Here is a 72,089-nt window from a genome sequence, read left to right as displayed (position 1 = left end):
TGTAAAAAAATTTTTTACGGGCATCATAAACACCCTTGAAAACGTGGCTATTGCATCACAGAACACGTTCACCCTGGTGATCTAGTGGTGGTGGATGATGAGGTTGAGGAGAAGAGGAGGATAACAGCAAATAGCCAAAATCAGGAAGCGTATACCCATGTGTGGATGTGAAGAGGTGCATGGGAATATACCTCCCAAAAAAGGACACTGGATTTGAGGTTATGTTTTGCTGTTATCATTTGGTGGTGTTGAGGAGTCTGACCCAATCCAGCCCTTGCTCATTTTTATAAGAGTCAGCCTGTCAGCATTTTCAGTTGACAGGCGGATACACTTATCAGCTATAATGCCACCAGTGGCACTAAAAACCTGCTCTGACAAAATGCTAGTGGCAGGACAGGCCAGAACCTCCAAGGCATAGAGAGCCAGTTCATGCCACATGTCCAGCTTGGATACCCAATAATTATAAGGCACAGAGGAATCACGGAGGACATTGGTATGGTCAGCAAGGTACTCCCTCAGCATCTTCCGAAACTTTGCACTCCTTTTGACAGTACCCCACGCCTCACCGCCACTGCAATGGGAGGGTCAGAAAAAACTCTCAGAACTTTGCCAGTGTTCCCCTGCCTCTTCTGGATTGGAGTTGTATCTCTCTCGCCTGTACTCCTTGGTTGTCCAACGAACTGTGACCTCTGCCACCAGCGTTTTCAGATGGGAATTTTCTAAATAATTCCACAAAGAGGACATACTGGTATTGCACTATTTTAGTACACCTGTCTGCCTCTGGAAGAAGAGATTGAAAGTTCTCCTTGTAGCGTGGGTCTAGAAGTGTCACCAACCAGTAATGACTGTCACCCAAAATGTGAGTGTATGAGAATCACCGGGAAGCAGAGAATGACTGACCATGCTCTTCTTCTCCTCCTCCCTTTCCTCAGGCCATCCACGCTGAACAGACGGTATGACAGTTTTGCTTGTAGTACCATCTATTGTGCATGAAAGAAGCTCCTGTTCTTCCTCCTCCTCTTCCTCATTGTCAACCAGTCCATGTTGAGATAACATGAGGCTGGGCTGTGTGTAGTCACCCTGTATATCACCCTTATCCCATAGTGGGTACTGACCAATTTGTATGTTGCACCTGGTGACTGAACCCTCGTCAAGGAGATGTAATGTCCAGGTATACCCATGGAAACAGCAAAATTACTATCGATGCTGAAATGTGACTGTAAACAGTTAAAATTAATTCAACCTGGCAAGGTTTCTGTTAAAAAAGTTCAAAAGTTATTTTGTTTAAAAAAGACACTGAGGACATGGACAGTGAATTGTCCACAAACTGTCATGTAAATAGTTAGCACTTCTTAAGGTGCTTTCTACTGGTTGTAGATATGACCAAAGAAGATACCGTTCATTTTGCACTAAAGCATATTTGTCTTAAAGTGACCTGAAGAGAAACTATTTGGCGTGGCCGAAGACAAGGTCTGGATGTTATGCCCGCTCAATCCTACGTTGGGGGTTTATGATGGTTCCCTCGCTCACTGTCATTAGTGAGAAAGATCTCACCATTTGCTGAATGAAACTGTTACAATGTTAGTGATACTTGAATGCTTCCACCTTTAAATGCACTACCTCAGGGCAGAAAAATGTTGACTTTATTGCACTGTATTAAAGTGATAGTGTTAAATATTTGCTAGAGATATTCACCTGTCAAGTGGATTGAATAGTAGTTTAAATGTCAGGTAGTTAAAATATGCATAGTTAAAGTTGAGTATTACGGAGAGAGTTTTATATTTGTGATAAAGCTACTGTTTTTGCACTGTATCAGAAGAAGTGATAGTAAAGATAGTACACCCATAAAGGGTGATCACCATTTCACATTTAATATTTAATATTTAGACTCATAGAAAGTTTTATTTTGAAAGAGTTATTTTCTACCTTGTAATAAAGTTTTGCAATGTTAAAACATAATTAACTCCCATAAAGGGAAGCAAAAGTTTTATACCTGTTTAACCTGTTTTAAGCACTTCAAAAATGTTTTTGCATACATCTTTAACCTGTATTGTTGTTTTTGTTTTCCCAGCCCGGGAGTACTGGATTTAACGGGGGGTTGGAGTGTAACACCCCAGGTAACCGGTTGTTACAGTGGCATTGCTTTCCTTACATCCTTACAGGGAGAGTGATGTCATGCTTGGAAGCGAGGAAGGATCCCTTTATCAAGTATTCAGCACATACAATACCAACCTGGGGGACAGAGAGAACGTGAGGACCTTGTGTGAGGCCTAAGGCAGCAAGGGACTTCAGTGCAGTGCTAGAAGGAAGGCTTCCAACCGCACCTGGTTATGGGATTCCAGATTCGCTTCCAAGCTGGCCGTACCATACCAGTACCTGTGATCCGGTACCCTGGACTGTGGTTGCCTGAATTCAACAGTAAAGAGGTAAAGAGACTACAATCTACTTCTTTCTACACTACCTACCATCTTTATCTACTACACCAGGAGCCCTGGGAACCCAGCTTCACCTATGGGAAGCCATACCATCCCTGCTGCCATAACATCATTCCAGTGGACCTCTTTAAGCAGCGTTGGTCATCCCTGACCGAATACCACAGGTGGCGTCATGAACTTTCATTGTTTCACAAACCCCTTTAAAGACTGTCCCTTTAACATGGGTGCCCAGGGCCATGGTCAGGGTCACTGCCGCTGTGACACATCCCTTTAAGTACCGGACCCAGTACCGAGTACCCCATGGCCCTGGTGGGCATTCCAGTGTGTTAGATAGTCATAATCTCTGTCTAAACTGGATCGCCCCCACGTTAGGGCAATGGGGTACTCGGAACCGGGTCCTCTGGTTCGGGGGGATGTCACGGTGGCTCACCCGGTCCGTGGCCCTCAGGGGTGTCCAGTAGAAGAGTTTATATATGGGCAAGGTGCAGTAAAGAATGAGGAGATGGGTTTGCAGTCTTTTACCTTGTTTACTGAAGACTTCAGATGGCTTCCTCAGCCCTGGAGCGCCAGACAACAGGACAAGCAGAGTCTGGTCGGTCTGAAGGCAATTCCAGAGTCCTCTTATCCAGGTGGAAATCAGTAGACTTCCTCTAGCACCTGTGTGTTGTAGTACCTCCCTGCTGAGCTTCTCGGTGAGGTCCTCACAACTGTTGTAGATGTTCTATGTGTTATGTCTTCCTCTCTGTCCCCCAGATGGTATGGATAGGACAAACCCATATGACTGATGGCCTGAGGCTTTTTACAGGGACCTTAGAGACGCCCCAGCCCCCACAGTTGCCACCATGCCTCCTGGGTATATGGTCGGGCAGCCAACGTGGAATTAACTGTCCTGCCAGTCTCTGAGGCAAGGCTTGGAGACGATTGCTTCCTCGGTATCCTGGCTACCGGCTCCTGCGCCTCAGAAAGGAGCTGCTTGTCCATGGCTGATCTCCCTCTGATATTCCTCTCCTGTGCTCTGCTTTCCTGCACACTCTCTGCAATAGGCTCACTTTTTAGTGTCTTTTCCCAGGAGTTGCAGCACTTCATGACAGCAGAGCTCCTCTCCCTCTCTCTTCCTGACAGGAACTGAACTCTCAACCCCTTTTCCCTCCAGATCAGGATGTTAAATAGGGGAGTTCACCCTAAATAGGCATAGAGCTCCCCCTTCTGGTCTGTAGTGTGAACATGTTGCATGTGTGTAATACCTGAATGTGGTTGTCTTTCATTGCCTTCAGACATGACATCACTTCTCCCCTGAAAGGATAATGACATCACTGCGATGACCAGGACACTGGGGCGCCGCAAAACCTACTCCATTACATTGCAGCTTTCTCTCTCTGCAATGTGCAGGCAGAAAGCTATCAGTCAATGGTGCAGGAGGGGTTTTTCTTTCTTTCCTTATAATAAACAGGCATGTTTGGCTTGGTCGGTCGAATGTTTCTGTGTTCTCTATTATTTGAAGGGAAAGAGGGAGACACAAAGCGCATGTAAAGATTTCAGCTGCCGTAGATCCACAAGCCGGTCATCGACCATATGAAGCAGTATACCATAGGAAATGTGGATTAAATCCGCGCTGCCGTAATAATAATGAGGTTTCAGTTGATGGTAGACTTAAAACAGTGGTTTATTCAACACGTTTCAGGGCTCTTGTGGTCCCTTCTTCAGGAATTACCACATACAACATACCTGAAGAAGGGGCCATAAGAGCCCTGAAACGCGTTGAATAAACCACTGTTTTAAGTCTACTATCAACTGAAGCCTCATCATTATTACGGCAGCGCGGATTTAATCCACACTTCCTATAGTATACTGTGTTCTCTATGAGAGAGCAATGGGCACATTCCTCTGTCAGTAGCTTATCTCTGAGGCAAACAAAATTCAACAGGTCAGATCCATCTTTCACCCAATATCATTTGTGATTAGAGAGTCAGGAGGCCCCCATATAGTACACAATCAATGGTCAGACTAATCCGCTGAAATCAGTGGGATCAACTGACTTTTATTGCAAGTTTATGGGGGATCATTAAGTGATACACCTCGGAAACTAGTGACTGTGTCCCATGTTGAGCAGCTTAAATAAATGTTCTCTGTGCCAGTCACTGAACTCAGAATACAAATAATCAGAGTAAATGGTGACAAAAGATAGTTTTTTTATATCGTTCAAAAATCTTCTCTGGAATTCTCATAACAAAGAATTGTTGTAAAATAAACACAGTGTATTGATATTGGAATTAATAGTACATCCTGATAAACTAGACCACCTAATTGCTCGTAGATAATGGCCTTGTGCCAAGAGTTGAAGCCAAGTCACAGGTAATTGAGTAAACTTCCTCTATTTATTGTGCAGCCTCTCTTTTCACAGCAGATAAACTAAAATGCAGTATTCTACCCAATTCTAAGCCTGAGATATAAATATTATTATTTTTTATTATTATTTATTATTATTATAGCGCCATTTATTCCTTGACACTTTACACGTGATAAGAGGTATACATAATAAAAACGAGTACACTAATCCTAAACAGTAGATGTGATGACTGTTACAGGAGGAGAGAGGACCATGCCTGCGAGGGCTCCCAATCTACAAGGGATACGTGAAAATATAGTAGGTGAGGGTAAAGCTGGTCATGCAGCGGTCTGGTGGAACAAGGGTTACTGCAGGTTGTAGGCTTTTCGGAAGAGGGAGGACTTCATGCTCCTTTTCAAGGTTTCCATGGTAGGCGAGAGTCTGATATGTTGTGGTAGAGAGTTCCAGAGTAGGGGGGATGCACGGGAAAAATCTTTTATGCGATTGTGGGAAGATAAAAGGGAAGTACAAAAGGAGATCTTGTGAGGGTTGGAGGTTGCCTGCAGGTAAATACCGGGAGACTAGGTCACAGATGTATGGAGGAGACAGGTTGTGGATGACTTTGTATGCCATTGGTAGAGTTTTAACTGGAGTCTATGGGTAATGGGGAGCCAGTGAAAAGATTGACAGAGGGGAAAGGTTGGGGAATAGCAAGGGGGACAGGTGGATTAGTCGGACAGCAGAGTTTAGGATAGATTGGAGGGGTGCAAGAGTGTTAGAAGGGTGGCCACAAAACAGGAGTTTGCAGTAGTTGAGCCGGTAGATGATGAGTGCATGGACTAGGGTTTTTGCAGATTCTTGATTAAGAGATGTATGGATCCAGGAAATATTTTTGAGTTATAGTCGGCAGGAAGTTATAAAGGCTTTGATATGTGGTTTGAAGGTGAGATCAGTGTCAAGGGTGATCCCAAGGCAGCGAGCTTGTGGGACTGGGAAGAGTGAGCAGCCATTTACTTTAATGGATAGGTCCATTGGGGGGGGGGGGGTTGAGTGACATGGGGGAAAGATAATGAATTCTGTTTTGTCCAGATTAAGTTTTAGAAATCTAGCAGAGAAGAAGAACGAAATAGCGGACAGACATTATGGGATTCAGGCTAGTAGGGAAGTGATATTGAGTCCAAAGAGGTAGATCTGTGTGTCATCAGCATAGAGGTGATACTGAAAGCCGTGAGATTCTATGAGCTGTCCCAGGTCAAAGATATAAATGGAAAAGAGCAGGGGCTCTAGGACTGAACCTTAAGTGACACCAACAGATAGGTGGCTAGGTGAGGAGGTGGTGTGTGAGTATGAGGTGCTGAATCTCCAGTCTGTTAGGTATGAATATGTCTTCAGAATATTGTTAGCCAAACTCGTGGTAGTAGTAGTAGTAGGTATGGAAAGGAGGGCACAGATCCCTGGAGAGGTGCAGGAGTCCCGTTAGGGGCTATTACTTGGCAGCTTCTGGTGTCTGCGGTGGTGCACCACCACCGCAGACACCAGAAGCTGCCAAGTAATAGCCCCTAACGGGACTCCTGCACCTCTCCAGGGATCTGTGCCCTCCTTTCCGTACCTACTACTATAAGTAAGGTTTGAGAAAGACCCCAAGGGTCGAAACATTACCTACCTTGCAAATCTTGCAACACTGCGGTGATACCTTTATTTTTGGTGTTTTTTCAAAATAATAAAAAACCACGAGTTTGGCTAACAATATTCTGAAGACATATTTCTTGAGTGCGACTGTTGATGTTTATGACTACATTCTGGAGAATCCCTCCATGTTCAGTCTGCACCAGTACTAGCGAGAGTGCACGTCTTGTTTTTCACTGTTAGGTATGAATGACAAAAAATCAAGATAGGGTCAAGTCTGTGATGCCAAGAGATGAGAGGGTCTGTAGTAATTGGAAATGGTCCACAGTGTGAAAAGCAGAGGACAGGTCCAGTAGGAGAAGGACAGAGTAGTGTTGCTTAGCTTTGACGGTTAGTAGGTCATTGGTGACTTTAGTCATGGCAGTTTCAGTTAAATGATGCAGTCAGAAGCCAGATTGTAAGCGCTCAAAGTGGGAGGAGAGGTGGGAGGACAGTTCAAGATGGACATGTTGTTGCAGTAGTTTTGAGGTATGGGGGAGAACTGATATGGGGCGATAGCTAGACACAGAGGATGGGTCAATGGATGGCTTTTTGAGGATGGGTGTTATTGTGGCATGTTTGAAGAATTAGGAGAAAACACCAGTTGTTAGTGATGGGATGAAGAGATGGAATAAGGTTGGAATAAACATTGTGGTGAGGTTTGGGATGAGGTGGGACGGGATCGGGTCGAGTACACAGATGGTGAGATGTGATCTTGAGAGTAGAGCGGAAAGTTGATCTTCTGTAATGGTGGAGAAGTTGGTTTTGGAGGAAGAGGGCTGAGTAGTTAAGAGGAAAGGCAATAGGGGTTTTAGGCCAAAGCTTTCTCTGATGTTATCAGTCTTCTGCTTGAAGAATATGGTAAAGTCTTCAGCTGAGATGAGTGGAGAAAGAGGAGGTGCTGGGGGACGGAGGAGAGAATTGAAAGTGTTGACTATCTGTTTAGGGTTGTGAGACAGGGAGGATACGAGAGATGAGTTGGTTGTTTTGCTGTAGTGAGAGTGGCCTTGAAAGTAGCAAGGGATTGTTTGAATGTGATGAAGTGCTCATTGGAGTGGAATGTTCTCTATCTCCGCTCAGTAAGCCTGGAAGCCCGGCTCAGTTCTTAGGTCAGGATGATGTACCAGGGTTGAATATTGATTTTGAGAGCTTTGGTATGTGTGAGAGGGGCAACCGATTCGAGAGCTGTAGCTATTATAGTGTTATAAAAAGTGGCAGCAGCATCCACATTGTATAAGGAATGTATGTCTGTAAGAGGGAGAAGGGAATCAGGAAGTATGTGTGGATTGAGGTGTTTAAGATTTCTGTGAGGGTGTGCAAGTTTGTGGAGTGGAGATGGAAAGGACACCTGGAGAGGAAAGGGAAGAGAATGTACTGTATGTAGGTTGTGGTCAGAAAGAGGGAGAGGTGAGTTATAGAGGCTAGATAGGGAGCAGAGGTGGGTGAAGATGAGGTCCAGTGTGTGGCCATCTTTGTTATTCACTGCAGAAGACCATTGAGCGAGACTGAAGGAGGAAGTAAGAGATAGAAGTTTAGTGACACCTGAGAGGGACATGTCAATGGAAATGATGAAGTCACCCATGATGATAGTAGGGATGTCAGCGGAAAGGAAATTAAGTAGCCAGGTGGTGAAGTGGTCGAAGAAGGTGGTGGCTGGCCCTGGGGGGCGGAAAATGACAGAGAGTTGGAGGGAAAGTAGATGCACACAGAAAGCACCACAAAAGAGGAGAGGGTAACAGAGGGTGGCAGTGGAATTGGGGTAAAGGAGCAGTTGTCTGACAGGAGAAAACCAACTCCTCCACCATGCTTCCTGCTGGGGTGTGGAGGGTGTGAGAAAGATGGAATCCACTGTAAGAAAGTGCAGCTGGAGAGGCTGTGTCAGAGGGGGTTAGCCATTTTTTGGTTATGCCGAGGAAGGTAAGTTTGGCAGTATTGAAAAGATCATGGATGTAGAAAAGTTTGTTGCTGAAAGAGCGAGCATACCATAGAGCTCCTGTTACTGGGACTAGGGAAGTGGGGGCTGGGTGATTGGGTATAAGGTTAGAAGGGTTACGGAAAGTTGTGAGAGATGTTGGATGAGAGGTTGAAGTGACTGTGGAGATGTGGTGAGGAGGACCAGCTTTTGAAGAGATATTGCCTTCAGTGAGGAGGATCACAGAAAGTGTTATCAGGTGGGAGCAGGATTGGGCATGAGATGGCTGTCTTTGTTTGGATTATAGGAGTAAGAGTAAAAACAAACAGAAACATTGTATAGAAAGACTATGTATCCGGTTACCTTCTGTTCCTTTCTGGTTAAATTCTGGTATAATTCATAGCTGCACACTTCTATGTTGCACTTGTATGGTGCACTGTGCAGATTGATTTCTTGCAGATGTATTCAAGAAGGAGGTCATAAATAACATTGGGCGTATAGCATTGGTTAGTTGAAAAACACAGCTAGTGATCACAAGGAGCAGAGGTATAGAAAATCAGGATGCAAAGTTGAATGACAAACCAAGTGATTGCAAGGAGCAGAGGTCGGGAAAGTCAGGATGGAAAGCTGAAAAACGTACGAAGTGATTGCAAGGAGCAGAGATAGGGAAAATCAGGATGGAAAGCTGAATGACGTACCAAGGGATTACAAGGAGCAGAGGTAGGGAAATCAAGATAGAAAGCTGAATGATGTACCAAGTGATTGCAAAAAGAAGAGGTAGGGAAAATCAGTGTGGAAAGCTGGATGACGTACCTGTAGAGACGAGCTGATTAGAGTGCGATGGTGGCAGATGGCAAGGTGCAGTCTGTATACATCAAATTAAATTCTGGTATAATTCATAGCTGCACACTTCTATGTTGCACTTCTATGGTGCACTGTGCAGACTGATGTCTTGCAGATGTATTGTTTGCAATATATTTGCTAGAAATAAATATACACATTAATACCATTTTACTAACTACATATTGCATAGAAATCATCTACATCAAAAATATTGTCCGATAAATAATTTCACCTAATTGCTTTTAACGGAGAGTTTTGTTTCTCACTGTCACAGTGGTGACTCGCAGGCCTTCTCAGCGCCACTCTACTCACCATGCGGTTTTTCCTCATGTCTGTCTGTCCCGCTGAGGCTGCTTCAGGCAACACTGCTGCACCTGCAGGTGGATTTCATTTGGCCTTAGGGGTGTGTGGCCCATCTCTGCAGGACAAAATTGTTGCCACCTTTCTAAAATTGTGGGTAAACAGCTTTGTTTCAAGCATGCTCATTCAAATTCATGATGTTCATTCAAACTAACCTGTGGCAAATAACAGGTGTGGGCAATATGAACTCACACCTTAAAATCAGATAAAAGGGGAGAAATTGACTCATCCTGTCTATTTGTGCCACCATAAGCACACTAAGCATGGAGAGCAGAAAGAGTAATAGAGAACTGTTTGAGGGCTTGAGAATCAAAATAGTTGAAAAATATCAACAGTTTCAAGGTTATAAGTAGAGATGAGAGAATATTTCAATATTTGGTTTGGATTACGTTTGCCGAATTTGCAATATTCACAATTAATTCATCGAATATTCGCCAAACATTACCGAAAGCCATTCACATCAATGAGAGGCAAAAACAAACGCATGCACAACACCTTATAACGGCCTCAAATGCTGCCAAAATACATCAAATGAGGGACACACACCAGGAAAGTGGCCTCAATTCACCCTCAGTACAAAATTTAGCATGGCACTGCAGCAATCAGCCAGGCATGAGGTACCAGTTTCTGGGACAGCATTTACAACTTTCAATTGAACGTCACAGTAAGACGAGATGGGTGAGGGATTGGTGTAGGGCCCTGATACCACATGCAGCACGTCTGTCTACTTTCATGCTGAGCCACACTCAGGTGGAACAAATATCAGTTTTCTAGACTACCATTGTCAGAAAAATTTAAGGATAGTAACACTGGTAGTTGAGTCCAAGGAAGTGGAGGCCTGATGGTCTCGGAGGACAGCTGCTACAGGCAACACGCATGAAGGAGACCCAACCAGGGGTGCTCAGATTTCCAAAAATGTCACCACAGTAGAAATAGTATAATAGGGACTGATATGTCTTTCACTACACCCAATACAGTAGTTGGACACCCAACAAGGAGTGCTCACATTTAAAGAAATGAGGGCCTTACACCACAGAAGTGGCATCAATTTCACCACAGTAGAAATAGTATAATAGGGACCGACAGTTCTTCCCTTACACCCAATACAGCAGATTGACACCCAACAAGGAGTGTTCACATTTCCAAAAATTATTGGCAGACACAAAGTGGCATCAATTTCACCACAGTAGAAATAGTATAACAGGGACCCAAAATGTATTCCACTAGACCCAATACAGCAGGTAGACACCCAACCAGGAGTGTTCACATTTCCAAAAATTATTGGCAGACACCACCAAAGTGGTATCAATATCACCACAGTAGAAATAGTATAATAGGGACCGACAGTTCTTCCACTACACCCAATCCAGCAGATGGACACCCTACAAGGAGTGTTCACATTTAAAGAAATGAGGGCCTTGCACCACAGAAGTGGCATCAATTTCACCACAGTAGACACAGCCTTCCCTGGATGCAGGTTCAAGGGAGACAGCCATTGATCAAACTCAGTCCAGAGAGCTGTCCACAACTCTTCAGATGTATAACTGCGATCTCCAAGGCATATCAATTTTAATTGCAGTGAACTCTGCCTGCGCAGTACGGTGTTGTGAATTTGCTTTTTGCTCCCTCTAGTGGTTACTAGTTTTTTGACTCTGGTTTTTCTGTCATTCCTTTTATCCGCACCTGGGTCGTTAGTTAGGGGTGTTGCTATATAAGCTCCCTGGACCTTCAGTTCAATGCCTGGCAACGTAGTTATCATAGCTAGTCTGCTGTGCTCTTGTCTACTGATCCTGGTTCCAGTTATATCAGCTAAGTCTGCCTTTTGCTTTTTGCTATTTGTTTTGGTTTGGTATTTTTGTCCAGCTTGTTCCAAATCTATATCCTGACCTTTGCTGGAAGCTCTAGGGGGGCTGGTGTTCTCCCCCCGGACCGTTAGACGGTTCGGGGGTTCTTGAATTTCCAGTGTGGATTTTGATAGGGTTTTTGTTGACCATATAAGTTACCTTTCTTTATTCTGCTATCAGTAAGCGGGCCTCACTGTGCTAAACCTGGTTCATTTCTGTGTTTGTCATTTCCTCTTACCTCACCATCATTATTTGTGGGGGGCTTCTATCCAACTTTGGGGTCCCCTTCTCTGGAGGCAAGAAAGGTCTTTGTTTTCCTCTGCTAGGGGTAGCTAGATTCTCCGGCTGGCGCGTGTCATCTAGAATCAACGTAGGAATGATCCCCGGCTACTTCTAGTGTTGGCGTTAGGAGTAGATATATGGTCAACCCAGTTACCACTGCCCTATGAGCTGGATTTTTGTATTCTGCAGACTTCCACGTTCCTCTGAGACCCTCGCCATTGGGGTCATAACAGTACGGGGGTTCATTCTGCACTGTTAGAATGCATGTCTCGTTAAGGCAGAGGTTGAGGGCACAGGTGGAGGCCCTAGAGGAGTTAGAGGAGGCAGAAGCAGTGGAGAAACTGTTAAATGTAGAGGTTTGTCCTGCAAGCCGTGGGGATTCCAAGACTTGTGGAGCAGCGCCTGTCCACACAGCCACCAGAATCACCCAGTGCCCAGTCAGCGTGATGTAACGCCTTTGGCCATGGTTACTTGTCCAAGTGTCTGTGGTGAAATGCACCCTGGCAGACAGTGATTTTATCAAGGAATGGGTGATGTTGTCTGCGACATGCTGCTGTAGCGCAGGTACAGCTTTCTTAGCAAAGTAACGGCAACAGGGTAATTGGTACTGGGGGACTGCGATGGCCATCAGCTTTCGGAAACCATCTGTATCTACCAGGTGGAAAGGCAGCATTGTCTTGGCCTGCAAATTTCAGATGGTGGAGTTCAACCTCTTAGCTTTGTCATGCGTAAGAGGAAACAATTTTTTATGTGACTACAACTGGTTAACCATGGACTGGCTGCAGTGATGTGGGAGGGCGGAGTACGGTGAACCAGAAAAACTGCTGGACCGTGATAGAGGTGCAGGCGGAGTTGTTACTGTGGATTGAGAAACTTGTGGTGTGATCGTTCTCGGAGATCAGTCAAAAACAGCAGGCATGTCCGCTTCCATTATAGCTGAAGGCGGCTTCTCAGTCAGCGTGACTTGTGCGGGTAAAGAACCCGAGGTTCTGCGGTCAAAGACCTGCATCTCAATAATTGGCATGGTAGCAGAGGAGGAGGAAGAAGCAGCAGATGCGATTGATGAGGCGGCTGAGGGTTGTTGACGTCTGCTGGTCCACATTTTTGCACAGTGGGATTCCCACAGTAAAGCATGTCGATTGCGCATGTGAAGATTCATACATGTAGCAGTCAAATTATTGCACTTTTTACCTCAACTCAGTTTTTCTTTTGCAAAGGTGGCAGATTACATGAGTTGGCTCATCCTTTGCAGTGTCAAAAAAGGCCCAGGCTAGGCAACCCCTGCCATCCCTGTGAGATGCAGACCGGCGGACACTGCTGGTCCTAGGCACAGTTGTGGCTGAGGATGCATAATTCATTATGACTGCCTCATTACGTGTCTGCGATGTACGGTGCAACGTAACCTCATTGTCTTCCTCCTCAGATGACCTACTCAGCTGTGTGCCTCTATGTTCACGGCAACTGGGATTTAACACCTCATCATCATGCTCTGTATTATCACATTCCTCACCATTGGAGATACCCTCCTCTTCTTGCCCTGACAGCACAGTACAGTCCGCGTGAGCCTCAGATATCTGAGTCTCATCATGATCACCTCCCACACAGGGGTTAACGTCTGATGACGATTTTGGGCATCGGTGCAGATTTCCTACTCTTGACTCTGCAAAGCTGTTGAATACACTTCTGATGAACATGGCATAGAATGTTGGAATAGCTCTTCAGACTCACTCATTCGTGGTTCTGTACAGTCAGTTGAATGGTTGGATAGTTGGAACACGGGGGAAGAAAGGGGAATTTTGGTGACACCTCTATGAACTGTGCTGAGTGTGATGTTGAGGTGGAGGAAGAGGAGGAGAGGCCACTTGAAGCTGCACTTGCCATCCACTCAAGTACATGCTCTTTCTGGGCATCATCGATAAGACGTACCGCTGTGCATCAGACAAAGAAAGGTAGTGGTGTAGCCTGTCCAGTAACATAAGTTGTCAATTGTCTTTGCACTGGACTTGACATTGCTTCACTAGTGCTTTCACAAACATTACCACCTACCCCACGTACACCTTGAACACCAAGCCTAATTCCCCATTCCACCACGGCCTATCTTTTTCCCAGTCATGTTGCTCAGATAGTGTGGTAGGAGCACAGTATTAGCAACAAAAAATTAGATTTTTAACTCTGCACCACCTCTGCAAACAGCTGAATTTCAGCGACAGTAAATTCAAAGTTGAAATATGGTGTACTGTATCGTCTTAGTCACAGAAAAAAGAATTGTTTGAGTGTGGATAAGGCCTATATGACAAAGAAGATATGCTGCAAACAATTTTAAAGTCAGGTCAGGTCCTCTACTGTATGACGTTAAAGGGGTTGTCCACTACTTTCAATTAACCCCCCAATGTATCCCCCAAGGGGCCCCTAATGAATTGTGCAAATACCTTCCGTTGCCGTTTTCGCCTGTGAGCGGCGCTATTCTGGCGGCTGAGTCCGGGTCACGTGACCCCCAGGCTGCAGCCGCCGCTTATTTCTGCCAACGTCACGTCAATTTCCAGACTCTGGAAATTGACGTGATGTCAGCAGCAGGCGTGACTCAGCCTCCACAGTCAGCAGTCACTCATCAAGAGTGACTGGGCTGTGGGCGGAGCTGGGGGCTGCCTGCGGGGCTGTGCTGGGGGCGGGCGGGGCTGTGCTGGGGGCGGGCAGGGCTTGGCAGGGATGACTGTGTGGGCGCCGGGGGTCTGCATGCCGGTGCCTGTATGTGCGGGCGGTGATATGTGCGTGCCGGCACTGGTATGTGCGTGCCGCGTCGGTATGTGTGGGCGCCGGTATGTGCATGCCGGCGCTGGTATGTGAGGGCCGGCGTCAGAATGTGTGGGCCGGCACCGGTATGTGCGGGTCGGCGCCGGTATGTGCAGGCGCCGGGGGTCTGCGTGTCGGCGCCGGTATGTGTGGGCAGTGCTGGGGTCTGCGGTGGGTCTGCTGCAGGGGGTGGTCATTGGAGTGTGTGTGTCTCTGTGTGCAGGCTCTGCCTGCTACAGTGACAGTGAGTGACACATTAGCCAATGATGGGACAGTAGTAGTCCAATCATCCATCTAATGTGTTGAATGTAAAAAACAAAACACATATACAGTACATACATACATACAACACACATCATGTGACATGTAAAATGTGACATCATGCAACATGTGACAACATGCAACATGTGACAACATGCGACATGCAACATATGACATGCAATGAGATGCGATGACATGCGACATCATGCAACGACATGCACCATGCGACATGCACCATGCGATGACATGCGACAACATGCACCATGCGACATGCACCATGCGACGACATGCAACATATGACATGCAACATGCGATGACATGCAACATGCAGCATGTGACATGCGATAGCATGCGACATGCAGCATGTGACATGCGATAGCATGCGACATGCAACATGCGGCAACATGCGATGACATGTGACAACATGCAACGACATGCAACATGCGACGACATGCAACATGTGACATGCACCATGCGACATGCACCATGCGATGACATGCAACATGCGACGACATGCAACATGTGACATTCAACATGTGACATGCACAATGCGATGACATGCAACATGTGACAACATGCGACGACATGCACCATGCGACATGCACCATGCGACGACATGCAACATATGACATGCAACATGCGATGACATGCGACAACATGCACCATGAGACATGCACCGTGCGACGACATGCAACATATGACATGCAACATGTGATGACATGAAACATGCAGCATGTGACATGCGATAGCATGCGGCATGCAACATGCGGCAACATGCGATGACATGTGACAACATGCGACGACATGCGACGACATGCAACATGTGACATGCACCATGCGACATGCACCATGCGACGACATGCAACATGTGACATTCAACATGCGACATGCACAATGCGATGACATGTAACATGTGACAACATGCGACGACATGCACCATGCGACATGCACCATGCGGCGACATGCAACATATGACATGCAACATATGACATGCAACATGCGATGACATGCAACATGCACCATGCAGTGACATGCAGCATGCGGCGACATGCAACATTCAACGACAGGCAGCATGCGGCGACATGCAACATGCGGCGACATGCAACATGCGACGACATGCAACAACATGCGACATGCACCATGCGACGACATGCACCATGCGACGACATGCACCATGCGACATGCACCATGCGGCGACATGCAACATGCGGCAACATGCAACATGTGATGACATGTGACATGCAACATGCGACAACATGCGACATGCAACATGCGACATGCAACATGCGATGACATGCGACATGTGACGACATTCAATATGCGACAACATGCAACATGCGATGACATGCAGCATGCGATGACATGCGACATGCAACAACATGCAACATGCGATGACATGCAGCATGCAACGACATGCAGCATGCGACATGTGACATGCACCATGTGACAACATGCGACATGCAACATGCGATGACATGCAGCATGCAACGACATGCAACATGTGACATGCGATGACATGCGACGACATGCAACATATGACATGCACCATGCGAAAACATGCAACATGCCACTTACAGTACATACATACAGTACATACATACAACATACATATAGACATACATAACATATAACATAGATTACATACTCACCATCACTTGTCACTTTGTTCCCCCGAAGCCAGTGTCATCTGTAAAAAATATTAAAATAAGAAAAAAACACTATACTCCCTGATCCGCAGAAATCCAATTAAAACGAGTGTCCCTCGACGATCTCCAGTGGAGAGCAGGAGCATCAGCTGATGCGACCTCTCTCCAGGGGCTCCAGGAATACAATGATGGAAGGTATCCTTCCACAATGTATTCATCACAATGCATTCCTACGCCCCTGTGAGAAAATAGTCCCTAGTCTCACTTTTGGCATTGCTGTGTGTGAAAGTTCGCACTCAGCTTTTTGCCATAAAGTGAGACCAGTGAACTATGGTAACCTCTCAATGATGCACTGCAGGAGCCATTGTCTCCTGTCAGTGTGTCACTGAAGGTGCTATAGAGCAGTGACATCACCCAATGTCACTGTTCTATAGGGGAGATCGTCGTGGGACAGTCGTTATTAATTGGACTGCATCGGACAGGGAGTATACGGTTTATTATTTTATGTTTTTTGCAGGTGCTGAAGTATGGTAAGTATGGTTAAGTGAAGAATATTAAAATACTTTTTTCTGGCTGTCTTTTTTTTTAACTCTTTCACTACTATAGGATTAATAATGGATAGTCTTATTGACGCCTCTCCATTATTAACCCGGCTTAATGTCACTTTACAATAGCAAGGTGACATTAACCCCTTATTACCCCATATCCCACCGCTACAGGGGAGTGGAAAGAGAGTGGCTAAGTGCCGGAATTGGCGCATTTTACATATGCGCCATTTCTGGGGTGGCTGCGGACTGGTATTTGTAGCTGGGGGGGGGCAATATCCATGGCCCCTCTCTAGGCTATGACTATCAGCCCGCAGCTGTCTGCATAGCCTTCCTGGCTATAAGATATAGGGGTACCGCACGTCATTTTTTTGGGGGGGTCCCCCTATTTTAATAGCCAGTAAAGGCTACGCAGACAGCTGCGGGCTGATATTCATAGCAGGCTACAAATATTGGCCCCCGGCCGTCGGCTTTTCCCCTCTGGCGCAGAAAGTTGCGCGGGAGCCCACACCATTTTTTTTTTTAAACTGAAACATAGTGTTCATTAACCCCTTTCTGCCAGCTGACGGAATAGTACGTCAGCTGGCAGTATCCCCCGCTTTGAGGTGGGCTTCGGCGGTGAGTCCACTTCAAAGCTGTAACATGTTAGCTGTTTTCAATACAACAAAAAAATTTACATGATCGCTAAACGGTGTAGCGAGAAAAAAAAAGCAAAAGCCAAAATTATGTTTTTTTGGTCGCCGCGACATTGCATTAAAATACAATAACGGGCGATCAAAAGAACGTATCTGCACAAAAGTGGTATCATTAAAACCGCTCGGCACGCAAAAAATTAGCCCTCACCCAACCCGATATCTCAGAAAATATAGATGCTACGGGTATCAGAAAATGGCGCAATTATTTTATTTCTTTTTAGCAAAGTTTGGAATTTTTTTCACCACTTAGATAAAAAATAACCTAGACGTGTTTGGTGTCTATGAACTCGTAATGACCTGGGGAATCATAATGGCAGGTCAGTTTTATGCTGTGTGAACACGTTGCAGATTTGGTGCAGAATTTTCTGCACAAAATCTGCATCTCCTTGCAGAAAACGCAGCTGCGTTTTTGATGCATTTTTTCACGTTTTTTTCACGATTTTTGATGCCTTTTTTTGTGCGGTTTTGATGCAGTTCTTGGTGCAGTTTTGATGCAGTTTTTGGTGCAGTTTTGATGCAGTTTTTGATGTAGTTTTTGATGCAGTTTTTGGTGCGGTTGTTATGCGTTTTTGATGCAGTTTTTAGTGCGGTTTTCATGCAGTTTTTGGTGTAGTTTTGATGCAGTTTTTGGTGCGGTTTTGATGCAGTTTTTGGTGCAGTTTTTATGCCTTTTTGATGCAGTTTTTGGTGCGGTTTTGATGCTGTTTTTGGTGCGTTTTTGTATTCGTTTTTGAAAGCTAAATAAAGATATATTACACTGGTCAACAGCATTTTTGGTGCCAAAGATATTTCATCGAATTTAGGGTATTTTTGGGGTGCTGATTCTGAATATGTCATCAGTTTTGCCAGATTGGCTCAAGTTTTTGAGATTTTTGGTATCTTATTTATAGCATTTGTTGGTAAATGCGACGCATCATCTCATTAATTTCTTTGGATTAGTACTTGAACTGAGCAGTTCTCAATATAGTTTTGTGTTAATTAGTGTTCTAAAAGTTTGTTCATAGCTTGATTTTTGCACTAATTTTATGTTGTTGTCTGTTTTCCAGTGAAAAGCATGAACTCATCAAGAAGAAGTTGTCTTAACGATCCAGACTCATTCTGTTACATTTGTGGTGAATACACACTGCCAAAAGATAGAAGAAACATAACAGACTTCGTAAAAAAAGTGTATTTTGCCTATTTTGGGGTTATGCTTGGGGACCAAGACAAGTTTTGGGCACCACACATAGTGTGCAAAGCATGTATCGAATTATTACGAAAATGGAGCAAAGGACAAAGAAAAAGCTTCAAATTTGGTGTTCCAATGGTGTGGAGAGAGCCAAAAAATCATCATGATGACTGTTATTTATGGTAAACACAGGTACAGGCACATCTTCACAATGAGGGACAGGCCTTCTTGCAGATTCCATGTTACTCCCATTTTCGTTTCTTATGCTTATTGAATCCTTGCACTTGCACTGCACAGAAATAACAGTCATCATGATGATTTTTTGGCTTTGATCAAAATTGCACTGTGTGACGGTACCCTAAGTTTTTTAAGCCTCAATGCTCTGCCTATTTTTGCTTTTAGGGCTCACAACTTATCTTCCGGAAGCCGATATTCCCATTTCCCATTGAATTGTATCGATCACAATACCCAGAAAGGAAATACACAACGTTGGCCTATTTTTTCGGGCGCTAACAGGACCCCGAACTCCTTTGCGATCCACTCCAGACTCTTTAGAATGGTATCACACACATGCTATTGTGGGGGGCTTACACACCAAAAATCATCTAAGTAGTGGATCAACGAGCCCAGCCCTGTGATGTCTTTTACTACCCACTCCAGGAAGGTGCTAAAGGCCTCAAACAATGAACACGACAAAGAGAATCCCATAGGTAAGCACCTGTCAACAAAGTACTCTCCCTCCCAATAGCGACCGAGCAAACGCTGACTATCCGGATGTACCAGCAATAACCCAAACGCAGACTCCACGTCAGTTTTTGCCATCAGTGCACCCCTTGCGCATTTTCTCACCCACTTCACTGCCTCATCGAACGATGCGTATAAGACCGAACATGAATCAGGATCAATGCCGTCATTGACGGAGTTACCACGTGGGTACAGTAAGACAGGTGATGGATCATGCGGTAGTTGTTTGGTTCCTTCTTCGGAACGATGCCTAAAGGAGAAACCACCAAGTCTGCTACGGGTGGGAACCTAAATGGACCTGCTATTCAGCCCATCAGCACTTCTTTTCTTAGTTTCTCTTTTACAACTCCGGAGTGCTGATAGCCTGAACTTAGATTTTTTAATTTCAGTGTTTGGAACGCCGGGGAGGGGATAATAATGCCGTCTCTGAAACTTCTGGATAATAAGTCTGCTTTTTGTCTATCCGGGTACCTATTTAGGTAGGGGAGCATCGTGTGTAGCCTGACTGGTGTTTGGCCCCTGACCATAGCCGAATCCTCCCGCTCTACCACCCTACTTTCTGGGACACCTATTGGCCCCATGTGCCGTTCCATTGCAGTTGGAACATAAGTGTCTGAATTTACAACCTGTGCCAAATCTACATTGGCCCTCATTAAATTGCCAACACAGGCCATGTTTCTGCATGATGCCCCAGCCCTGAAAGCTTCCTGATGCCTGTCCTCCTGAGCTGTACCCTGCTTGGCCAGAATTACCAGCCCACCCATGAAAGGAATTCCCATATCTGTTGTTAGGGGCCATAATCTTAAGCCAGAGGCCAATATCTTTCTGGTCCCATGTAATGGATGGGCGAACGGCCTTCCATTGATGAAATTGCTTGTCATATCACAACCACGCTTGCCCCCATATGTGTTATGACCCCAATGGCAGAGGGTCTCAGGAATCAATACCAAGTCTGCAAACACAAAAAAACCAGCTCATAGGGCAGTGGTAACTGGGCTGACCATATATCTAATCCTAGCACCACAAATAGAAGTAGCCGGGGAACGTGCCTACGTTGGTTCTAGACGTCTCGCGCCAGCCGGAGAACTAACTAACCCTAGAAGGGAAAAGAAAGACCTTTCTTGCCTCCAGAGGAAAAACCCCAAAAGTTGGATACAAGCCCCCAACAAATAATAACGGTGAGGTAAGAGGAAAAGACAAACATAAGAATGAGCTAGGTATTTAGCAAAGAGAGGCCCACTAGCTAATAGCAGAATATAGTAAGATGACTTATATGGTCAGCAAAAACCCTATTAAAATATCCACGCTGGATATTCAAGAACCCCCGAACCGTCTAACGGCCGGGGGGAGAACACCAGCCCCCTAGAGCTTCCAGCAAGGTCAGAAATCACATTTAGTATAAGCTGGACAAAAATAGTAGCAAAGCAAGTAACTGAAAAAACAAAGAAGCAAGACTTAGCTTAATTTTGCAAGAGCCAGGACCAGCAGACAGGAGCAACAGAAGGATCTGATTACAACGATGCCAGGCACTGGACTAAGGATCCAGGAAGTTAATATAGCGACACCCCTGGACTAACGACCCAGGTGAGTGCCAAACAGAAAAAAGACAATCCCAGAGTCATACCACTAGTGACCACAAGAGGGAGCCAAAAAGTCTAATTCACAACAGTACCCCCCCTTAAGGAGGGGTCACCGAACCCTCACCAAGACCACGAGGGCGATCAGGATGAGCAGCGTGAAAGGCACGAACTAAATCGGCCGCATGCACATCAGAGGCAACCACCCAGGAATTATCCTCCTGACCATAGCCCTTCCACTTGACCAGATACTGAAGCCTCCGCCTGGAGAGACGAGAATCCAAGATCTTCTCCACCACGTACTCCAACTCGCCCTCAACCAACACCGGAGCAGGAGGCTCAACAGAAGGAACCACAGGTACAACGTACCGCCGCAACAAAGACCTATGGAACACGTTGTGAATGGCAAACGACACAGGAAGATCCAAGCGAAAGGACACAGGATTAAGGATTTCCAATATCTTGTAAGGACCGATGAAGCGAGGCTTAAATTTAGGAGAGGAGACCTTCATAGGAACAAATCGAGAAGACAGCCATACCAAATCCCCAACACGAAGTCGGGGACCCACACCGCGGCGGCGGTTGGCAAAACGCTGAGCCTTCTCTTGTGACAACTTTAAGTTGTCCACCACATGATTCCAGATCTGCTGCAACCTATCCACCACAGAATCTACCCCAGGACAGTCAGAAGGCTCCACATGTCCCGAGGAAAAACGAGGATGGAAACCAGAGTTGCAGAAAAATGGCAAAACCAATGTAGCGGAACTAGCCCGATTATTAAGGGCAAACTCAGCCAACGGCAAGAAGGTCACCCAATCATCCTTATCCGCAGAAACAAAACACCTCAAATAAGCCTCCAGAGTCTGATTAGTTCGCTCCGTTTGTCCATTAGTCTGAGGATGAAAGGCAGATGAAAACGACAACTCAATGCCCATCCTAGCACAAAAGGATCGCCAGAACCTGGAAACAAACTGGGATCCTCTGTCAGACACAATATTCTCAGGAATGCCGTGTAAACGAACCACATTCTGAAAGAACACAGGAACCAGATCGGAAGAGGAAGGCAGCTTAGGCAAAGGTACCAAATGGACCATCTTAGAAAAGCGATCACATACCACCCAGATGACAGACATGCCCTGAGACACCGGGAGATCTGAAATGAAATCCATGGAAATGTGTGTCCAAGGCCTCTTCGGGACAGGCAAGGGCAAGAGCAACCCGCTGGCACGCGAACAGCAAGGCTTAGCTCGAGCACAAGTCCCACAGGACTGCACAAACGACCGCACATCCCGTGACAAGGAAGGCCACCAAAAGGACCTAGCCACCAGATCTCTGGTGCCAAAAATTCACGGATGCTCTGCCAACACCGAGGAATGAACCTCGGAAATGACTCTGCTGGTCCATTTATCAGGAACAAACAGTCTGTCAGGTGGACAAGAGTCAGGTCTACCAGCCTGAAATCTCTGCAACACACGTCGCAAATCCGGAGAAATGGCTGACAAGATAACTCCCTCTTTAAGAATACCAACTGGTTCTGCGACTCCCGGAGAGTCAGGCACAAAGCTCCTTGAAAGAGCATCAGCCTTCACATTCTTTGAACCTGGTAAATACGAGACCACAAAGTCAAAACGGGAGAAAAACAATGACCAGCGGGCCTGTCTAGGATTCAGGCGTTTAGCAGACTCGAGATACATCAAATTTTTGTGATCAGTCAAGACCACCACACGATGCTTAGCACCCTCGAGCCAATGACGCCACTTCTCAAATGCCCACTTCATGGCCAACAACTCCCGATTGCCAACATCATAATTCCGCTCAGCAGGCGAAAACTTCCTCGAGAAAAAGGCACAAGGTCTCATCACAGAGCAACCAGGGCCTCTCTGCGACAAAACGGCCCCTGCCCCAATCTCAGAAGCATCCACTTCAACCTGAAAGGGAAGTGAGACATCAGGCTGGCACAAAACAGGCGCCGAAGTAAACCGGCGCTTCAACTCCTGGAAAGCCTCCACGGCTGCAGGAGCCCAGTTAGCAACATCAGAACCTTTCTTGGTCATATCCGTCAAAGGTTTAGCAATGCTAGAAAAATTAGCAATAAAACGACGGTAGAAGTTAGCAAAACCCAAGAACTTCTGAAGACTCTTAACTGACGTGGGTTGAGTCCAATCATGAATAGCACGGACCTTGACTGGGTCCATCTCCACCGCAGAAGGGGAAAAAATAAACCCCAAAAAGGGAACCTTCTGTACTCCAAAGAGACACTTTGAGCCCTTAACAAATAAAGCATTCTCACGCAAAACCTGAAAGACCATCCTGACCTGCTCTACATGCGAGTCCCAGTCATCAGAAAAAAACAGAATATCATCCAGATAAACGATCATAAATTTATCCAGATACTTCCGGAAAATATCATGCATAAAGGACTGAAACACTGAGGGAGCATTAGAGAGCCCAAAAGGCATCACCAAGTACTCAAAATGACCTTCGGGTGTATTAAACGCGGTTTTCCATTCATCTCCTTGCTTAATGCGCACAAGGTTGTACGCACCACGAAGATCTATCTTGGTGAACCACTTGGCACCTTTAATTTGGGCAAACAAGTCTGACAACAGAGGCAAAGTATACTGAAATTTAACAGTGATTTTATTCAAAAGCCGATAGTCAATACAAGGTCTCAAAGATCCGTCCTTCTTGGCCACAAAAAAGAATCCCGCACCAAGAGGGGAAGAGGAAGGACGGATATGCCCCTTCTCCAGAGATTCCTTGATATACGAATGCATTGCGGTATGCTCAGGTACAGACAGATTAAATAGTCTTCCCTTAGGAAATTTGCTACCTGGAATCAAATCTATGGCACAGTCACAGTCCCTATGAGGAGGCAGAACACTGGACCTGGACTCGCTGAACACATCCTGATAATCAGACAAATACTCAGGAACTTCCGAAGGAGTAGAGGAAGCAATAGACACCGGCGGGGAATCACCATGAATACCCTGACAGCCCCAACTTGACACAGACATTGCCTTCCAATCCAAGACTGGATTATGAGTCTGTAACCATGGCAAACCCAAAACGACCAAATCATGCATTTTATGCAGAACAAGAAAACGAATCACCTCCCGATGTTCAGGAGTCATGCACATGGTTACCTGGTTCCAAAACTGCGGTTTATTTTCCGCCAATGGCGTAGCATCAATACCCCTCAGAGGGATAGGATTAACCAACGGCTCAAGAACAAAACCACAGCGCTTGGCAAATGACAGATCCATAAGACTCAGGGCAGCACCTGAATCCACAAACGCCATAACAGGGTAAGAGGACAATGAGCAAATTAAAGTCACAGACAAAATAAATTTAGGTTGCAAATTACCAATGGCGACAGGACTAACAACCCTTGTTAGGCGTTTAGAGCATGCTGATATAACATGTGTAGAATCACCACAGTAAAAACACAACCCATTCTGACGTCTATGATTTTTCCGCTCATTTCTGGTCTGAATTCTATCACATTGCATCAAATCAGGTGTTTGTTTAGACAACACCACCAGAGGATTAGCGGTTTTGCGCTCCCGCAAACGCCGGTCAATTTGAATAGCCAGCGCCATGGAATCATTCAGACTTGTAGGAATGGAGAAACCCACCATCACATTCTTAATGGCTTCAGAAAGGCCATTTCTGAAGTTTGCGGCCAGAGCACACTCATTCCACTGAGTAAGCACGGACCATTTCCGAAATTTTTGGCAATACACTTCAGCTTCATCCTGGCCCTGAGAAATAGCCAGCAAGGCTTTTTCTGCCTGAACCTCAAGATTGGGTTCCTCGTAAAGCAATCCGAGTGCCAGAAAAAACGCATCAATATTAGCCAATGCCGGATCTCCTGGTGCTAGCGAGAAAGCCCAATCCTGAGGGTCGCCCCGTAAAAAAGAGATAACAATTTTAACTTGCTGAACTGAGTCTCCAGATGAACAGGGTCTCAGAGATAGAAACAATTTACAATTATCCCTGAAATTCCTAAACTTAAATCGGTCTCCAGAAAACAGTTCAGGAATAGGTATTTTAGGTTCAGACATAGGACCACTGGTAACAAAATCTTGTATGCTTTGCACACGAGCAGCAAGCTGGTCCACACTTGTAATCAAGGTCTGGACATTCATGTCTGCAGCAAGCTCAAGCCACTCAGAGGTAAAGGGGAGGAAGAGAGGGAAAAAAAAATAAATCAGAATTTCCTTTCTTATATCCCACTTCTGCAATGCATTAAACATTCAATGTTGGCCTGGCATACTGTTATGACCCCAATGGCAGAGGGTCTCAGGAATCAATACCAAGTCTGCAAACACAAAAAAACCAGCTCATAGGGCAGTGGTAACTGGGCTGACCATATATCTAATCCTAGCACCACAAATAGAAGTAGCCGGGGAACGTGCCTACGTTGGTTCTAGACGTCTCGCGCCAGCCGGAGAACTAACTAACCCTAGAAGGGAAAAGAAAGACCTTTCTTGCCTCCAGAGAAAAGACCCCAAAAGTTGGATACAAGCCCCCAACAAATAATAACGGTGAGGTAAGAGGAAAAGACAAACATAAGAATGAGCTAGGTATTTAGCAAAGAGAGGCCCACTAGCTAATAGCAGAATATAGTAAGATGACTTATATCTTATATGGTCAGCAAAAACCCTATTAAAATATCCACGCTGGATATTCAAGAACCCCCGAACCGTCTAACGGCCGGGGGGAGAACACCAGCCCCCTAGAGCTTCCAGCAAGGTCAGAAATCACATTTAGTATAAGCTGGACAAAAATAGTAGCAAAGCAAGTAACTCAAAAAACAAAGAAGCAAGACTTAGCTTAATTTTGCAAGAGCCAGGACCAGCAGACAGGAGCAACAGAAGGATCTGATTACAACGATGCCAGGCACTGGACTAAGGATCCAGGAAGTTAATATAGCGACACCCCTGGACTAACGACCCAGGTGAGTGCCAAACAGAAAAAAGACAATCCTAGAGTCATACCACTAGTGACCACAAGAGGGAGCCAAAAAGTCTAATTCACAACACATATGCTCTGCAAGCCTTCTACAACACCTGTCAGGCAGACAGGGGGAAATGTCATGAATCCCAATGGCTAGGGATAGCACAGGACAAGCAAAGTACAAATATATTATGGACGAGCTCTAGGGTGATGGAACCTGGGCTGACCGCTGCCCTACGCCTGACAAACGCAACTAGAGATAGCCAGGGAGCGTGCCTACGTTGGTTCTAGACGCCACGCACCAGCCTAAGAGCTAACTAGTACTGCAGAGAAAATAAAGACCTCACTTGCCTCCAGAGGAATGAACCCCAAAAGATATAGTTGCCCCCCACATGTATTGACGGTGAAATGAGAGGAAGGCACACACATAGAGATGATATATATAGTTTTAGCAAATAGAGGCCCGCTGTAAACTAGAAAGCAGAACGATACAAAAGGGGACTGAGCGGTCAGCAAAAAACCCTAATCAAAAAACCATCCTGAGATTGCAAGAACCCATGTGCCAACTCATGGCACATGGGGAGAACCTCAGTCCACTAGAGCTACCAGCTAGCATAGAGACATAATAAGCAAGCTGGACAAAAAAACCAAACAACTGAAAATCAGCACTTAGCTTATCCTGAAAGATCTGGGAGCAGGTAGGCAGGAACCAAACAGAGCACATCTGAATACATTGATAGCCGGCAAGGGAATGACAGAAAGGCCAGGTAAAATAGGAAACACCCAGCCACTGATGGACAGGTGGAAACCAAAGGCCGCAACCCACCAAAGTCACCCAGTACCAGCAGTAACCACCAGAGGGAGCCCACAAACAGAATCCACAACAGTACCCCCCCCTTGAGGAGGGGTCACCGAACCCTCACGAGAACCCCCAGGGCGATCAGGGTGAGCTCTATGGAAGGCGCGGACCAAATCAGTCGCATGAACATCGGAGGCGACCACCCAGGAATTATCCTCCTGACCATAACCCTTCCACTTAACCAAATACTGGAGTTTGCGTCTGGAAACACGAGAATCCAAGATCTTCTCAACAACATACTCCAATTCTCCCTCCACCAGCACCGGAGCAGGAGGCTCAACCGAAGGAACAACGGGCACCTCATACCTCCGCAACAACGACCGATGGAACACATTATGAATAGCAAACGATGCTGGGAGATCCAAACGAAAAGATACAGGGTTAAGAATCTCCGAGATCCTATAAGGACCGATGAACCGAGGCTTGAACTTAGGAGAAGAGACCTTCATAGGGACAAAACGAGAAGACAACCACACCAAATCCCCAACAAGAAGTCGGGGACCCACGCGGCGACGGCGATTAGCAAACTGCTGAGTTTTCTCCTGAGATAACTTCAAATTGTCCACCACCTGATTCCAAATCTGATGTAGCCTGTCCACCACCACGTCCACTCCAGGACAATCTGAAGGCTCCACCTGACCAGAGGAAAAACGAGGATGAAACCCCGAATTACAAAAAAAAGGAGAGACCAACGTGGCAGAACTAGCCCGATTATTAAGAGCAAATTTGGCCAGTGGCAAAAAAGCAACCCAGTCATCTTGATCAGCAGAAACAAAACACCTCAAATAAGTTTCCAAGGTCTGATTAGTTCGCTCCGTCTGGCCATTCGTCTGAGGATGGAATGCAGACGAGAAAGACAAATCAATGCCCATCTTGGCACAAAACGTCCGCCAAAATCTAGACACAAACTGGGATCCCCTGTCAGAAACGATATTCTCCGGAATCCCATGCAAACGAACCACGTTCTGAAAAAATAAAGGGACCAACTCAGAGGAGGAAGGCAACTTAGGCAAGGGCACCAAATGAACCATCTTAGAAAAGCGGTCACACACAACCCAGATAACGGACATTTTCTGTGAAACCGGGAGATCAGAAATAAAATCCATGGAAATGTGCGTCCAAGGCCTCTTCGGGATGGGCAAGGATAACAACAACCCACTGGCCCGAGAACAGCAAGGCTTAGCTCGAGCACACACTTCACAAGACTGCACAAAGGTACGCACATCCCTAGACAAGGAAGGCCACCAAAAAGACCTGGCCACCAAGTCTCTAGTACCAAATATTCCAGGATGACCAGCCAACACAGAAGAATGGACCTCGGAGATGACTCTACTGGTCCAATCATCCGGAACAAACAGTCTTTCTGGTGGACAACGATCCGGTTTATCCACCTGAAACTCCTGCAATGCACGTCGCAAGTCTGGGGATACGGCGGACAATACTACCCCATCCCTAAGGATACCAGTAGGCCCAGAGTCTCCAGGAGAGTCAGGCACAAAACTCCTGGAAAGAGCATCTGCCTTCACATTCTTTGAACCTGGCAGGTATGAAACCACAAAATTGAAATGAGAAAAAAACAACGACCAACGAGCCTGTCTAGGATTCAAACGCCTGGCAGACTCAAGGTAAATGAGATTCTTGTGATCAGTCAAGACCACCACACGATGTTTAGCACCCTCAAGCCAATGACGCCACTCCTCAAATGCCCACTTCATGGCCAAAAGCTCCCGATTACCCACATCATAATTGCGCTCGGCGGGCGAGAATTTTCTAGAGAAGAATGCACATGGCTTCATCACCGAGCCATTAGAACTTCTCTGTGACAAAACCGCCCCCGCTCCAATCTCGGAAGCATCAACCTCAACCTGAAAAGGAAGTGAAACATCTGGTTGACACAGCACAGGAGCAGAAGAAAACCGGCGCTTAAGTTCCTGAAAGGCCTCCACGGCCGCAGGAGACCAATCAGCAACATCAGCACCCTTTTTAGTCAAATCAGCCAAAGGTTTAACAATACTGGAAAAATTAGCAATGAACCGACGATAAAAATTAGCAAACCCCAAGAACTTCTGAAGGCTCTTAACAGATGTAGGTTGTGTCCAGTCACAAATTGCCTGAATCTTGACGGGATCCATCTCAATAGTAGAAGGAGAAAAAATGTACCCCAAAAAAGAAATCTTCTGGACTCCGAAGAGACACTTTGAGCCCTTCACAAACAGAGAATTGGCCCGCAGAACCTGAAACACCTTCCTGACCTGTAGAACATGAGACTCCCAGTCATCAGAAAACACCAAAATATCATCCAAATACACAATCATAAACTTATCCAGATATTCACGGAAAATATTGTGCATAAAGGACTGAAAGACTGACGGAGCATTGGAGAGTCCAAAAGGCATTACCAAATACTCAAAATGGCCCTCAGGCGTATTAAATGCGGTTTTCCACTCATCACCCTGTTTTATCCGCACCAGATTATACGCACCGCGAAGATCTATCTTAGTGAACCACCTAGCCCCCTTAATGCGAGCAAACAAATCAGTCAATAATGGCAATGGATACTGATACTTGACTGTAATCTTATTCAGAAGGCGATAATCTATACAAGGCCTCAGGGAACCATCTTTTTTTGCCACGAAAAAAGAACCTGCTCCCAGAGGGGACGAAGATGGACGAATATGTCCCTTTTCCAAGGACTCCTTAATATAATTCCGCATAGCAGTATGCTCTGGCAGTGACAGATTAAATAAACGACCCTTAGGGAACTTACTGCCAGGAATCAATTCTATAGCACAGTCACAATCTCTATGCGGAGGGAGCGAATTGAGCTTAGGCTCCTCAAAAACATCCCTATAGTCAGACAAAAACGCAGGGATCTCAGAAGGAGTAGATGAAGCGATTGAAATCGGAGGTGCATCATCATGAACCCCCTGACATCCCCAGCTTAACACAGACATTGTTTTCCAGTCCAGGACAGGATTATGAGTTTGTAACCATGGCAGACCAAGCACTAGTACATCATGTAAATTATACAGTACAAGGAAGCGAATCACCTCCTGATGAACGGGAGTCATGCGCATGGTCACTTGTGTCCAATACTGCGGTTTATTCATAGCCAATGGTGTAGAGTCAATTCCCTTCAGAGGAATAGGAACTTCCAGAGGTTCCAGACTAAAACCGCAGCGTTTAGCAAATGACCAATCCATAAGACTCAGGGCAGCGCCCGAATCCACATAGGCATCGACGGAAATGGAAGACAGTGAAAAAATCAGAGTCACAGACAAAATGAACTTAGGCTGCAGAGTACCAATGGCAAAAGATTTATCAACCCCTTTTGTGCGTTTTGTGCGTTTAGAGCATGCTGATATAACATGAGCTGAATCACCACAATAAAAACACAATCCATTTTTCCGCCTATAATTTTGCCGTTCACTTCTGGACTGAATTCTATCACATTGCATAGTCTCAGGTGCCTGTTCAGAAGACACCGCCAACTGGTGCACGGGTTTGCGCTCCCGTAAACGCCGATCAATCTGAATGGCCATAGCCATAGACTCATTCAGACCTGTAGGCGTAGGGAACCCCACCATAATATCCTTAATGGCCTCAGAAAGACCATTTCTGAAGTTTGCAGCCAGGGCGCACTCATTCCACTGAGTAAGCACCGACCATTTCCGAAACTTCTGACAATATATTTCCGCTTCATCATGCCCCTGAGAGAGGGCTAATAAAGCCTTTTCAGCCTGAATCTCCAGGTTAGGTTCCTCATAGAGCAATCCCAATGCCAGAAAAAACGCATCCACACTGAGCAATGCAGGATCCCCTGGTGCCAATGCAAATGCCCAATTCTGAGGGTCGCCCCGCAGGAAAGATATTACAATCTTGACCTGTTGAGCAGGGTCTCCAGAGGAGCGAGATTTTAAAGAAAGAAACAATTTACAATTGTTCCTGAAATTCAGGAAGGTAGATCTATCTCCAGAAAAGAACTCTGGAATAGGAATTCTAGGTTCAGACATGGGAGTGTGAACAACAAAATCCTGTATGTTTTGAACTTTTGCCGCGAGATTACTCAGGCTGGAAGCCAAACTCTGGACATCCATGTTAAACAGCTAAGATCAGAGCCATTCAAGGGTTAAGAGGAGGTAAGAAGCAGCTAGACAGCAATTAAGGGCTAGGCAGCAAAACTCTGAAGGGAAAAAAAAAAAAATTTCCCTTAAAAACTTCTTTTTCTCCTGCTTCAGCCCAAACAATTAACACTTTGTGGGCCGGCTATACTGTCATGAATCCCAATGGCTAGGGATAGCACAGGACAAGCAAAGTACAAATATATTATGGACGAGCTCTAGGGTGATGGAACCTGGGCTGACCGCTGCCCTACGCCTGACAAACGCAACTAGAGATAGCCAGGGAGCGTGCCTACGTTGGTTCTAGACGCCACGCACCAGCCTAAGAGCTAACTAGTACTGCAGAGAAAATAAAGACCTCACTTGCCTCCAGAGGAATGAACCCCAAAAGATATAGTTGCCCCCCACATGTATTGACGGTGAAATGAGAGGAAGGCACACACATAGAGATGATATATATAGTTTTAGCAAATAGAGGCCCGCTGTAAACTAGAAAGCAGAACGATACAAAAGGGGACTGAGCGGTCAGCAAAAAACCCTAATCAAAAAACCATCCTGAGATTGCAAGAACCCATGTGCCAACTCATGGCACATGGGGAGAACCTCAGTCCACTAGAGCTACCAGCTAGCATAGAGACATAATAAGCAAGCTGGACAAAAAAACCAAACAACTGAAAATCAGCACTTAGCTTATCCTGAAAGATCTGGGAGCAGGTAGGCAGGAACCAAACAGAGCACATCTGAATACATTGATAGCCGGCAAGGGAATGACAGAAAGGCCAGGTAAAATAGGAAACACCCAGCCACTGATGGACAGGTGGAAACCAAAGGCCGCAACCCACCAAAGTCACCCAGTACCAGCAGTAACCACCAGAGGGAGCCCACAAACAGAATCCACAACAGGGAAAGGAGGAACATCTGAGCTGCAGACAGAGGGTCCCTGTCAGGAGTGGGATCCTGACAGAGGCCTAGTACGAGATAGAAAGTTATGGAGCTGCGCCTGCCCCACGTGCGGCAGTATCCTAAGAAAGAACATGAAGAGAAGTGTATTGTAGAGAGTGAGAAACGAAGTCACAGCACAAGGAGAAAGCACCGGGAGGAGTTCTGCCCCGAGACAGGCAGCCTCCTTCTGAGGCGCGTAGCCAGTGGCCAGAACACCGAGGGAGTAATTGACTCTTCAGAGAACGGCAGGACAGTCAATTCCAAGTTGGCTGCCCGACCTTAATACCTAAGAAGACACGGTGGCAAATTGTGGGGGTCGGGGCGTCTCTAGGGTCCCTATAAACAAGCCTCAGGCCATCCCAGTCAAACGGGTTTGTCCTATCCATACCATCTGGGGGACAGAGAGGAAGAAATAACATCTAGAAGATCTACAAAGGTTGTGAGGACTATCCCGTGGTGCTCAGCAGGGAAGTACTACAACACACAGGCGCTAGAAGGAAGGCTACTGATTTCCACCTGGATAAGAGAGCTCTGGATTTGCCTTCAGACCGGCCGGACTCTGCCTGCCCTGTGATCGGTGCTCTGGGCTGTGGATGCTGAAGTCTTCAGTAAAAGGTAAAGAGACTGCAACCTTGTGTCCTTGTTAATCATTGCGCCTTACATCATCCACCATTACTATCTACACATCTGGGAAGCCATGGGGACATACTTCACCTGTGGGAACGTATACCATCTAGCTGCCACTCCATCACCCCAGCGGACCCCTAAGCAGCGTCGGTCACCCTGACCGAACACCACAGGTGGCGTCACGAACACTAGACTAACTACACCTTTCATTGGACGCCCCTCACAAGGGCAACGGACCGGGTCAGGCCACCGTGACATCCCCAGAACCGAGAGGGACCCGGTACCGAGTACCCCATTGCCCTTAATGCGGGGGCGCTCCACTTCCCAATGGAGTCCTTGTAGCAAAACAATTGTGAGCAGTTTTTTGGTGCTTTCTCCCCTATGACACTAGCTAAGATCGCAAAGGCTTGGAACCAATTTGAGAATGTTTGTGGTATAATTTGACTCCGTCGCCTTTCCTCTTCATCCTTTTTTCCCCCTTCCTTTCCTGACTTCTCAGAACTCAACCTATCCATTGGCAGCAGCGAAAAAATATCCACGTACTCATATTTCCAGATTTTTTCCCTAACCTCTTTTTTGAGATGGGCACCTAGGGGACCCGAGAAACAAATATACACTCCCCCACGCCCTGTCATCTAACTGAACATTATCTCCTTCCCCAGTTGACATTGTTTCTTACCCACCTATAATCCCTTTCCTACCACTCATGCCCCCTAAAGGAAGCGTAGGGACTCGTCCAGACGGATAGGTGTGATGGCTCGTGCCCTTGTAACCGGTCCATTCTCCTTTTCAAGCTTGTTAACAATGCCTTAATGCCTTAATTGCGCTGGTGGTGGACTCTGAGGACCCTGTGTTGGGAACTAAGCTATATCCCAGTGATCCCTGACTCCCCCCTCCCCCTTGTAATGGGCTTGCATAAAAAAGGATGGGCAAAACATGGAATAATAATTACCAGGCCGCTTGGGAGTCATCCTCCCACGGCTGCTGTTGTCCTGGCATCCTCCACATCGTTGTCGTCATTGTCCTCGGCCTGGGTTAGGGGCGCTGCTGGGTCCTGCAATTGGTGCACATTTTCTGTGCCTCCGTCGCTTAGTGGTCTGTGGCTCCTTTGGAAGCACCCCGCTGCCACCTCACATTCCACGGTTGCCCTGGGGGGAATGACCACTGCTATGCTTCCCTGGTGGTGGCCCTCATCCTGCCATACTAAGGGGCCCGGTAGCTGTTTAGGATCGCTATCTTCCTGGGGCCTCCTGCTATGACCCGGCCCGGGGTCTTTTGAGGTACTTCTACACCTGTGCTGCTGTGCCCTCACAGGCAAGTCCAAGGACAGCCTTTCTGGTGGCCTAGTCCTGCGGGCTGACCTCCTGTTCCTTTCTTCCCCCCCAGGCATATCTCTGGACAACCCACTACTTTTGCACTTTTTTAACAGGCATCTCGTTGGACGGTCTGTTTTCCAGGGTCCTTTGTGAACGACCCTGGAAACAAGATGGTGCCGCCCATGCCTCGCAGCTCTCCCGCTTGGCCGGGGGGCAATCTCTCTGCTTTCTGGCCCATTGTGTCGCAGAACATGCAGCGTCCACCGGCGGCCACCCACCTGAATACCTCCCGGCCCTGTAACTCCCCACTGCCCGTGGTGGACACCTCTGCCCACTGTGTGGTGAAGCATGCAGCATGCTTCAGCCGGTGCCCGCTCGCAGACACCCGGCCCTGCGATGCACCGCTCCCTGTGAGTGACACCTCCACCCGCTGTGCAGCAGAGCATGCAGCATCCACCGGCCAGCACCTGCCCGAAGACCCCTGGCCCTGCAAGGAACCGCTACCTATGGGGGACACCTCCGCCCTCCTCCTATGGAGCCCTGCCGCCTGTCTCCTCTGGGACCCCGACCCTGATCGCCTTGCCATCGCCAGAGGGCCCGCACTGAGACTACCACCAGGATACCTTCTACTGCGTTCTCTAGCCATCCTGGAGGGTGAGCGCTGGCAGCCTCCTGCAGCCTGGCAATGAGATCTATGCAGGTAAGGAGGGGACCTGCGCAGTAGTAGCGTGAGGGGTTGCAGTCACTTGTTGTCCGGACGTCCTTCAATCTAAGAGTGCAATTGCCCTTGCCGCATCTTTTTTCCTCAAACCCACACCTCTGCCTATGTCACTGCCCCCGATCATTTCTCAACCACCCGCCCTGTTGCTCCCCCCTGCTTTTTTCCCAATTTCCCCCATGTTGTCACTTCTTCCCTGCCAGTGTCATGCTCGCCTCCCTCAAATCCCTCAAACCCTCTGTGTCTCGTCCACAACAGCACTATATCACAACAGCACTAAATGACAAGGTGGGATACATCAGGCTGTTTAATATTTTTTCACTAGCTACATGTGAATTAGAATGTCATACTGTGCATGGATCACAATAGAAGCAGTGCACAACACGTGCCCTGTGGACATCAGTAATGACTGAAAAATATCATTTAGAATGTTATACTCGATCATGGAGCATTATAGAAGCAGTGCACAACACACTTGTAGGACATGTGTCCTGCTGGCTTTGTCTTTGGACCTCAGTAATGGGACAAAAAAATTATGAAAGGTACATTTTACAGCCACACTGAGCACTATCTAGCTACTCTATCTGACTGATATGCAACCGCCTAACTAACTAGCTAAATTCTTCCTGTTAACAGTGGCTGCATCAGGAGCAGCCTCTCTGCGCTGTTACATTGTCAAAATGGCACTAAAACAAGATGTCTGCTATTTATATGGAGAGGGACATATGTTTTTAGAAGCCATTGGCACAAACTGTAGTGTCAGGACATTTGGGGTGTTTCCTGCACCCTTATTTGCTAGCCGCAATGTGCACATGTAAGGTGGCCAGGGTGGAAGTCCTGGCAATGGGCTGTACGATTCCCACACCCTGGCACCCCACAGATGAAATGTAAAGTTCTTTGTGCTGCATATGCAGCAACACACTCATGGTTAATGTCAGAGGCCTCTCGGCTGCTGTCATATTGACTCCATATGCATGAGATCCACAAATCACTTCAGAGACGGAATCTTTTTCCAACAGTTGAACTTTACTAAACAGCAGCATATTCGTCTCATAGGCAGCACAGTTCAAACACAGAGACATCTACTTATCTTTCCCTGCTGTCTGGGCAGCTCCCATCCTCTCCATCAGCTCTGTCTCCCTTTTCCAGCTAATCCCTGCCGTATCTCTGGACAGTCCGTGTCCCATCAGTATCTTCTGCATCACCAGCTCCCTTTAGCCCCTTGTCCAGTTCCATTGGGGAAAAGTGCCGGGAATGCCATCTCAGCTGCTCCCGCCCCGGTCTTAGACCCTGGATCCTTATTGGGGATGGACCTTTTGAGCTGGTGCCTGACTTCACTATTCACCAGCCTGGGACCCCTTTCTGCCATAGCAGCTTTATCCCCATGGCCGTCTATCGTCCATGTTACTCTTTCTCACATCTTGCCCTGGGCAAAGCTGCCCAAGCTCTGCAGCCTATCCAAAAATTAGTCCTCCTATATCCCTGTGGCTCTGCCCTGCTCTGTTCTAACCCCTCCCTGCTAACCAACTCTCATGCTACCTGTACCTTACTAACACTTCTATCTATTCTATACTATCCTATCTTTAGGATGCCCCCCTCTATTCTAATCTTCCTACGGTCCTATACTGTCCCTAAGCTTACACACAGTATACTGTATAACAAATGCATTACATTACAGTACACAAACATCAGTAAACATGTATAAAGGTTACATTTTCTCATTAATACACTATGGGGTGCTGCATGTAATATGTGAACAGTGACCAGGGGAGAGGAGACATATGAGGGTCCACGCCACCTCCTTACACTCCTCTCTCCTAAAATTTGGTCGTCCCCAACCATGGCAGCACCAGTCAATTTAAAACTGCTAGAATTTAGGCCACGTTCACACTTTGCGGGTTCCTCTGCGGGTTAATCCCGCAGCGGAATTGATAAATCTGCAGGGCAAAACCGCTGCGGTTATCCCTGCAGATTTATCGCGGTTTGTTCCGCGGTTTCCGCTGCGGGATTACTCCTGTACTATTGATGCTGCATATGCAGCAATATGCAGCATCAATAGTAATGTAAAAAATAATAAAAATTGGCCTTATACTCACCCTCTGACGTCGCGATCTCCTCGGCGCTGCAAGCGGCTGTGCCGACAAGGACCTTCGTGACGTCACGGTCATGTGACCGCGGCGTCATCACGGTCATGTGACCGCGACGTCACCACAGGTCCTGTTCGGCACAGCAACTGAGACCGAATGCCGCGGGCAGCGCAGAGAGGTGAGTATAGCATTATTTTTTATTTTAATTCTTTTTTTTACACCAAAATATGGTTCCCAGGGCCTGGAGGAGAGTCTCCTCTCCTCCACCCCGGGTACCATCGGCACATTATCCGCTTAACTTCCCGCAACGTGGGCACAGCCCCATGCGGAAAGTGAGTGGATCAATGCATTTCTATGGGTGCAGAATCGCTGCGATTCTGCACCAAGAAGTGACATGCTCCTTCTTTTTTTCCCCGCAGAAAAGCCGCGCGGCTTTTTCCGCGGAAATCCGCAGCATGTGCACAGCGGGTTTTGTTTTCCATAGGGTAACATTGTACTTTACCCTGCATGGAAAACTGCTGTGGATCTGCAGTGTCAAATCCGCTGCGGATCCGCGGCAAAACCCGCAAAGTGTGAACATAGCCTAAAAATAAAAACATATTTACAATTAATACAGCCTTCATCTGATAACTTTGGTGGGTCAACCGTGACCCCTTCTCCACTCAGTTGGAGCCCTGGAACAAAAGAGTTTAAGTTCCTTCAGTGTGGGTCCAACTGTCCTTGGTCCCTTGGCTCCTGGGACCAGTACACACACAGTGTCAAACAACAACAGTTCAGGTCCGTAGGCCAGTCCTTTCCTGCTCCTTGTGGCCAAACACAGGATGCCACTTTTAAACACATGGCCCAGTGGCCATGTGAGAATAAGTTTCTTAAACGTTTTCGGTCCACCAAAGGACCTTCATCAGAACTATCTGATTCAGAAGGGTAGATATCAGGATTCTATATTCCGCTTTGTATACTGATACTTGAAATTGGAATGGGTGCCTGGATGCCAGTATGTTCCGTGTGTAGCAGCGCGTCTGTGGCTTGTGACCGCCGTCGCCGTGGGTATAATCCTCATATCTACCCTTCTGACAAAAATAGTTCTGATGAAGGTCATTTGGTGGACCGAAAACGTTTAACAAACGTATTTTCTGGATGCACAATAAATGGAACTCTTTTCCTTATTCTGTGAGTGCCAAGTTTTTTCCATTATTCATAGGGCGGGCTGGACACCCTACTTGAGCACCAACAACTCACCACTGTTAGAGTGCCATGTTTTTTGTATTATTCTGTGTATTTTTCTGAACAAATTTGCTCATCACTATTCAAGAGGAAGTCAGAACTGCGTTAAGCCACTCACTTGGGGTGTTAAAAAGGTGTTGCATGCCGTATAATATGAAAGGTATTCTGATAATCTTACGTTTTTTGTTTTTAATATTAAATATTTTTAATTTGTATGATAAAATTAATTTAGTGTTATAATATTGAGGTACATATATTCATTTTTGAGGGAACAGTTAATTTCAGGCAAGGTGAAGAACTGGGCTATCATATGTTGTAGAAAAGTCCATCAGTAAGATTACCCAACATGCTTTCTTCCTATCACTGCCATTATGTGACAGTTTTATCCTTGTATTTAGTCCAGTTTATGGAGTAAATACATAAAAAAATAGTAGCTTTCGAGGACATTTTTCAGGATTATGGCAGTTTTATCTACATAGCATATATCCAGGCATACACTAAGCTGAGGGACAGATTGGAACATCATTCATACAGTGCTGAAATACTTCCCCAGAATACTGAACTCCTGTTTTCAATATCTTTATCTTTCAGACATGGTCCATAAAATTAAGAATTATGTGCTACTACTGCTGCTTCTATTACGCTAAGGGCAGTTTTACATGGACAGATTTATTAGCAATAACGAGCTTTGATTGATGATATAACAAGTCGATTTGTGCTTGTTTATGGGTTTTTTACATGGGCTTATGCAAGCTGTATGGGGACAAATGATGATTAATGAGACCGTTTGGTCCCCAAACAGTTTGCATATTATCATATGTTTATATGGCAAGAGGTATTGCTGACAACAGTGATTTGCATGAATTACATTTTGTTCATTTGCTGGCTGATTGTTGCCATGTTTTGTGTACCAATGATCGAAAACTAGAATTCTTGTAAGGGCTCAAAGGGCCTATTATTGGCTTGTTTAGAGGGGCTTTTAGGTCTTATGCACACTGTCCCTGCATTACAAATGCATGGAACCTATGCATTTTACAGAGCCATACTACAGGAACCATAGAAATCTTTGGGTCCCTAGTGTAAAAACAATCACAGAAAAAAGGCAGCCGTATTTATCAACACCAAGGCAGAATATTAATGAACTGCAGGATGCAGCTCACGACCTTGATAAAGACAGAGGTAACAATAGAGGAAAATAGTAATGAAATCCGGACAGTGTCTGACTTACAGCCTAATAGTGACACCCAAACTATTAAAGGGGTTATACGGTCTAAAATGAGAGATCTGCAATCACTCTGTGTGTCTGCAGACTTGCGAATCCTCCCAGCACATGCACTGCGTATGCGAGGATTCACCATTGTCTGCCTGGGAAACGGCGGTCAAATATCCAATATGCATGCTCCAGTACAGAACCCATCTAGTGGGCATGGCCTCACTCCATACACTTGTATTGAGTGAGCCCGCACGCACTAGACTGGTTCTGCCCGGGAGTATGAATATCGCATACTTGACAGCCGACTGGAAAGCCCTTTTAATTCAGGTGGGCTGACTAACACTATGTAAGTGCACCCCACAAGGACATATACAGTGGGGCAAAAAAGTATTTAGTCAGTCAGCAATAGTGCAAGTTCCACCACTTAAAAAGATGAGAGGCGTCTGTAATTTACATCATAGGTAGACCTCAACTATGGGAGACAAACTGAGACAAAAAAATCCAGAAAATCACATTGTCTGTTTTTTTATCATTTTATTTGCATATTATGGTGGAAAATAAGTGTTTGGTCAGAAACAAAATTTCATCTCAATACTTTGTAATATATCCTTTGTTGGCAATGACAGAGGTCAAACGTTTTCTGTAAGTCTTCACAAGGTTGTCACACACTGTTGTTCATTAGTGTTGAGCGATACCGTCCGATACTTGAAAGTATCGGTATCGGAAAGTATCGGCCGATACCGGCAAAGTATCGGATCTAATCCGATACCGATACCCGATACCAATACAAGTCAATGGGACTCAAGTATCGGACGGTATCCCTGATGGTTCCCAGGGTCTGAAGGAGAGGAAACTCTCCTTCAGGCCCTGGGATCCATATTAATGTGTAAAAGAAAGAATTAAAATAAAAAATATTGCTATACTCACCTCTCCGACGCAGCCTGGACCTCACCGAGGGAACCGGCAGCGTTGTTTGCTTAAAATTCGCGCGTTTACTTCCTTACGTGAAGTCTCGGCTTGTGATTGGTCGCGTGCCGCCCATGTGGCCGCGACGCGACCAATCACGGCAAGCCGTGACGTAATTTCAGGTCCTTCAGGATTTTAAAATTACGTTCTGGCTTGTGATTGGTCGAGTCGCGGTCACATGGGCGACGCGACCAATCACAAGCCGTGACGTCACGGGAGGCTGGACACGCACGCATTTTAAAATGCGCGCGTGTCCAGCCTCCCGTGACGTCACGGCTTGTGATTGGTCGCGTCGCGTCGCGACCAATCATAAGCCAGAACGTAATTTTAAAATCCTGAAGGACCTGAAATTACGTCACGGCTTGCTGTGATTGGTCGCGTCGCGGCCACATGGGCGGCACGCGACCAATCACAAGCCGGGACTTCACGTAAGGAAGTAAACGCGCGAATTTTAAGCAAACAACGCTGCCGGTTCCCTCAGTGAGGTCCAGGCTGCGTCGGAGAGGTGAGTATAGCAATATTTTTTATTTTAATTCTCTCTTTTACACATTTTTACATTAATGTTGTTTCGATACCGATACCCGATACCACAAAAGTATCGGATCTCGGTATCGGAATTCCGATACCCGCAAGTATCGGCCGATACCCGATACTTGCGGTATCGGAATGCTCAACACTATTGTTGATATGTTGGCCCATTCCTCCATGCAGATCTCCTCTAGAGCAGTGATGTTTTTGGCTTTTCGCTTGGCAACACGGACTTTCAACTCCCTCCAAAGGTTTTCTATAGCGTTGAGATCTGAAGACTGGCTAGGCCACTCCAGGACCTTGAAATGCTTCTTAAGAAGCCACTCCTTCGTTGCCCTGGCGGTGTGCTTTGGATCATTGTCATGTTGAAAGACCCAGCCACGTTTCATCTTCAATGCCCTTGCTGATGGAAGGAGGTTTGCACTCAAAATCTCACGATACATGGCCCCATTCATTCTTTCATGTACCCGGATCAGTCGTCCTGGCCCCTTTGCAGAGAAACAGCCCCAAAGCATGATGTTTCCACCACCATGCTTTACAGTAGGTATGGTGTTTGATGGATGCAACTCAGTATTCTTTTTCCTCCAAACACGACAAGTTGTGTTTTCACCAAACAGTTCCAGTTTGGTTTCATCAGACCATAGGACATTCTCCCAAAACTCCTCTGGATCATCCAAATGCTCTCTAGCAAACTTCAGATGGGCCCGGACATGTACTGGCTTAAGCAGTGGGACACGTCTGGCACTGCAGGATCTGAGTCCATGGTGGCGTAGTGTGTTACTTATGGTAGGCCTTGTTACATTGGTCCCAGCTCTCTGCAGTTCATTCACTAGGTCCCCCCGCGTGGTTCTGGGATTTTTGCGCACCGTTCTTGTGATCATTCTGACCCCACGGGGTGGGATTTTGCGTGGAGCCCCAGATCGAGGGAGATTATCAGGGGTCTTGAATGTCTTCCATTTTCTAATTATTGCTCCCACTGTTGATTTCTTCACTCCAAGCTGGTTGGCTATTGCAGATTCAGTCTTCCCAGCCTGGTGCAGGGCTACAATTCTGTTTCTGGTGTCCTTTGACAGCTCTTTGGTCTTCACCATAGTGGAGTTTGGAGTCAGACTGTTTGAGGGTGTGCACAGGTGTCTTTTTATACTGATAACAAGTTTAAACAGGTGCTATTACTACAGGTAATGAGTGGAGGAAAGAGGAGACTCTTAAAGAAGAAGTTACAGGTCTGTGAGAGCCAGAAATCTTGATTGTTTGTTTCTGACCAAATACTTATTTTCCACCATAATATGCAAATAAAATGATAAAAAAACAGACAATGTGATTTTCTGGATTTTTTTGTCTCAGTTTGTCTCCCATAGTTGAGGTCTACCTATGATGTAAATTACAGACGCCTCTCATCTTTTTAAGTGGTGGAACTTGCACTATTGCCGACTGACTAAATACTTTTTTGCCCCACTGTAACCACAATTCACCAGGCATTTAACCTCTTATCTGCAGATTAATAAGATTTTCTCACAAGACAAGTTCCCTTTAATAGCGCTATGAAGGTGCCTGGCTGCAGTACTGAAAGTGCGGCACCCAGTAGAAAATTAACTATATTTCTCCCAGTAGCTGACAGTTTTTGTAATGCAGGCATGCCCAGACAGCCCACAGTCACCGCTTACAGCAGTAGGAGTGGTGGCTGTAAATACATCCTGGCACTGATTGACAGCTGATTTTGCACTGATGCACTGCTGAGCTGGCTGTCAGTCAGTGCCAGGGCATGCTTACAGCCGACACTCTCAGCATTGTCAGCGGTCACTCTATCTTCTCCCGGAAGAAATAAAGTTAATTTTCTCCCAAGTGCCACACTTTCAATACTGTGGCTATGCACCTTCATAACGCTACTAACCCACAGATTAACCCCACAATTGTAGGTTAATTGCATTATCTCATATCAAAGGTTCTATTTAAGCCTCAAATACTTAAAATATCTATATTAGATTACTGGAGATCAGTCATTAGTCTATTAGATTTATTTTTAAAGGCAGTTTTGAACTTGGGAAGGAAATATTTTGTTTAAAATGAAAGAAAGTAGGTTTTGCATTGTAGGAGTTTTTTTTATTATTTTCTGGATCAACATTGCAGGACAACAGGTAGTACATAAAGTACATTCAGCGATTTGATGGTTGTTTCCATCCTTATTTTGTGATTCATAATTTTGTAAGCAGCTTTCCAATTTTTAAAGATGTTCGAATAAAATTTCTGTTAATTTTACTCCTGGAGCTGGATTTTTTTACTTTTTTGCTCACAAACTGCAGCGTTGGACAGGGACGCTTTCCGTGCTCGGACTATACTTGAACTATGGAGAATTCTGTTATGCGGGTGAGCTGAAATACAATTGTTTTTTTCTTTCCAGTACATAAAGTCAACTGAGCTTTCACCTTTTTCAATTGCACATTGAGTGCAAATAATAGTGAATTTAATATTTCAGGAAAATAATGTCACGGCTCTGTTATCAGGTGTACCGCCCTGTTCCTCTCGTTACTTCTGAAGGTGAAGATGTTGGGGCCATGTACCTTGCCTTGTCTCCTGAATACACCCTCAGTCTGTACCCTTACCTCACCCAAGGGAGAGGGGAGTAGTAGTTTACTGCAATTCACCAATCAGACTAACAAGGTAATATGAACTGGGGTAACAGAAAATACCAAACATGCAAATGTACACTCACATATAACAGAGGTATGCACTGGGGAGTGAAGGATGGAGCTAAACCAAAACAGGAGAAAAAAGGGAATTGTCACACTCACAAAACAAAGCAACCGTCACAGATAAATCCACCAACCGACTGTCACGATAAGCTGCAGCTGATGAAGCCCAGCCCATAGACGTGACCACGCCGACCAACCACGTCGGCGTGGGGCGCTTGTCCCCCGGGGACGCAATATTGACCCTTTATACCACAGAGGGGACCTGGGCCTACCCAAACTAGGGGGGGGGGCAGAGACCGGGGTTCTGTGGCAGCTGAGTATGTGGACAAGGAAAGAGACCCATAGGACTTGATTACACCGCACAAAAGTTTCTTGAAGTTTCAAGTACAGAGAAAGTAAAGTTTACTAAAGTAAAGTCACACAGTACATAAACAAAACATAATGATGTCAGGCTCCTGATTCCACACCTCCCAGGAGGGTACAACCCAGTTGACCCCAAGGCACCAACGGATCACCGAGGCACACATAGGCGGGACATCAGGACACAGGCAGGACTTCAGGGTACAGACAGGACATCAGGACATCTGGACACAGGAAGGACATCAGGACATCAGGACACAGGCAGGACATCTGGAATACCGGATAGACATCTGGGACACTGACGTGGCAGCCCAGGTCTTCAGCTGGGACACTGGTGTGGCAGCCCAGGGCATCAGTTACATCAGGACATCAGACACAGGAAGGACATCAGGACATCAGGGTACATGAGGTCATCAGGACACAGGCAGGACATCAGGGTACAGACAGTACATCAGTACATCTGGACACAGGGTCACCGGCAGACATCAGACAGGAGTCGTTCGTTTCTGGACATCCGACATGACCTACAGCCACCACCACAGTCATCAGACTCCAAGCTCCAGACAGCGGTCATCAGGTTCCAGACTGTGGTCGTCAGGCTCCGGGCATCGGACCTAGGAAGGAACTCAAGCAGGATGGTGCTAGAACCGCAAGATTGCAGGGCCTGCCAGGAGCTAGCAGCGCATGGTAGCCAGAGCACAGAATAGTAGATGCTCAGCAGAAGCACCGGTTACAAGAGACTCACTGGCTGCGAGACTCCAGATGCAGAGGGATTCAAGGAACATAACACAGCAGACACAGTTCAGAGTCAGGTACAGGACAGGTACAGGATCAAGGATTTGGGCCTGGATTTACCGCTTCCAGGACAGGCACCAAAACAGGACAAAGCAGGAATCAAGGCAAGGAATTTGGTGCCAAAACATAGACAGGAGAGGTGCAGGAACACATAACACAACTAGCAAAGTTCAGGAGCTTTGTGAGTAGCTCAGGCCCCTCCCATAGGGCAGAGGAGCTTTTCATAGGAGCTGCACCTCAGCAATTGGCTGGGGACAGCATTTCAAGTACACACTAACCCTGATAAAAGCAGGGGAGGTGTGGCCACGCACTCCCTTAGCACAAACAGAAACCATTACAGAACAATCAGTGCAGGAACTGAGGCTCAGGACACCTGGCTGTGACTGCACGCCCTGACACATGTGGATAGTCATGCACCAGCTGCAAATGACCTCGCAACTCGCGGACAGCTTCCACAGTGGCAACCAAAGACCCCACATGCGGAAGGTCATGCAGCAGAGCAAAGACTTAACCACCCATATACAGCTACGCAGCAGAGCAGGGAACTGAGAAGGCACCATACAAGTAACAGCAAACAGTATCCCAGCTCAATTAGGGGGAAAGGAACAAAGGGTTAAAGCAAAGACATGCCTTGTCACTAGTGTTGAGCATTCCGATACCGCAAGTATCGGGTATCGGCCGATACTTGTGGGTATCGGAATTCCGATACCGAGATCCGATACTTTTGTGGTATCGGGTATCGGTATCGAAACAACATTAATGTGTAAAATAAAGAATTAAAATAAAAAATATTGCTATACTCACCTCTCCGATGCAGCCTGGACCTCACCGAGGGAACCGGCAGCGTTCTTTGCTTAAAATGCGCGTTTCCTGCCTCCCGTGACGTCATGGCTTGTGGTTGGTCGCGTGCCGCCCATGTGGCCGCGACGCGACCAATCACAGCAAGCCATGACGTAATTTTCAGGTCCTGAATGCCTAATTCTAGGCATTCAGGATTTTAAAATTACGCTCCGGCTTGTGATTGGTCGCGTCGCGGTCACATGGGCGACGCGACCAATCACAAGCCGTGACGTCACAGGAGGCAGGAAACGCGCGCATTTTAAAATTACGTCACGGCTTGTGATTGGTTGCGTGCCGCCCATGTGACCACGACGCGACCAATCACAGCAAGCCGTGATGTAATTTTCAGGTCCTGAATGCAGAATTAGGCATTCAGGACCTGAAATTACGTCACGGCTTGCTGTGATTGGTCGCGTCGCGGTCACATGGGCGGCACGCAACCAATCACAAGCCATGACGTAATTTTAAAATGCGCGTGTTTCCTGCCTCCCGTGACGTCACGGCTTGTGATTGGTCGCGTCGCCCATGTGACCGCGACGCGACCAATCACAAGCCGGAACGTAATTTTAAAATCCTGAATGCCTAGAATTAGGCATTCAGGACCTGAAAATTACGTCACGGCTTGCTGTGATTGGTCGCGTCGCGGCCACATGGGCGGCACGCGACCAATCACGAGCCGTGACGTCACGGAAGGAAGTAAACGCACGCATTTTAAGCAAAGAACGCTGCCGGTTCCCTCGGTGAGGTCCAGGCTGCGTCGGAGAGGTGAGTATAGCAATATTTTTTATTTTAATTCTTTCTTTTACACATTAATATGGATCCCAGGGCCTGAAGGAGAGTTTCCTCTCCTTCAGACCCTGGGAACCATCAGGGATACCGTCCGATACTTGAGTCCCATTGACTTGTATTGGTATCGGGTATCGGATTAGATCCGATACTTTGCCGGTATCGGCCGATACTTTCCGATACCGATACTTTCAAGTATCGGACGGTATCGCTCAACACTACTTGTCACGCTAAAAACCAGATACAGACAGAACGACGTGACACCAACTACTCAAATAACCACCATCTATCCTAGCCATGCATAAGCTAGCTCTGACTATGTGTGTTAGTCAGGACACAGATTATATATAGGATGGGAGTGGCTAACCTTACACAACAGAGCAGATTAACCCTTGCACTGCCTAAATAAATTTACACAGTTTAATAAGAAGGTGAAGTGCTTCTATTCAGTGCAGGACTAGGAGAACTCAGACGCTGCCGTCTTCTGGCTCCTCTCTGCAGTGGTAACCCCTTGACATAACCATTATCTAATGTCCATTTTTTTATTATTATTATTATTATTATTATTATTATTATTATTGCTCCAATAATTCCATGGTGCTTTCCATGTAAGGAGGGGTATACATAATAAAAACAAGTACAATAATCTTAAACAATACAAGTCATAACTGGTACAGGAGGAAAGAGGACCCTGCCCGCGAGGGCTCACAATCTACAAGGGATGGGTGAGAATACAGTAGGCGATTTGGTCAATCGGTGGTTACTGCAGGTTGTAGGCTTGTCGGAAGAGGTTGGTCTTCAGGCTCTTTTTGAAGGTTTCGATGGTAGGCGAGAGTCTGATATGTTGTGGTAGAGAGTTCCAGAGTAGGGGTGATGCGCAAGAGAAATCTTGTATGCGATTGTGGGAAGAAGAGATAAAAGAGGTTAGGGTTAGTAGAGAAGGAGATCTTGTGAGGATCGGAGGTTGCATGCAGGTAAGTACCGGGAGATGAGGTCACAGATGTATGGAGGAGACAGGTTGTTGATGGCTTTGTATGTCATGGTTAGGGTTTTGTAATGGAGTCTCTGGGCAATGGGGAGCCAGTGAAGGGATTGACAGAGGGGAGAGGCCGTGGAATAGGGGACAGGTAGATTAGTCGGGCAGCAGAGTTTAGAATAGATTGGAGGAGTGCGAGAGTGTTCGAGGGGAGGCCACAGAGCAGGAGGTTGCAGTAGTCAAGGCAAGAGATGATGAGGGCATGGACTAGAGTTTTTGCAGATTCTTGGTATAGGAATGTACGGACCCGTGAAATATTTTTGAGTTGAAGGCAGCAGGAAGTGGAAAGGGCTTGGATATGTGGTTTGAAGGAGAGATCAGTGTCAAGGATTACCCCAAGGCAGCGAGCTTGTGGGACTGGGGAGAGTGGGCAGCCGTTTACTGTAATGGATAGGTTGGTTGGGGGGTCGCATGAGATGGGGGAAAGATAATGAATTCTGTTTTGTCCATGTTAAGTTTCAGAAATCTAGAGGAGAAGAAGGATGAAATAGCGGACAGACATTGATGGATTCTGGTTAGTAGGGTGGTGATATCTGGTCCAGAGATGTAGATCTGTGTGTTGTCAGCATAGAGATGATACTGAAAGCCTTGAGATTCTATGAGCTGTCCCAGGCCAAAGGTGTAAATGGAGAAGAGCAGGGGCCCTAGGATTGAACCTTGCGAGACTCCGACAGATAGGGGGCGAGGTGAGGAGGTGGTGTGTGAGTGGGAGACGCTGAATGTCCGGTCTGTTAGGTATGACGAGATCCAGGATAGGGCCAAGTCTGTGATGCCAAGGGATGAGAAGGTCTGTAGTAATAGGGAATGGTCCACTGTGTCAAAGGCAGGGGACAGGTCCAAGAGGAGGAGGACAGAGTAGTGTTGCTTGCTCTTGGTGGTTAATAGGTCATTGGTGACCTTACTTAGGGCAGTTTCAGTGGAGTGGTGTGACCGGAAACCACATTTTAAGCGGTCGAAGAGGGAGCAAGAAGAGAGATGGGAGGACAGTTCAAGATGGACGTGTTGTTCCAGTAGTTTGTAGAAGTGATATAGGGCGATAGCTAGATACAGAGGATGGGTCAAGAGAGGGCTTTTTGAGGATAGGTGTGATTGACGCATGTTTAAAGCTTGAGGGGAAAACACCAGTTGTTAGTGATAGGTTGAAGAGATGGGTTAGGGTTGGGATGAAGACTGTGGCGAGGTTTGGGATGAAGTGGGATGGGATCGGGTCAAGTGCACAGGTGGTGAGATGCAATCTTGAGAGTAGAGTGGAGAGTCGATATTCTGTAATGGTGGAGAAGTTGGTTTTGGAGGTGGAGGGCTGGGAAGTTGGGAGGAAGGGCTCTGGGGGTTGTTGACCAAAACTGTCTCTGATGTTATCAAGTTTTTTCAAGTGAGCCTGAAAAAACAGACATTTGTTCAAGATTCAATGCTTCATTTTGAATAGTGTTGTATTTAATCAGTATCAAACTGAGCACAAAGCCCATTATGTTGGGTCTTTAATGAGGTAGATTTACTAACTGTAGCAAACACTTATGTTCAACATTATGTTTTAACTAGCAAATATCTCATTAACTCATCCATACTCATTACTATTGTTGAGCGATACCGTCCGATACTTGAAAGTATCGGTATCAGAAAGTATCGGCCGATACCGGCAAAGTATCGGATCTAATCCGATACCGATACCCGATACCAATACAAGTCAATGGGACACCAAGTATCGGACGGTATCCTGTATGGTTCCCAGGGTCTGAAGGAGAGGAAACTCTCCTTCAGGCCCTGGGATCCATATCAATGTGTAAAAGAAAGAATTAAAATAAAAAATAGGGATATACTCACCTCTCCGACGCAGCCTGGACTTTACCGCCGTAACCGGGAGCCGTTGTACCTAAAAATGCGCGCTTGAAGGGCCTTAGATGACGTCACGGCGCTCTGATTGGTCCGTAGCGGTCGCGTGACCGCTACGCGACCAATCACAAAGCAGTGACGTCACCTAAGGTCTTTCAAGCGCTTGAAATACCTTAGAAGACGTCACTGCTTTGTGATTGGTACAACGGCTCCCGGTTACGGCGGTAAAGTCCAGGCTGCGTCGGAGAGGTGAGTATATCCCTATTTTTTATTTTAATTCTTTCTTTTACACATTGATATTAATCCCGATACCGATTCCCGATACCACAAAAGTATCGGATCTCGGTATCGGAATTCCGATACCCGCAAGTATCGGCCGATACCCGATACTTGCGGTATCGGAATGCTCAACACTACTCATTACTAGAGTTGAGCGACTTTCATTTTTTTAAGATCGAGTCGGGTTTTGTGAAACCCGATTTTGTCCAGAGTCGAGTCGAGTGCAGTCGGCCGATTATCGCTAAAAGTCGGGGATCGACCGAAACACGAAACCCAATGCAAGTCAATGGGGAAGCATAGTCGGCAGTGAGTGGAGGCCAGGAAAACACCTACAGTGCCCATTTTAATGCCAAAAACATCCATTCTTGTTTCTGAAGCTTGTCAATCTTAATTAACTTTATAATAATAGTTGGGCATAGGGAATTGGGGGTCATTTGGCAAAAGTTGTGGGGGGAGTAGGGCCGGCTCAAGTTTTTCGTGGGCCCAGGAAATGCGGACTACGTCACGGCGGTGTTGCAGGGAAAGGTAAGTATTTCAACGTTGCAAGTGCTGTGATCCTGAGCAAGCAGGGGGGGCCCACTCGTTCGCATTGGCACTGGCACAGGGCCCCTCAAAGTACAGCGATGTGTGTTTGCATGGCGGGGGCGCCTCCCACCAGCAGCGACACTTTTGTGTACTCTGAGGGGCCCTGTGCCAGTGACGTCGCCAACGAGTATGCCCCCCCACCTGATGAAGGAACCTGCACTTTCATCTGCACCTTCCTCTCTGTCCCTGTGTAAGGTGGTATAACATGCGGGAAGGGGAACCTTACTTTCAGCAGGGTCAGATTCTGGCTGTGTAGAGTATAAGGGGAATGTAGTGGTCTAGGTCAATGTACCAGCAGACTCATCTAGCAGTGGCTGGGCAATGGGCAGGATGAGGAGGAAACAGATATAGGGCACAGATATAGGGCCAAAGAATAAAGTAGGCTAAATGCAGTTCAAAATTGGTAACAGGACTAAACAGGCGGCATTGCTTTGTTCAGTGGAGTAGCAAACCCAAGAGCAGCAGACACTGTTTCAAGGGCATAACCACACTAGTAGGCCAAATGCAGTTTAATATCTGATAGTATAGGGCGAAAGCCAGAATGTGGAAGCTCAGCTTTGTTCAGTTGAGGACAACACCAGGCAGGGGCAGACAGACACCTTTAGTAGGCCGGAACAGCCAATTGCATTTTTAAAAATGGTAATTTGGAACAGAAGGTTGAGGCTCAGCTTTATTCAGTTGAGGACAACACCAGGCAGGGGCAGACAGACACCTTTAGTAGGCCGGAACAGCCAATTGCATTTTTAAAAATGGTAATTTGGAACAGAAGGTTGAAGCTCAGCTTTATTCAGTTGAGGACAACACCAGGCAGGGGCAGACAGACACCTTTAGTAGGCCGGAACAGCCAATTTTTTAAAAAAACAGCAGTTAGTAAGAGGCAGAAGGTAGAAGCTCAGCTTTATTCAGTTGAGGACAACACCAGGCAGGGGCAGACATTCACCTTTAGTAGGCCGGAACAGCCAATGGCATTTTTAAAAATGGTAATTTGGAACAGAAGGTTGAAGCTCAGCTTTATTCAGTTGAGGACAACACCAGGCAGGGGCAGACAGACACCTTTAGTAGGCCGGAACAGCCAATGGCATTTTTAAAAATGGTAATTTGGAACTGAAGGTTGAAGCTCAGCTTTATTCAGTTGAGGACAACACCAGGCAGGGGCAGACAGACACCTTTAGTAGGCCGGAACAGCCAATTGCATTTTTAAAAATGGTAATTTGGAACAGAAGGTTGAGGCTCAGCTTTATTCAGTTGAGGACAACACCAGGCAGGGGCAGACAGACACCTTTAGTAGGCCGGAACAGCCAATTGCATTTTTAAAAATGGTAATTTGGAACAGAAGGTTGAAGCTCAGCTTTATTCAGTTGAGGACAACACCAGGCAGGGGCAGACAGACACCTTTAGTAGGCCGGAACAGCCAATTTTTAAAAAAAACAGCAGTTAGTAAGAGGCAGAAGGTAGAAGCTCAGCTTTATTCAGTTGAGGACAACACCAGGCAGGGGCAGACATTCACCTTTAGTAGGCCGGAACAGCCAATTGCATTTTTAAAAATGGTAATTTGGAACAGAAGGTTGAAGCTCAGCTTTATTCAGTTGAGGACAACACCAGGCAGGGGCAGACAGACACCTTTAGTAGGCCGGAACAGCCAATTTTTTAAAAAAACAGCAGTTAGTAAGAGGCAGAAGGTAGAAGCTCAGCTTTATTCAGTTGAGGACAACACCAGGCAGGGGCAGACATTCACCTTTAGTAGGCCGGAACAGCCAATTTTTTAAAAAAACAGCAGTTAGTAAGAGGCAGAAGGTAGAAGCTCAGCTTTATTCAGTTGAGGACAACACCAGGCAGGGGCAGACAGACACCTTTAGTAGGCCGGAACAGCCAATTTTTAAAAAAAACAGCAGTTAGTAAGAGGCAGAAGGTAGAAGCTCAGCTTTATTCAGTTGAGGACAACACCAGGCAGGGGCAGACATTCACCTTTAGTAGGCCGGAACAGCCAATTGCATTTTTAAAAATGGTAATTTGGAACAGAAGGTTGAAGCTCAGCTTTATTCAGTTGAGGACAACACCAGGCAGGGGCAGACAGACACCTTTAGTAGGCCGGAACAGCCAATTTTTTTAAAAAACAGCAGTTAGTAAGAGGCAGAAGGTAGAAGCTCAGCTTTATTCAGTTGAGGACAACACCAGGCAGGGGCAGACAGACACCTTTAGTAGGCCGGAACAGCCAATTTTTTAAAAAAACAGCAGTTAGTAAGAGGCAGAAGGTAGAAGCTCAGCTTTATTCAGTTGAGGACAACACCAGGCAGGGGCAGACATTCACCTTTAGTAGGCCGGAACAGCCAATTGCATTTTTAAAAATGGTAATTTGGAACAGAAGGTTGAAGCTCAGCTTTATTCAGTTGAGGACAACACCAGGCAGGGGCAGACAGACACCTTTAGTAGGCCGGAACAGCCAATTTTTTAAAAAAACAGCAGTTAGTAAGAGGCAGAAGGTAGAAGCTCAGCTTTATTCAGTTGAGGACAACACCAGGCAGGGGCAGACAGACACCTTTAGTAGGCCGGAACAGCTAATTTTTAAAAAAAACAGCAGTTAGTAAGAGGCAGAAGGTAGAAGCTCAGCTTTATTCAGTTGAGGACAACACCAGGCAGGGGCAGACATTCACCTTTAGTAGGCCGGAACAGCCAATGGCATTTTTAAAAATGGTAATTTGGAACAGAAGGTTGAAGCTCAGCTTTATTCAGTTGAGGACAACACCAGGCAGGGGCAGACAGACACCTTTAGTAGGCCGGAACAGCCAATGGCATTTTTAAAAATGGTAATTTGGAACTGAAGGTTGAAGCTCAGCTTTATTCAGTTGAGGACAACACCAGGCAGGGGCAGACAGACACCTTTAGTAGGCCGGAACAGCCAATTTTTTAAAAAAACAGCAGTTAGTAAGAGGCAGAAGGTAGAAGCTCAGCTTTATTCAGTTGAGGACAACACCAGGCAGGGGCAGACATTCACCTTTAGTAGGCCGGAACAGCCAATTTTTTAAAAAAACAGCAGTTAGTAAGAGGCAGAAGGTAGAAGCTCAGCTTTATTCAGTTGAGGACAACACCAGGCAGGGGCAGACAGACACCTTTAGTAGGCCGGAACAGCCAATTTTTTAAAAAAACAGCAGTTAGTAAGAGGCAGAAGGTAGAAGCTCAGCTTTATTCAGTTGAGGACAACACCAGGCAGGGGCAGACAGACACCTTTAGTAGGCCGGAACAGCCAATTGCATTTTTAAAAATGGTAATTTGGAACAGAAGGTTGAGGCTCAGCTTTATTCAGTTGAGGACAACACCAGGCAGGGGCAGACAGACACCTTTAGTAGGCCGGAACAGCCAATTGCATTTTTAAAAATGGTAATTTGGAACAGAAGGTAGAAGCTCAGCTTTATTCAGTTGAGGACAACACCAGGCAGGGGCAGACAGACACCTTTAGTAGGCCGGAACAGCCAATTTTTTAAAAAAACAGCAGTTAGTAAGAGGCAGAAGGTAGAAGCTCAGCTTTATTCAGTTGAGGACAACACCAGGCAGGGGCAGACATTCACCTTTAGTAGGCCGGAACAGCCAATGGCATTTTTAAAAATGGTAATTTGGAACAGAAGGTTGAAGCTCAGCTTTATTCAGTTGAGGACAACACCAGGCAGGGGCAGACAGACACCTTTAGTAGGCCGGAACAGCCAATTGCATTTTTAAAAATGGTAATTTGGAACAGAAGGTTGAGGCTCAGCTTTATTCAGTTGAGGACAACACCAGGCAGGGGCAGACAGACACCTTTAGTAGGCCGGAACAGCCAATTGCATTTTTAAAAATGGTAATTTGGAACAGAAGGTAGAAGCTCAGCTTTATTCAGTTGAGGACAACACCAGGCAGGGGCAGACAGACACCTTTAGTAGGCCGGAACAGCCAATTTTTTAAAAAAACAGCAGTTAGTAAGAGGCAGAAGGTAGAAGCTCAGCTTTATTCAGTTGAGGACAACACCAGGCAGGGGCAGACATTCACCTTTAGTAGGCCGGAACAGCCAATTGCATTTTTAATAATGGTAATTTGGAACAGAAGGTTGAAGCTCAGCTTTATTCAGTTGAGGACAACACCAGGCAGGGGCAGACAGACACCTTTAGTAGGCCGGAACAGCCAATTTTTAAAAAAAAACAGCAGTTAGTAAGAGGCAGAAGGTAGAAGCTCAGCTTTATTCAGTTGAGGACAACACCAGGCAGGGGCAGACATTCACCTTTAGTAGGCCGGAACAGCCAATTTTTTAAAAAAACAGCAGTTAGTAAGAGGCAGAAGGTAGAAGCTCAGCTTTATTCAGTTGAGGACAACACCAGGCAGGGGCAGACAGACACCTTTAGTAGGCCGGAACAGCCAATTTTTAAAAAAAACAGCAGTTAGTAAGAGGCAGAAGGTAGAAGCTCAGCTTTATTCAGTTGAGGACAACACCAGGCAGGGGCAGACATTCACCTTTAGTAGGCCGGAACAGCCAATTGCATTTTTAAAAATGGTAATTTGGAACAGAAGGTTGAAGCTCAGCTTTATTCAGTTGAGGACAACACCAGGCAGGGGCAGACAGACACCTTTAGTAGGCCGGAACAGCCAATTTTTAAAAAAAACAGCAGTTAGTAAGAGGCAGAAGGTAGAAGCTCAGCTTTATTCAGTTGAAGACAACACCAGGCAGGGGCAGACAGACACCTTTAGTAGGCCGGAACAGCCAATTGCATTTTTAAAAATGGTAATTTGGAACAGAAGGTTGAAGCTCAGCTTTATTCAGTTGAGGACAACACCAGGCAGGGGCAGACAGACACCTTTAGTAGGCCGGAACAGCCAATTTTTTAAAAAAACAGCAGTTAGTAAGAGGCAGAAGGTAGAAGCTCAGCTTTATCCAGTTGAGGACAACACCAGGCAGGGGCAGACAGACACCTTTAGTAGGCCGGAACGGCCAATTGCATTTTTAAAAATGGTAATTTGGAACAGAAGGTTGAAGCTCAGCTTTATTCAGTTGAGGACAACACCAGGCAGGGGCAGACAGACACCTTTAGTAGGCCGGAACAGCCAATTTTTTAAAAAAACAGCAGTTATTAAGAGGCAGAAGGTAGAAGCTCAGCTTTATTCAGTTGAGGACAACACCAGGCAGGGGCAGACAGACACCTTTAGTAGGCCGGAACAGCCAATGGCATTTTTAAAAATGGTAATTTGGAACAGAAGGTTGAAGCTCAGCTTTATTCAGTTGAGGACAACACCAGGCAGGGGCAGACACCTTTAGAAGGACGGAACAGCCAATTTTTTTTAAAAACAGCAGTTAATCAGAGCCAGAAGGTAGAAGCTCAGCTTTATTCAGTTGAGGACAACTTGAACTAGGGACTGCAGACAGACTTTGCAGGCTGTCCCCTGTGTGGACCATGCATCCAATACATTAACCCATTTAGCCACAAAGGACACGTAACCTTCCGTGGCCAGGCCTACAGGTCCATGTGTCTGTTGTCAGGTATACCTTTGGACTGACAAATTGACAGAATGCAAGGACAATGCGGTTTTTAACATGCAGGTGGAGGGGTGGGATGGCTTTTCTCGCAAAAGAATTGTCAACTGGGTAGCTCATAGCGTGGTATATCGTAGTTCATCCTGGCTTTATTAATATTAAATTAAAAAAAAAAATAGGCTCTAGGCACTTTATTATTGGTTCCAGGGGTACACGGGCAGCAGTGGTCAGGTGAGTGGAGGCCTAGTGGAAGGAGGGACCTTAGACAGGCTTCGAAGGCCTAACATAATAAAATGGGCTGGCGGTAGGCACTTTATTATTGGTTCCAGGGGTACACGGGCAGCAGTGGTCTGGTCAGTGGAGGCCTAGTGGAAGGAGGGACCGCAGACAGGCTTCAAAGGCCTAACATAATAAAATGGGCTGGCTGTAGGCACTTTATTATTGGTTCCAGGGGTACACGGGCAGCAGTGGTCAGGTGAGTGGAGGCCTAGTGGAAGGAGGGACCGCAGACAGGCTTCGAAGGCCTAACACAATAAAATGGGCTGGCTGTAGGCACTTTAAAATTGGTTCCAGGGGTACACGGGCAGCAGTGGTCTGGTCAGTGGAGGCCTAGTGGAAGGAGGGACCGCAGACAGGCTTCGAAGGCCTAACATAATAAAATGGGCTGGCTGTAGGCACTTTATTATTGGTTCCAGGGGTACACGGGCAGCAGTGGTCAGGTGAGTGGAGGCCTAGTGGAAGGAGGGACCGCAGACAGGCTTCGAAGGCCTAACACAATAAAATGGGCTGGCTGTAGGCACTTTAAAATTGGTTCCAGGGGTACACGGGCAGCAGTGGTCTGGTCAGTGGAGGCCTAGTGGAAGGAGGGACCGCAGACAGGCTTCGAAGGCCTAACACAATAAAATGGGCTGGCTGTAGGCACTTTAAAATTGGTTCCAGGGGTACACGGGCAGCAGTGGTCTGGTCAGTGGAGGCCTAGTGGAAGGAGGGACCGCAGACAGGCTTCGAAGGCCTAAAATAACAAACAATAGGCTCATGGCAGCTTTACAGCGGTTACATGGATACACAGGCAGCTTGGTGGTGAGTGGAGGAGTATTTAAAGTAGGGACCGCAGACAGGCTATCAAAGGCCTAAAATAACAAACAATAGGCTCATGGCAGCTTTACAGCGGTTACATGGATACACAGGCAGCTTGGTGGTGAGTGGAGGAGTATTTAAAGTAGGGACCGCAGACAGGCTATCAAAGGCCTAAAATAACAAACAATAGGCTCATGGCAGCTTTACAGCGGTTACATGGATACACGGGCAGGCAGCTTGGTGGTCAGTGGAGGAGTATTTAAAGTAGGGACCGCAGACAGGCTATCAAAGGCCTAAAATAACAAACAATAGGCTCATGGCAGCTTTACAGCGGTTACATGGATACACAGGCAGCTTGGTGGTGAGTGGAGGAGTATTTAAAGTAGGGACCGCAGACAGGCTATCAAAGGCCTAAAATAACAAACAATAGGCTCATGGCAGTTTTACATCGGTTACATGGATACACAGGCAGCTTGGTGGTGAGTGGAGGAGTATTTAAAGTAGGGACCGCAGACAGGCTATCAAAGGCCTAAAATAACAAACAATAGGCTCATGGCAGTTTTACAGCGGTTACATGGATACACGGGCAGGCAGCTGGTGATGAGTGGAGGAGTATTTAAAGTAGGGACCGCAGACAGGCTATCAAAGGCCTAAAATAACAAACAATAGGCTCATGGCAGTTTTACAGCGGTTACATGGATACACGGGCAGGCAGCTTGGTGGTCAGTGGAGGAGTATTTAAAGTAGGGACCGCAGACAGGCTATCAAAGGCCTAAAATAACAAACAATAGGCTCATGGCAGCTTTACAGCGGTTACATGGATACACAGGCAGCTTGGTGGTGAGTGGAGGAGTATTTAAAGTAGGGACCGCAGACAGGCTATCAAAGGCCTAAAATAACAAACAATAGGCTCATGGCAGTTTTACATCGGTTACATGGATACACGGGCAGGCAGCTGGTGATGAGTGGAGGAGTATTTAAAGTAGGGACCGCAGACAGGCTATCAAAGGCCTAAAATAACAAACAATAGGCTCATGGCAGCTTTACAGCGGTTACATGGATACACAGGCAGCTTGGTGGTGAGTGGAGGAGTATTTAAAGTAGGGACCGCAGACAGGCTATCAAAGGCCTAAAATAACAAACAATAGGCTCATGGCAGTTTTACATCGGTTACATGGATACACAGGCAGCTTGGTGGTCAGTGGAGGAGTATTTAAAGTAGGGACCGCAGACAGGCTATCAAAGGCCTAAAATAACAAACAATAGGCTCATGGCAGCTTTACAGCGGTTACATGGATACACAGGCAGCTTGGTGGTGAGTGGAGGAGTAGTGCAAGGAGTGTCTGTCCCAGTACTCCCAAAATATAAATAGATGTTAATGTCTCGCAAAACAACCAAAACAAAAAAAAAGGTGGCATACTTAGGTACAGGGGTGGGCTCATCTACTGAGTTTCTGACATAGTAATTTGGCAGTAACTATTTAATGGTGCCAATATAGGACACAGACACAGACTACTTTAAGTTGCATCATAGATGTCTACAAATTTGTATTGTCAGTGCCAGACATTGAATGATGTCAGCGAATAGACTAAAGATTGGTGGAGCTGTGCGACATAATTTTGCACGTGGTAGAGCACATTTTGAGCTGGGGTAGGGGGGAACTCTCTTGAGGCCGGCGGGACCGCCCCAGGGCCCCTCATGTTACAACGGTGTGTCTGACGTTGGGTGCGCACCACCACCGCCAGAGACACTACATTGTACTATGAGGGACCCAGTAGCAATGCCGTCAACCAAAAGCGAGCACACCCACCTCTTCAGACAAACAGCAGTCTCACGGGTGCTTGCGCCAAGTCGCGATACCACGGCCCCGTGTGGGGAGTTTTGCCATTTAGGGAGGTGTAAACATGTCGTATGCTGTACAATCAGCTGCAGCAAATTAGACATTAGAAAAGTAATTCACAGGCAAGAGCTTTTCATAGGAAAGCTAGGTGTCGGCCGGGCAAGGTGGGGCAAAAGATTTCGAAATCCAGTTGTGGTTCATTTTAATGAATGTTAGATCGTCAACATTTTGGGTAGCCAGACGAGTCCTTTTTTCGGTTAATATTGAACCTGCAGCACTGAATACTCTTTCTGATAGGACACTTGCTGCCGGGCAAGCAAGCTCCTGCAATGCATATTCTGCCAATTCTGGCCAGGTGTCTAATTTGGAGGCCCAGTAATCAAATGGGAATGACGGTTGAGGGAGAACATCGATAAGGGATGAAAAATAGTTAGTAACCATACTGGACAAATGTTGTCTCCTGTCACTTTCAATTGATGCAGCAGTACCTGTCCTGTCTGCGGTCATAGCAAAATCACTCCACAACCTGGTCAGAAAACCCCTCTGTCCAACGCCACTTCTGATGTGTGCACCCCTAACACTCCTAGTCTGCTGCCCCCTGGAGCTCGTGTGAGAACGATCACGTGCGCTGTGTGCTGGGAATGCCTGAAGCAAACGGTCAACAAGAGTTGATTGTTTGGTTGCTAATATTAGTTCCAAGTTCTCATGTGGCATAATATTTTGCAATTTGCCTTTATAGCGTGGATCAAGGAGGCAGGCCAACCAGTAATCGTCATCGTTCATCATTTTCGTAATGCGTGTGTCCCTTTTTAGGATACGTAAGGCATAATCCGCCATGTGGGCCAAAGTTCCAGTTGTCAAATCTCCGGTTGTGATTGGTTGAGGGGCAGTTGCAGGCAAATCTACGTCACTTGTGTCCCTCAAAAAACCAGAACCCGGCCGTGACACGCAACCAATTTCCGGTGCCCCCGGGAAAGGTTCGGCATTAAAAATATACTCATCCCCATCATCCTCCTCGTCCTCCACCTCCTCTTCGCCCGCTACCTCGTCCTGTACACTGCCCTGACCAGACAATGGCTGACTGTCATCAAGGCTTTCCTCTTCCTCTGGTGCAGACGTCTGCTCCTTTATGTGCGTCAAACTTTGCATCAGCAGACGCATTAGGGGGATGCTCATGCTTATTACGGCGTTGTCTGCACTAACCAGCCGTGTGCATTCCTCAAAACACTGAAGGACTTGACACATGTCTTGTATCTTAGACCACTGCACACCTGACAACTCCATGTCTGCCATCCTACTGCCTGCCCGTGTATCCTCCCACAAATAAATAACAGCACGCCTCTGTTCGCACAGTCTCTGAAGCATGTGCAGTGTTGAGTTCCACCTTGTTGCAACGTCTATGATTAGGCGATGCTGGGGAAGGTTCAAAGACCGCTGATAGGTCTGCATACGGCTGGCGTGTACAGGCGAACGTCGGATATGTGAGCAAAGTGCACGCACTTTGAGGAGCAGGTCGGAGAACCCAGGATAAGTTTTCAATAAGCACTGCACCACCAGGTTTAAGGTGTGAGCCAGGCAAGGAATGTGTTTCAGTTGGGAAAGGGAGATGGCAGCCATGAAATTCCTTCCGTTATCACTCACTACCTTGCCTGCCTCAAGATCTACTGTGCCCAGCCACGACTGCGTTTCTTGTTGCAAGAACTCGGATAGAACTTCCGCGGTGTGTCTGTTGTCGCCCAAACACTTCATAGCCAATACAGCCTGCTGACGCTTGGCAGTAGCTGGCCCATAATGGGACAACTGGTGTGCAACAGTGTCATCTGCCGATGGAGTGGTTGGCAGACTGCGTTCTGTGGAAGAGCTGTAGCTTCTGCAGGAGGACGAGGAGGAGGAGGAGGAGGGGGTGCGAACGCCTACAGCCAACTGTTTCCTAGACCGTGGGCTAGGCACAACTGTCCCTAAATTGATGTCGCCTGTGGACCCTGCATCCACCACATTCACCCAGTGTGCCGTGATGGACACATAACGTCCCTGGCCATGCCTACTGGTCCATGCATCTGTAGTCAGGTGCACCTTTGTACTCACAGATTGCCTGAGTGCATGGACGATGCGCTGTTTAACATGCTGGTGCAGGGCTGGGATGGCTTTTCTGGAAAAAAAGTGTCGACTGGGTAGCTCGTATCGTGGTTCAGCGTACTCCATCAGGGCTTTAAAAGCTTCGCTTTCAACTAACCGGTAGGGCATCATCTCTAACGAGATTAGTCTAGCTATGTGGGCGTTAAAACCCTGTGTACGCGGATGCGAGGATAAGTACTTCCTTTTTCTAACCAGAGTCTCATGTAGGGTGAGCTGGACTGGAGAGCTGGAGATCGTGGAACTTTCGGGTGTGCCGGTGTACATGGCAGACTGAGAGACGGTTGGAGACGGTATTGTTTCCGCCGGTGCCCTAGATGCAATATTTCCTCCTACAAAACTGGTGGTTCCCTGACCCTGACTGCTTTTGGCTGGCAAAGAAACCTGCACAGATACTGCCGGTGGTGCGGAAAATGGTGGCCTTACAGTGACGGAAGGGATGTTGCGTTGCTGACTAGCTTCATTGGCCGAGGGTGCTACAACCTTAAGGGACGTTTGGTAGTTAGTCCAGGCTTGAAAATGCATGGTGGTTAAGTGTCTATGCATGCAACTAGTATTTAGACTTTTCAGATTCTGACCTCTGCTTAAGCTAGTTGAACATTTTTGACAGATGACTTTGCGCTGATCAGTTGGATGTTGTTTAAAAAAATGCCAGACTGCACTCTTCCTAGACTCGGATCCCTTTTCAGGGATTGCAGACTGAGCTTTAACCGGATGGCCACGCTGTCCTCCAACAGGTTTTGGCTTTGACACGCGTTTTGGGCCAGATACGGGCCCGGCAGATGGAACCTGTTGCGATGTTGATGCCTGCTGCGGCCCCTCCTCCACCTCCGCTTCTGAACTACTGCCGCCTGCACCCTGTTCCCCCAATGGCTGCCAATCGGGGTCAATAACTGGGTCATCTATTACCTCCTCTTCGAGCTCGTGTGCAACTTCGTCTGTGTCACTGTGTCGGTCGGTGGTATAGCGTTCGTGGCGGGGCAACATAGTCTCATCAGGGTCTGATTGTGGATCTGTACCCTGAGAGGGCAATGTGGTGGTCTGAGTCAAAGGAGCAGCATAGTACTCTGGCTGTGGCTGTGCATCAGTGCACTCCATGTCAGAATATACTTGTAATGGGCATGGCCTGTTAAATGTTTCACTTTCTAAGCCAGGGACGGTATGTGTAAAGAGCTCCATGGAGTGACCCGTTGTGTCGCCTGCTGCATCCTTCTCTCTTGTTGTAGTTTTTGCTGAGGAGGACAAGGAAGCGACTTGTCCCTGACCGTGAACATCCACAAGCGACGCGCTGCTTTTACATTTACCAGTTTCGGAAGAGGAGGCAAAAGAGCTAGAGGCTGAGTCTGCAATGTAAGCCAAAACTTGCTGTTGCTGCTCCGCCTTTAAAAGCGGTTTTCCTACTCCCAGAAAAGAGAGCGTTCGAGGCCTTGTGTAGCCTGACGACGAAACTGGCTCCACAGCTCCAGACTTAGGTGGAATATTTTTATCCCCACGACCACCTGATGCTCCACTACCACTACCATCATTACCAGCTGACAATGAACGCCCACGACGACCTCTTGCACCAGACTTCCTCATTGTTTTAAAATCTTAACCAAAGTAACTTTATTTGTTGCTGTCAAACAACTTACACGGTGAGCTATAACTTCAGTATGATTTCAATATCCCTTAACAGGTTGGTGAGACCACAAGGAAAATCAGGCACAATGTTACACACTCTGTTTTCTGTGGCACAAAATCACAGAGATGACACACACGCAGGACTGTCACTCAAGCACTAATGTCAATATTAATCTCCCACCTAATTTATTTATTTTTTTTTTTCAGGGAGACTTTAGAAACCAAATAATATTAAAAAAACCAAAAAAATAAATAGGCTTTCTATGGCCCACTGAATGAGAGAGAGGTGGCACACCCAGGAGTCAAGACTGGCACACAAGCTGAAAGGGCAATATTACTCTCCCACTGTTTTTTTTTTTTTTTTTTTTTCAGGGAGACTTTAGAAACCAAATAATAAGAAAAAAAATAAATAAATAAATAGGCTTTCTATAGCCCACTGAATGAGAGATAGCACACACAGCAGTGGCACACAAGCCCTGACTGAGGCCAATATTTTTCTACCACTGATTGATGTAGTGTTTTTGTGTTGAGGTAGATTTTAGAACACAAATCAAGGAAAAAAAAAAATGCTTTCTATGGCCCACTGAATGAGAGAGGTGGCACACCCAGGAGTCAAGACTGGCACACAAGCTGAAAGGGCAATATTACTCTCCCACTGTTTTTTTATGTATTTTTTGTTTTTTAAGGGAGACTTTAGAAACCCAATAATATTTAAAAAAATAAATAAATAGGCTTTCTATGGCCCACTGAATGAGAGAGGTGGCACACCCAGGAGTCAAGACTGGCACACAAGCTGAAAGGGCAATATTACTCTCCCACTGTTTTTTTAAGTTTTTTTATTTTATTTTCAGGGAGACTTTAGAAACCAAATAATATTAAAAAAACCAAAAAAATAAATAGGCTTTCTATGGCCCACTGAATGAGAGAGAGGTGGCACACCCAGGAGTCAAGACTGGCACACAAGCTGAAAGGGCAATATTACTCTCCCACTGTTTTTTTTTTTTTTTTTTTTTTCAGGGAGACTTTAGAAACCAAATAATAAGAAAAAAAAAAAATAAATAAATAGGCTTTCTATAGCCCACTGAATGAGAGATAGCACACACAGCAGTGGCACACAAGCCCTGACTGAGGCCAATATTTTTCTACCACTGATTGATGTAGTGTTTTTGTGTTGAGGTAGAATTTAGAACACAAATCACGGAAAAAATAAATAGGCTTTCTATGGCCCACTCAGTGAGAGATGGCACACACAGGGATGGCACTGTAGCAGAAATGCCAATCTTAATCTCCCACAAAAAAAAAAAAAAAAACAGGGACTGTCCTACAATTACTATCTCCCTGCAGTAATCTAAGCCAGGTATGGCAGGCAGCAATAGGAGTGGACTGATGCACAAATTAAATAAAAAGTGTGGACAAACAAAAAAGATAGCTGTGCAGAAAGGAACAAGAGGATATGTGCTTTGAAAAAAGCAGTTGGTTTCCACAGTGGCGTACACACAGCAATACAGCTATCACGGAGCCTTCTAGGGCAGCCCAATGAGCTACAGCGCTGAGGGGAAAAAAAAAAAAAAATAGCTTCCACAGTCCCTGCACACCGAAGGTGGTGTTGGACAGTGGAAATCGCTACAGCACAAGCGGTTTGGTGGTTAGTGGACCCTGCCTAACGCTCTCCCTGCTTCTGACGAAGCGGCAGCAACCTCTCCCTAAGCTCAGATCAGCAGCAGTAAGATGGCGGTCGGCGGGAACGCCCCTTTATAGCCCCTGTGACGCCGCAGACAGCAAGCCAATCACTGCAATGCCCTTCTCTAAGATGGTGGGGACCAGGATCTATGTCATCACGCTGCCCACACTCTGCGTTCACCTTCATTGGCTGAGAAATGGCGCTTTTCGCGTCATTGAAACGCGACTTTGGCGCGAAAGTCGCGTACCGCATGGCCGACAAGCACAGGGGTCGGATCGGGTTTCATGAGACGCCGACTTAGCCAAAAGTCGGCGACTTTTGAAAATGATCGACCCGTTTCGCTCAACCCTACTCATTACCCTTTTACTCAGTTTCACACAAGCGTATTTCATGATCAGTTTACAGACCACAACTCCCAGACTGACCGCAGGGAACTTGTCCTGAAATTACAGCAATATACTGTATGTGTCTGTAAGTTCGGGTCACTCCGGCCATTGCGTCCCATACGTGGACTATAAAATAAACTCTTATGAACTCAGCCTTACACAGATGATGCCTTTTAGAGTGAAATCTTGACTATATACACATGAAAAGTTATCCAAATCTTTCGGAAAGCAGTAGGTCCAACAGACTCACGCTTGCAGGCTGCCAACTATCTCCAGATTATAGATGTTGAAGGAAAGAGGGATGGGCATGTTGGGTTTAAACATTCCAGATCCCATTGGATATATTGACTATTCTAACTCCATATCTAGGCTGCGAGTGTAGTGAACTTGAGACACCATTTCTATGGCTGTCTCTGTGTGCCATTACTCACACGAAGAGATAGCATCAGACAGCGTGACTCGACTGCAGAAGCCACGTATGAAGATTCCACGAGAAGGTTTATTTTCCCCAATGTATTTGGGGACATGTATGTGAAGATATTTATGTGTATATATGTGCTTTACATACATATGTGTTGTATGTACTCGGTGTATACATGCATGCGTGCTATGTATGTATATACATATGTTTGTGCAACACCCGCTAGGGCCGTGGGGTACTCAGAACCGGGTCGGACGTTTCTTAAAGGGGTGGTCACGGCAGCAGTGATCCGATCCATGGCCCTTGGCGCACAATTAAAAGGGATGAGGTAATGTTTGAAGGGGATTGTTCTTGATGCCACCTCTGGTATTTGGCTATAGATGGCCGATGCTGCTTAAAGGGACCGTTGGGGCCGATGGTGATGCAGCACTGGGATGGTTCTGCTCCCCACAGGTGGAGCGGGGCCCCAAGGCTACCGGAACAGTCTATGAGGGGTTGTGGACTTTGGGGTGCAGGAATGATTGGAGGACTCAGGGACTGCAGTTTCCTTACCTTTAATTGTAGGTGCAGCCCGGAACACAGGTACAGGTGGTATTGGAGATCCGGGCTGCCTGGAAACAGTTCAGAATCCCCCTAGCTGGGTGGGGCTGGAAGCCTCAATACTACACTGTTCATTGGATTCTTGATGCCTTAAGCTCTCTTCAAGTCCCTCTCTCAGTCTGTCCTTTAAGTGGAACATTACCCTCCTGGTGGGCAGCTCGAGCTTTTTCCTGATGTCACTCCCTTGTGGTAACTTCGGGATCTCTAGTTTGCTGCTGTGTCAGATGTGGCCAGGAGACCTGCAATCTCCTGTTCTCTGGATTCAGTTGCTGGGCATGCAGTTCCCACACAACCATGGACTCCAGGGTCTGATCTGTTGCGCTCAGTCCTGGGGTGAGCTCAGTCGCATCTCCTATCCCCAGCTTCACCTCACTTGCTTCTTCTTCTTTCACTAGCTCAGAATTACTGACTAACCCCGCCTCCAGACCAGAACTTATAGTGAAGTTCCCCTGAAACTGGGTTTAGAGCTCCCCCTTCTGCTCTGGAGTCAGGAAAGTGTTGCATGTTAGTGTTACCTGCCAAGGAGGATCCCTTTCTGCTTCCAGGTATGACATCACCCCCTGTGATGGAGGCATTGCTACTGTGGCATCTGGACTCCTGGGGTGCCACATTTGTGTAACATACAATGTGTGTGTCACTTAATGCGTGCGTGCACATTTATAAATCCCAGCAGCACAGACGAGAGTTCATAGCTGTAAACCTGTCGGCAATTGCCCAACAAATGCTCATGCATCGGATGATTGGATTGTTTATGGCGAAAAAAAATTGATCTCAGTGGCACAATCAACTTGTGTAAACTGTGGATGTGCTGCTGATAACATGATAGCGTGTGGTGACAGATTGATCTACTAGTGATTGTTTTGTGCCCATTATTTTTCCTCAACCAGTGTAAAGAGGCCAGGAAACAAGCGTCAAACTTCAATATTGTCAATCACGCTAATTTAAAGGGACTCTGTCACCTGAATTTGGAGGGAACAATTTTCAGCCATAGGGGCGGGATTTTCGGGTGTTTGATTCACTCTTTCCTTACCCACTGGCTGCATGCTGGCTGCAATATTGGATTGAAGTTCATTCTCTGTCCTCCGGAGTACATGCCTGCACAAGGCAATCTTGCCTTACGCAGGCGTGTACTATGGAGGACAGAGAATGAACTTCAATCCAATATTGCAGCCAGCATGCAGCCAGCGGGTAAGGAAAGGGTGAATCAAACACCCGAAAACCCCGCCCCTATGGCTGAAAATTGTTCCCTCCAAATTCAGGTGACAGAGTCTCTTTAATGGTTTGAACTCAGCTCATGTAAATGCAACTGAAATGTTTCTTTGTGATGGTGCAATATGTGAGCATTTAGTGCCCCACTTTAAACTTTTGCACAGGGCCCCATTTTGTCTAAAAATGGCCATGAAAACAATACAATATTATTCCCAAGCCATGAGACATGACTCGCACTACCAGAGGTGAATGACAACTTCCTATTCCTCCCTGCATATTGATGTCCGCACATTTTAAGTGCAGTCAGCACAAAGCTGAGAGCGGAATCATGTGGCTAGCTTAACACAAATATATCTCACTGAATACATATTATACAGACCAGTCAGTGCAATATCCTGCTAGGATGTTGCATAGATTAGGCTACATACTGTATTTAATGAATTCTGTTCTTATGTATTTCAGTTGCATGGCCAGGTCCTGTTACTGCGAGTTTACATAGCAATGATTACCTGGGACTTCAAAATAGCATCATTCTTGTGATCTGATAGAAATGTATCTTGACTTTGATAACATAATTATTTTAAATACTGTGACTGATACAGAACAGAACAAAAAGCCCCATTGTTTCTGGTTATAAACTGGTGCGTGTGGCATATTGCCAAACAAACATAAAGCACAGTGCCTGTCCTAGCTAGTATATGTCATTGTCGTACCTCATAATGGTGACTATTCACTCACATCTTTTTTGCTTCTTCAAGGACATAATTATTGTCTCACATTATTTCCATCCTGCCAGCAAAGCCTGAAGTGTTATAGTGCTGAGGTTATTTCAAGGAAGTGTTTATTAATATCCTAAAAGAGGAACCGTCACTTTTCATAAATTTGTCATTTGTTACCTGTTGCCGCTGTTCCCCTGAATCTCGCATTATATTGCCGGTGCACCAACGTTTCTGCAATATCGTTTCCCCCTACTTGTATATAAATCTCATCTTGTTAGAACACGATTAATGGACTAAAAATACTAGATTTACATGTAAGGCTGGAGTCACACTAAATGTATGAAAAATCAGTCTGAGTCTCCCTGCCGAGATTCGCACAAGTGTTCTCTGTATGGTCATCCGTAATGCGTTTGCAATGCGATGATGCGATTTTCTCCCACCCATTTATCCATATGGCATCTGTATGACATGTGAATGGCTTTATATTTCTCACTGACTTTCCCCATTGAATTAAATGTCTCAATGGGTGGAAATTAATAAAAACCTAATCAAGGAGCCTATATATTGTCTCCCCAACAAGTTTCTTCCTCCAATTTTTCAAATAGAGGCCCTGCTGATGTATTGGTTTTGCTGGTTTGTGACAAACATGTGTGACAGGCTAACTTTTAACACAACTGAGAGGGTTCTTTTCCATTAGATCTTGTCTCAAGGTTTTGGTGAGCCTTACCCAGTGATTGTTGAAGAGGCGGAGGCGAATGTGGGTACATCTAATTTTGAGGCGACAGCTGACTAAAGGATATTTCCAACGACTGTCTGGTTCTCTACGCAGCCATCCTGACAAGTTCTATCAGTACTGTCGGATGAACCTGGCTTCATTTGACCATCTTCTGGAGGCTGTGCAACCTAGCAAATCCTTCAAGGACACAAAGATGTGCAAATTTATGTTGGCAGAAGAGCGCCTATTACTTACATTACAGTATGTATTAATCCTATATTTGTGTGATCTTAAATGTATATTGCATTTTCAAACCCACTCCGGCCTTCCATTGTCATCCTAGGAGTGGACCAATATCAGAAATTTTATCCTTGCAGATAGAGATTCTTACGAGGTTCTTTCACATAATCCCATGAATGAATAAAGTGAGGAACAGATTTGGCAGGAAGGTCTTGGGAATGGTATTATCAACACGACAGAATTTGATTTCATTCTTCCTAGTCACCCTATAACCGTCACTTTCTACTGCCTCCCCCAAAGTTCACAAGGGCCTGTACCCTCTTAAAGGTAGGCCCATTGTGTCAGCGGTAGGCAGTCTTTGTCAAAACGCGGGCATCTACTTGGACCGCATATTGTCTCCTTTTATATCCTCTTTGCAGTCTTATGTACAAGACACACATGATCTTCTTTGTCGTTTGGAGGGTATCACTATCAATCCTGAATCATATCTTGCAAGTATAGATTTGGAAGCCCTCTATTCCTCCATCCCCCATGACAGGGGTTTGGAGGAGGTTAAATATTTTTTGAATATGAGAGGATGGCAATTTCAGGAACACAATCATTTCATTTTGAGACTCCTCCGGTTTTGTCTAACCCGCAATTTTTTTCATCTTTAACCTCAGGATTTACCACCAGCTGAGGGGGAGGGCTATGGGCAGCCCCTGCGCCCCAGCCTACGCTAACCTCTTCCTCGGCTGGTGGGAGGAGACTGTGGTTTGCAGTAATGATTTGGAAGAGAGTGATCTTCCTGTGTATCGTGTCTCAGAGATCTGGACACGATAAATAGACAATATCTTCATCATTTGGAGGGGATCAAAGGATGAATTTGACAAATTTGTGGATATGTTAAATCATAATGACATCGGCCTTTTCTTCCCATCTTTGATTGATTTCTCTGCCTTACCCTTTTTGGACATTATTATTGCCAAGGGAGTTAATGGCGAATTGATTAGATCAATTTACAAAAAGCCGACAGCAACTAATGCTCTCCTCCATTGGAGAGGAGCCATCATCCGGAACACCTCAAAAGAGGTATTCCTAACGGACAGTCTTTAGGGTCCGGAGGAATTGTTCTAATAATGCGGTCTTTGAAACCCAGGCAAAGGAATTAAGGAATAGATTCCGGACTAGAGGTTACCCACAGAATATCTTAAAAAAGGCCTATCATGAGGCAAAAAGTAGAGATAGAACTGAATTACTAAATCTAACAAAAAAACAGGATAGTGATTTTGTACGATTCATTACCACATTTGACAATGGTGCCACACGCGTAAGAGACATTATCAAGAAACATTGGCCTATTTTGCAGATGGATACAGATATCTCCAACTACTTAAGTGAGACACCCATGACCATGTATACAAAAGGCTCGCTCTTTAAATGACAGACTTGTTCATAGTCACTTTACAGGTCCCTCAAATGAAACCTGGTTGAGGAGTGATCTTATAGGTTGTTATAGATGTGGGCACTGTAAAGCCTGTCAACATATAGACACAGGGAACAACTTTGTGAGTAATGTCACAGGCAAAATATACATTATCAAACAATTTATTAACTGCACTAATAAAGGTGTCATATACAAAGCCTCCTGCTCCTGTGGAATTGAATATGTGGTAAAGCCATTAGAGAATTTAAAAGGAGAGTTGGGCAGCATATTGGAGATGTCGAGCATAAGAGAGACACCTCTATTTCTCGACAGATCAACAATCAGCATAATGGCCATGTTAAAAATTTGAGGTTCCTGGCAATAGAGAAGGTGTCCAAACCTATGCGGGGGGTAACTGGGATCGGCTGTTACTGCAGAGGGAGGCCAAGTGGATTTTCTATTTAAATACGGTCTCACCTCATGGTCATAATGACCAAATTAACTATGGATGTTTCATATGATCCCTTTTCGTGTTCTAGTCCTCTATACTTGTTGGTTTTCAGTGTTACACAGGCCTTCCATTTTTTCTACATGTTCTCTGTATATTTCCCGCATCTTAACTTTAATTGCTTCGTCACATTTTGTCATTTTCACTCCCTGATGCTTGTCATAATGATCTGTTCCTTAGCATGTAATAATGTTGTCTCATGTTGAACCAGGGCTTAGTTTTCTATGTAGATTACTTTCATGATGGCCTACAATGTTAAGATTATGCGTGGAGATGTGGAGTTCTCATTTTCTGTTTGTTTCTTATTCATTTTAGGTTTATATCCACCGATCTCTCCTATGTGGCACTTTATCTGGGGTTTCTGATAGGGAAATCCACCATCTCAGGCATTGAACGTTCTACTTGTACAGAAATATGGGCCCGCCTTCATAATTCTGTAATACCTGAGCCCAAAAGACTGGTTGCGAATAGCTCATGGCTTTGAGCAAACATGCCAGTTCCCTAACTGCATAGGATCCCTTGATGGGAAGCACATTCGTGTTCATAAGCCGCCAAGCTCAGGGTCCCAATATTACAATTATAAACAATTATTTTCTGTAGTGCTGTTGGCCCTGGTCAACAGCATATACAGGTTTATAATTGTAGATATTGGGGCCTATGGAAGATCTGGGAACTCCAGAGTCTTCAATTCTTCCATAATGGGTCAGCGGCTGCAAAATAATGATTTGGACACCCCACCCCCACATCTCCTACTGGGATCAAGTTTGGAAGCAGTTCCTTATGTCATGGTTGCTGATGAGGTATTTCAATTGAACCGCAATGTAATGAGGCCATATCTACGGAGAGCCCTTGACCTCCCATGCAGAATTTGTAATTATCAGCTCGACGATTGGTGGAGTGCGCCTTTGGAATCCTCTGTGCAAAATGGAGGGTTCTGATGTCAGCCAAAAAACTAAGTGAAGCAAATGTAAATGTCATTAAAGCCTGTGTCATCCATCACAATTTTACGAGGATCCATGACTGTCCATCAATTGATGCTGAAGATGGAGACTATGAACCTAATCGCTACAGCACATGTTGACAATCCATGTCGTCAGCCCTCTGGCCTTAAATTGCGGGACATATATATTATTATTATTATTTATTATTATAGCGCCATTTATTCCATGGTGCTTTACATGTGAGGAGGGGTATACATAATAAAAACAAGTACAAGGGGGAGAGAGGACCCTGCCCGCGAGGGCTCACAATCTACAAGGGATGGGTGAGGATTAGTGTTGAGCATTCCGATACCGCAAGTATCGGGTATCGGCCGATACTTGCGGGTATCGGAATTCCGATACTGAGATCCGATACTTTTGTGGTATCGGGTATCGGTATTGAAACAACATTAATGTGGAAAATAAAGAATTAAAATAAAAAATATTGCTATACTCACCTCTCCGACGCAGCCTGGACCTCACCGAGGGAACCGGCAGCGTTCTTTGCTTAAAATGCGCGCGTTTACTTCCTTCCGTGACGTCACGGCTTGTGATTGGTCGCGTGCCGCCCATGTGGCCGCGACGCGACCAATCACAGCAAGCCGTGACGTAATTTTCAGGTCCTCAATGCCTAATTCTAGGCATTCAGGATTTTAAAATTACGATCCGGCTTGTGATTGGTCGCGTCGCGGTCACATGGGCGACGCGACCAATCACAAGCCGTGACGTCACGGGAGGCAGGAAACGCGCGCATTTTAAAATTACGTCACGGCTTGTGATTGGTTGCGTGCCACCCATGTGACCGCGACGCGACCAATCACAGCAAGCCGTGACGTAATTTCAGGTCCTGAATGCAGAATTAGAGTTTCCTCTCCTTCAGACCCTGGGAACCATCAGGGATACCGTCCGATACTTGAGTCCCATTGACTTGTATTGGTATCGGGTATCGGTATCGGATTAGATCCGATACTTTGCCGGTATCGGCCGATACTTTCCGATACCGATACTTTCAAGTATCGGACGGTATCGCTCAACACTAGTGAGGATACAGTAGGTGAGGATAAAGCTTGTTGTGCAGTGGTTTGGTTGATCGGTGGTTACTGCAGGTTGTAGGCTTGCTGGAAGAGGTAGGTCTTCAGGTTCTTTTTGAAGGTTTCGATGGGAAGTGAGAGTCTGATATGTTGTGGTAGAGAGGTAGAAGTTCCAG

Source organism: Ranitomeya variabilis, chromosome 5, assembly GCF_051348905.1.
Source record: "Ranitomeya variabilis isolate aRanVar5 chromosome 5, aRanVar5.hap1, whole genome shotgun sequence".
NCBI lineage: Eukaryota > Metazoa > Chordata > Amphibia > Anura > Dendrobatidae > Ranitomeya > Ranitomeya variabilis.
The sequence above is the reverse complement of the archived record's forward strand: the minus strand, read 5'-3'. Positions refer to the sequence as shown.